The following is a 72,089-nucleotide window of genomic DNA, read 5'->3' as shown; positions in this document are numbered from 1 at the left end:
ATCTATTTACTTAATAGTTCAATCCCAATATACATATATAGCAGTATTAGAATTGCTAACTCTCGCCTCCATGGGAAACAACTTGCACAACTACAGGACAGAGTTCCTTTTACCTTTAGTCTTACAGACCGCACTCATTTCCAGTTTCTTAAATCAACAACTTTTACCCCATCCCATTCAATGAGCTTGTTTCATACATTTGTAATATAACTGGAATGTTTTGTTATGCTTTGTATTGCATCTTAGCATCCTTCAAACTACTAAATATTTACATATATATTTATATTTATATAAATATTTATAATAAATAATATAGTATACTGTTATATAAAATATAATATATAAATATTTGTATATAACAATCAATATTTATATATAATATTTATAATGTATTTGAACACATTTAGGTTTCCTCTTTGTGTTGTAGGGTTCTGTAGGTTTTGACAAATACATAGTGCATATATCCACAATTAAAATATTAAACATAATAGTTTCACCACTCAAAAAATTCTCTATGCTTCATCTATTTAATCCTTCCTAACTTTTCACTGAAACCCTGACCATTAAACTTTTACTATTGCTATAGTTTTGTCTTTTCCAGAATGCCATATAATTGGAATCAATTGAAATGAATAAAGCCACAATAAAAATCTGCATGCAGGTATTTGTATTGATACAAGTTTTAAAATAAATTTGGTTAATATCTGTATTGGAATGTGATTGCTGGATAATATGTTAAGGCTGTTTAGCTTTGTAAAAAACCACTGAAATACCTTCCAAAGCAGCTGTGTAGTTTCATATTACTACTAGCAATCAATGAGAGTTCCTGTTGTCCTGTTTCCTTACCAGCAATTTGCTGTTTGTCTGTTTGTTTTACTGAGGTACAGTTGATTTACAATATGGTATTAATTTCAGGTATATAGCTTAGTGACTCAGTATTTTTACAGATTATGCACCATTAAAAGTTATTACAAAAATAAAGCCTGTAATTCCCTGTGCTGTACAATATACCCTTGTTGTTTATGTATTTCATACATGGTAATTTGTATCTCTTAATCCTCTACCCCTATCTTGCACCTTCTATCTTTCCTCTCCCCACTGGTAACCACTAGTCTGTTTTCTGTATCTGTAAGTCTGTTTCTGTTTTCCTTTATACATTCATTTGTTTTATTTTTTTGACTCCACATATAAGTCATATCATACAGTAGTTTTCCTTCTCTGTCTGACTTATTTCACTCTGAAAAATATTCTCTGGGTATACCCACATTGCTGCAAATGGAAGAATTTCATTCTATTCTTTATGTCTAAGTTATTCCATTTTATATATATATATATATGTATATTTATATATATATATACACACATACATATAGATGTATGTATGTGTATGTGTATATATACACACACATTCCCACCAACAGGGTAAAAGCGTTCCCTTTTCTCCACATCCTCACCAACATTTGTTATTTGTAGACTTTTTGATGGCCGCTGTTGACAAATAACAAGGCCAAGGGTGTTGATAAGACTGAGATTCTGAGATTATCATATTTTCCTTAGAGCAAGATTTCAGGAAGACGTTATCAAGACATATATCTAGCACGCTAGTCCTTAGCATAGAACTTTCTGAGAAAAAGTATTCTGAACATCCTGTTTACCTTTCTTACCCCAAACCCTAACATGGTAGGGAAATTGAGATCCTAGTTAAAGTTTATCCCTGGGTAGCAGTGGAATTGCCCCATGAGTCTTCTCCATTGAGTTACTCTTCAACTGCTAAGACCTAATTATAGGGATGTAACCTCAAAAGTTACTTCCTAAGCCTCAAAAAGAGTGTATCCATAGCATAGAAAACATGGAAATAGACAAATAGTAGACTGAGTTAATAGTCATGGCCTAGTCAGATATACTAAAGAATGAAGGCCAATTATGAGGAATTACACCAGATTTAACCCAAGAAGCATATTATTAAAATCCAAATAAATGTTCTCTAGGAATGATATCCTTCTGTCACTATTTAAATTCCCTCTTTATAAGTCATAATTCTCAAAGAAAAAGGTAGCACACAAAAACAGGTCGTTTGAGAGGATATTGACAAAACAGTTGAATTACTACAAGATTGAACAGGATTGAGGACAAGAATAGTGTTGTTCCTTGAGACTGGTGACAGTGGGGAGTTATTACCTCCCCTAGGCCTGAAGTTCAAGGGGAGAAAGTAGTTATTAAAACTCAAAAAAAATAGCTATACGGAGAGGGCAACCTGAGAAGGGCTCTGGACTTTGGTAGAGGGGTGCTGCCAACATATACAGAGCTGGCAGTGAGGGACAATGAAGGGGCCAAGAGAGTAAACACTCCATCCTTACTTTCTTTCTCCCCCCCAGATGTTCTGTCAGGGTCTCCGCTTGCCTGCATCTAACTGAAAGCTACAAGACAAGGGGAGTTGCTTAAAGCAATGCAAGGGTGTTAGCTTCTCTAGGCACAGAGCAGAGTGAGAGAAGGGAGAGGAGGTAAAAAGTGATTCCTCTCACTTCAAAAGAGAAGCTTGAGTCCAGGCTGCCAGACGCAGTCTGCAATCCAACATGTTAAGTCTAGGAATTAATCAGGCTAGTTTTGCAGAGAGTAGAATGAGGAGCTGAGAGTTATCTAAGAGCACATACAGAACAAAGTCCAAAATACAAAACTGGACAGACAGTGCAGTAAAGGTAATCATCAGAAAGTGTTGGCAGAAAGGTAGATTCTAACGAGAAACTATAGGAGATTAGAGTCATCCCACAGAAGAGGGAGGTCTGAGTGGGACAGCCCTATGTGATCTCCTACTAGATAGTTCACACAAAACTGTTTCTGAGTTATGAGGGAAACACAGTTGGCATAAATAAATGTTAAAAAATTAATTTACATTGCCTGTTTGGGTGCAGTAAAATGAATTCACTTGTATACTGCTGGAAGCAGTGAAAATTGTTCATACCCTCTGGGAAACAATATGTAGCAAGAGCCCTAAAATGTTCCATACTCTTTGACTGAAAATAATAAGTTTTACTGGATATTTCATCATATTTATTTTTAATAAAAGTGTATTTAGTAAGTAACACTGCTGAAAACATCTTAATGTGAATTTAGGGGAGGAGATGCATAATATTCTCCCCCTGCAGCTGAGTTGGACTGGGATTACACTGGCCATGCTGGTCTAGCAGGACTGCAGAGGGAAAACATGTAGCACATATTCCAGATTGTGTCCACGAAAAAAAAATAATGCTAGGGTGAAAGCTGGATGATAACGTTCACAAAAGTTTATCAAACAAAGGAGCCTTAAGAATTATGTGGGGCGTTGAGATCCTGAGCCAAGGGTTTGGAATAGTCAGGAAAGACACAAATAAAGAGTAGTGTATCAAATGGGAAAAGGGGAAGTGTATTTGGGAAAATAATGAAAGCAACGATTGTTCCCAATAGCTGACATATGACATGATGCTGCGAGGGTGGAGGAAGATGTGAAAAAGAAGGATTCACTTAACTGATAGCAGCCAGGGACCAGGGAGAGCGACCGCTGAGTCTATCAACAAGCACAGGAGGATTTCTAGCACCAAATCTACTTCATAAGGAGTCTTAACAGTGAATGTGGGCCTTCCTAGGGCCTGAGGGCTCTTGTGACAAAGAGTCAAGGTGGGCTCTAACAATTAAGCCTTGTATAGCCAAAATTCATAGGTGGTAGGGCATAAGGGAAAGAATCTGCTTTAAGTTGATTACTTTTGTAATAACCCACTTTAGAGAAATTATGTGACATCCTTTATTAAATCCAAAGCACCTAAACTCTGGCACCTTGAGGAGACGATGGGCAAGAGGAAACACCATAAAACAGAAGTGATTATTTTTACTCGCAAAAGGCAGTGACAGATCAGGCCAGGAGTTATGCATTCTTAGACTGACAGGCAACGGAGTATGGTAAGAAAGTACAAGGATCTGGGAGACAGAAAAGATCTGATGTTAAATCTCAACTGTATGATCTTGGACAAGTCACTTAATTTCTCTGAGCCTTTTCTTTGATGACAGTAAAATATAACTGTGAGTATTGTTGTGAGAACAACACAACAATACGTTGTGTATATACAATACGTTACGTATATTAATTTATAGACTTCTACATGTGTGCCAGCTAGCTACTTTAACTATGCAAAGTTTGATACAAGCACCAGCTCTGAATCACTGTTAGGAGTTAGTCATTATCGATTCTACCTTACTGTTATTTACAAATTAAGTTGTCCTTTTATGAGAAAATCCACGCATTGACTCAGAACTGGAGAATACTATGCAAATTCTGTGCCTGTTTACACTTGCCTAGAAATAAGGATGCTAACAATTTTAATTAATCTTTTGACAGCTATCAAAATCCAATCCTGAGGGTGATGGACACAAGGGCACCTCACCACCAATTCTTAAGGGAATTAAAAGAATAAAATTTACTTTAACCGTTGCTCAGAGCTTTTTTGTAATACATACATAAAGAAAGAAGGGTACATATGGAGTCTAGAATGTGCCAAAAAGAAGCCTGAGGCTCATAGTTAAATTGCACGGATAAAACTTTCAAAACATTTCACATTGGCTCATAGAAGGTCATATTATAGATTTAACAGATACTACCTTCCATCTTTAAAGAAACATAGTTATAAGAAAGAACATTATTTTTTCTTCACATTAGTGGTAAAACTTTGAAATCCAAATAAAGTCTGGAGTTATTTGATAGAAATGTACAAATGCTGGCTTATTTGTTGTGACAAATGCATCATGGTGGTGCAAGATACTAACATTAGAAGTAACTGGGTAAAGATAGTACAGTAACTCTCTGTACTATCTTTGCATCTTCTCTGTACACATAAAACTATTCTAAGATAATAAGTTTATTTTAAAAGTGACAGTTTTAACTTACCACTAAGCATTTCTATGAAACTCAGAATCCAAATTTTGTACTACAGTGTATACACACAGTGTACTGTGTATAGTATTAAAAGCTTACACTATCACCAACCTATTATTAGAACTTTAGACAAAAATCTTCTACTTATAAAATTTAAGCCAGAAATATATTAGAAAGCAAGAAGTGGCACGAATTTTGTCACAAGATAAAGAGAAATTGTGACCTAAGGTCTGTACTCAGAACAAACCAGAAAGCTGAGCAGCCACTTTTCAAATTTCCAGAAAATTTCTGATGTTACAAAAGGCTATTTCACAGGCCCTTTCCTCCATTACTGTGTCTCCTCTTGTATCCATTCTGGTTCTACAATTCACAATCACGCAACAGAATAAAATTTAAAATTTGAACCAAGAAAAATAAGGGAAGAATACAAACAGTATATTAATTATATGGGAGAGTATTATACTTAATTCTCTTCTGTGTTTGAGAAGAAAATTTAAAAGGAAAACATAATCTTCCAAAATCATACACCAGAAGAAGTGAGTGGAAAAACCATTATTGAAAAAGCTATCTAAGATACAGATAGTATTCTCAGACTTCTTAGGAGGTAAGACAAACTTTCTAGGAAAATTCACTGTATAAATTGTCTCATTTTTTTAGTCCTGAACAGATAAAAACTTTCCAAAATCTTACCCAATTTTGTAAATGTTTTCTAAATTTCAACTGTTGAAGAATCAAGTGATTCCCCTAAGTTAGGATCCCCACAGCACAATTCCCCACAGATGAAGGGTTGTATTTTAATGAAACATGGTTCTTACTCTCTAGTGACTTTCTCTTTTCACCAAATTTTCAAAGGTGAATATTTAAATAGCTGAGACAATAATTTGCTATCTTTCACATGTGACACTTTAAAATCCTTAGGTGAAGGATTATGAAATTTATCCTAGAGTTTTAAAAATGGAAGGATCATCAGCGCTCCTGTATTGATAATGGACAAGTTTCAGAAAGGGAAAAACGGTTATCAATTATTAAGTATCTACTGTATGCACTTTATCAGATTCCTCATTTAATTCTTTTAGTGAACCATGAAATTGATGACAAGCAAAGTATCTGAGAAGCTAAGTAACCAGCATGATGCAAAGGTTACTAATTGATTGATACGGAATTCAAACAAGCTTGTCTGACCCCAGAGACAGACTTCATAAGCACCACAATTGTCTCAGATATTTCTAATTGTATATATTCAAACAGCATTTTCTAATTTCTCCCATGGAGACATTTACTAGAAATGTGTAAACACATTGGAAGATATTCCAAGATGAGCAATGTAAATGTTGAAGGCAGACTGAAAATCAGTTATTATGAGGAATGAAGGAGACTGCACTTACAGCCATCTGACATTAAGGGAGGAACTTGAAATCTGTGAAAAAAATCTCTGCAATGGCAAGTAACATGATTAATGAGTTGCTTAGTAGAGTATATTAATAGTATAATGGGAAAAGTTGCATAACTAACTTTTGGAGAAAATAACTCAAGAACAGGTGCCTTTTAAATTGCCTGTTTTAAAATTGTATTTTTGTTGTATCTTTGTTATCAAAATAGTGAATTTATCCACAATAGAATATTTGAAAAATATTTAAAAATCATCAAATATAAAATAAAATATATTACTGTTTCGACCATCCAGCAATAACTACCACTAGTGTGGTGAATATATGCTTCAACTTAGTTATACATACATGCACATATTTATATATATGTAGATATATGAATATACCCGTATAAGTATTATATGCATATAATTTTTCAAGATTTTAGATGCCTGTTCTTTGGAAATAATTGAGAGTATCTTTGTGACTTCAATATGTAATCTAATTCTTTTAAATATTTGAGACTAGAAGAATACTTTCCCAATATTTTCCCTTAAGAATTTAAAAGCTACAGAAAAATTCCAAGAACAACACAAGGAATATCTATATGTTCCCAGATGCACCAGTTGTTATCATTTTACCATGTGTGCTTCATCTCTCATCTCCCTCTCATCTCTCTTTCTCTCCCTCTCTTTCTGTCTCTAAATATATATAGAGAGACACCTACATTTATATGTGTTTATGAGTTTGCAGACAGTGTGACACTTTACCTCTAAATACTTCAGAATAAGAATGTTCTTTCTCACTCGTACATAATCACACAAATGCACACACTGAGGCAATTTACCATCAATATAATATTAGTAGCAAAATTGCAGCCCATATTAAAATTATTCCGCTTGTTCCAGTAATATCCTTTATTGCTTTTGGTTTGTTAGTTTTGATCCAGGACCCAATTAAGGATTATGCATTGCATTTAGTTGTCATGGCTCTTCATCTTCTTTAATATATTAAAGGAAGAAAGAGAAGTTCCCAAACCTCTGTCTTTTGTGCTACTGAAATAGTTTATGCACCCAGGCCAGTTGTCTTGCAGAATTTCTGTCAGTTTGGCTTTGATTGTTTCCTCATGATTAGATTGATTGAATTTTGTTTTCTCTTTTAGGATACAATATAGTGATGTCTTTCCCGTTTCTATGCAGCATACTAGGAAGTCAAACTAACAGGTCAAACTCCCTATCATTAGTGTTGAGTTTGGTCACTGTGAAAGTGGTATCCACCAGATTTCTCCATGGGAAAGAAACCTCTTTCTCTGCGATTAAAAGCCATTCTTTGGGATGACGCTATGAGACTATGTGAATATCCTATTCTTCATCTTTCTCACAATGGTTTTATCATCCACTGATAATTCTTGTCTGACTCAAGTATTATGATCATTTTACAATTTTGATTTTTTTAAAATTATTGTATCTCTTTTATAATTTAGTTGTCATTTCTGTGTAAAGAGATTTTACCCACTCGTATTTCATTGTCCTGTATTCCTTTGGTCAGTGTATTGTAACCCCATTCTGACAGTGTTTATTTTTACTTGCAAATTTTCCCCAATTTAGCAGAGGGAACTCCCAAGCTGCCCTTGTGTCCTTTTGACATCTTTCCAACAGCTTTTAGTTTTGTTGTTGTTTGGTTGATTTTTTTCTTTTTTTTTGGCAGATGGAAACAGCAACTTCCTTTATTTCTGGTACAAACAGATATTCCAGGGAACCCTTACTTTCCCTGAATCCATTATTTCTCGTTTCCCCAAAGAGCCCTGATTCCTTCGAGTTAATGGGAAATATTATTTAGAAATGAAGGTTTGGTGTTAGGTGTTCTGCTTGTTACTTGAGTGCAACACTTCTAGACCATGTCAGTAGACAGTTGTATGAGTTCATACTCATTCTTCTAATTTCAGTCTGACACCACAGAGTTATTCCTCTCATTTTTGTTTTTTAACATGTTTATTGGAGTATAATTGCTTTACAATGCTGTGTTAGTTTCTGCTGTATAACAAAGTGAATCAGCTATGCATATACATATACCCCATATCCCCTCCCTCTTGCATCTCCCTCCCACCCTCCCTATCCCACCCCTCTAGGTGGTCACAGAGCACCCAGCTGATCTCCCTGTGCTATGCAGCTGCTTCCCACTAGCTATCTATTTTACATTTGGTAGTGTATATACGTCCATGCTACTCTCTCACTTCGTCCCAGCTTACCCTTCCACCTCTTCATGTCCTCAAGTCCATTCTCTATGTCTGCATCTTTATTCCTGTCCTGCCCCTAGGTTCTTCAGAACCATTTTTTTTTTTTAGATTCCATATATATGTGTTAGCATACGGTATTTGTTTTCCTCTTTCTGACTTACTTCACTCTGTATGACAGACTCTAGGTCCATCCACCTCACTACAAATAACTCAATTTCGTTTCTCTTTATGGCTGAGTAATATTCCGTTGTATATATGTGCCACATCTTCTTTACCCATCTGTCAGTGGACACTTAGGTCACTTCCATGTCCTGGCTATTGTAAATAGTGCTGCAATGAACATTGTGGTACATGACTCTTTTTGAATTATGGTTTTCTCAGGGTATATGCTCAGTAGTGAGATTGCTGGGTCATATGGTAGTTCTATTTTCAGTATTTTAAGGAACCTCCATACTGTTCTCCATAGTGGCTGTGTCAATTTACATTCCCACCAACAATGCAAGAGCGTTCCATTTTCTCCACACCTTCTCCAGCATTTATTGCTTGTAGATTTTTTGATGATGGCCATTCTGACTGGTGTGAGGTGCTACCTCATTGCAGTTTTGATTTACATTTCTCTAATGATTTGTGATGTTGAGCATCCTTTCATGTGTTTGTTGGCAATCTGTGTGTCCTCTTTGAAGAAATGTCTATATCGGTCTTCTGCCTATTTTTGGATTGGGTTGTTTGTTTTTTTGATATTGAGCTGCATGAACTGCTTGTGTTTTTTGGAAATTAATCCTTTATCAGTTGCTTCGTTTGCAAATATTTTCTCTCATTCTGAGGGTTGTCTTTTCATCTTGTTTATGGTTTCCTTTGCTGTGCAAAAGCTTCATTAGGTCCCATTTGTTTATTTTTGTTTTTATTTCCATTTCTCTAGGAGGTGGGTCAAAAAGGACCTTTCTGTGATTTAAGACATAGAGTGTTCTGCCTATGTTTTATTCCAAGAGTTTTATAGTGTCTGACCTTACATTTAGGTTTTTAATCCATTTTGAGTTTATTTTTGTGTATGGTGTTAGGAAATGTTCTAATTTAATTCTTTTCCATGTAGCTGTCCAGTTTTCTCAGCACCACTTATTGAAGAGGCTGTCTTTTCTCCACTGTGTATTCTTGCCTCCTTTATCAAACATAAGGTGACCATATATTCATGGAATTATCTCTGGGCTTTCTATCCAGTTCCATTGATCTATATTTTTGTTTTGGTGTCAGTACCATACTGTCTTGATTACTGTAGCTTTGTAGTATAGTCTGAAGTCCGGGAGCCTGATTCCTGCAGCTCCATTTTTCTTTCTCAAGATTGCTTTGGCTATGCAGGGTCTTTTGTGTTTCCATACAAATTGTGAAATTTTTTGTTCTAGTTCTGTGAAAAATGCCATTAGTAGTTTGATAAGGATTGCACTGAATCTGTAGATTGCTTTGGTAGTATAGTCATTTTCACAATGTTGATTCTTCCAATCCAAGAACATAGTATATCTCTTCATCTGTTTGTATCATCTTTAATTTCTTTCATCAGTGTCTGATAGTTTTCTGCATACAGGTCTTTTTTCTCCATAGGAAGATTTATTCCTAGGTATTTTATTCTTTTGGTTGCAATGGTAAATGGGAGTGTTTCCTTAATTTCTCTTTCAGATTTTTCATCATTAGTGTATAGGAATGCAAGAGACTTCTGTGCATTAATTTTTTATCCTGCTACTTTACCAAATTCATTGATTAGCTCTAGTAGTTTTCTGGTAGCATCTTTAGGATTCTCTTATGTATAGTTTCATGTCATTTGCAAACCGTGACAGCTTTACTTCTTTTCTGATTTAGATTCCTTTTATTTCTTTTTCTTCTCTGATTGCTGTGGCTAAAACTTTCAAATCTATGTTGAATAATAGTGGTGAGAGTAGGCAACCTTGTCTTGTTCCTGATCTTAGTGGGAATGGTTTCAGTTTTTCACCATTGAGCACGATGTTGGCTGTGGGTTTGTCATATATGGCCTTTTTTTTATTATTATTATTTTTAATGATTTTGGATATACATATATTTTTAAATAATTAATTATTTTTTATTTTTGGCTGCATTGGGTCTTCGTTGCTGCACACGGGCTTTCTCTAGTTGTGGCGAGCCGGGGCTACTCTTCATTGTTGTGCGTGGGCTTCTCATTGCAGTGGCTTCTCTTGCTGTGGAGCACAGGCTCTAGGGCGTGCAGGCTCATTAGTTGTGGCTCAGGGGCTCTAGAGTGCATACTTAAGAGTTGTGGTGCACAGGCTTATTAGTTGCACCATGGCATGTGGGATGTTCCCAGAAACAGAGTTCAAACCCATGTCCTGTGCATTGGCAGGTGGAATCTTAAGCACTGTGCCACCAGGGAAGTCTCTGTGGCCTTTATTGTGTTGAGGTGGGTTCCCTCTATGCCTACTTTCTTAAGAGTTTTTATCATAAATGGGTGTTGAATTTTGTCAAAAGCTTTTCTTGCATCTATTGAGATAATCATGTGGTTTTTATCCTTCAGTTTGTTAATATGGTGTATCACATTGATTGATTTGCGTATATTGAAGAATCCTTGCATTCCTGGGATAAACCCCACTTGATCATGGTGTATGATCCTTTTAATGTGCTGCTGGATTCTGTTTGCTAGTATTTTGTTGAGGATTTTTGCATTATGCTCATCAGTGATATTGGCCTGTAGTTTTCTCTTCTTGTGACATCTTTGTCTGGTTTTGGTATCAGGGTGCTGGTGGCCTCGTAGACTGAGTTTGGGAGTGTTCATCTCTGTGCTAGATTTTGGAAGAGTTTGAGAAGGATAGGTGTTAGCTCTTCTCTAAATGTTTGATAGAATTCGCCTCTGAATCCATCTCATCCTGGGCTATTGTTCGTTGGAAGATATTTAATCACAGTTTCAATTTCAGTGCTTGTGATTGGTCTGTTGATAATTTCTATTTCTTCCTGGTTCAGTCTCAGAAGGTTGTGCTTTTTTAAGAATTTGCCCACTTCTTCCAGGTTGTCCATTTTATTGGCATATAGTTGCTTGTAGTAATCTCTCATGATCCTTTGTATTTCTGCAGTGTCAGTTGTTACTTCTCCTTTTTCATTTCTAATTCTGTTGATTTGAGTTTTCTCGCTTTTTTCCCTGATGAGTCTGGCTAATGGGTTATGAATTTTGCTTATCTTCTCAAAGAACCAGCTTTTAGTATTATTGATCTTTGCTATTGTTTCCTTAATTTCTTTTTCATGTATTTCTGATCTCACCTTTATGACTTCTTTCCTTCTGGTAACTTGGGGTTTATTTTTGTACTTGTTTCTCTAATTGTTTTAGATGTAAGGTTAGGTTGTTTGAGATTTTTCTTGTTTCTTGAGGTAGGGCTGTATTCTATAAACTTCCTTCTTAGAACTGCTTTTGTTTCATCCCATAGGTTTTGTGTTGATGTGTTTTCATTGTCCTTTTTTCTAGGTATTTTTGATTTCCTCTTTGATTTCTTCAGTGATCTCTTGGTTATTTAGTAGCATATTGTTTAGCCTCCATGTGTTTGTGTTCTTTTTACAGATTTTTTCCAGTAATTGATATCTAGTCTCATAGCATCATGGTCAGAAAAGATACTTGATATGATTTCAATTTTCTTAAATTTCCAAAGGCTTGATTTGTGGCCCAATATATGGTCTATCCTGGAGAATGTTCCATGAACACTTGAGAAGAAAGTGTATTCTGTTGTTTTGGGATGGAATTTCCTGTAAATATCAATTAAGTCCATCTTGTTTAATGTGTCATTTAAAGCTTGTGTTTCCTCATTTGTTTTCATTTTGGATGATCTGTCCATTGGTGAAAGTGGGGTGTAAAGTCCCCTACTATTATTGTGTTACTGTTGATTTCCCCTTTCATGGTTGTTAGCATTTGCCTTATGTATTGAGGTGCTCCTATGTTGGGTGCATAAATATTTACAATTGTTATATCTCTTCTTGGATTGATGCCTTGATCAGTACATAGTGTCCTTCTTTGTCTCTTGTAATAGTCTTTATTTTAAAGTCTATTTTGTCTGAAATGAGAATGGCTACTCCAGCTTTCTTTTGATTTCCATTTGCATGGAATACCATTTTCCATCCCCTCACTTTCAGTCTGTATGTGTCCCTAGGTCTGAAATGGGTCTCTTGTAGAGAGCATATATACGGGTCTTGTTTTTTTATCCATTCAGCCAGTCTGTATCTTCTGGTTGGAGTATTTAATCCATTTACATTTAAGGTAGCTTTCGATATGCATGGTCCTATTACCATTTTCTTTATTGTTATGGGTTTGTTTTTGTAGGTCCTTTTCTTCTCTTGTGTTTCCCACTTAGAGAAGTTCCTTTAGCATTTGTTGTAGAGCTGGTTTGGTGGTGCTGAATTCTCTGAAGTTTTTCTTGTCTGTAAAGGTTTTAATTTCTCCATTGAATCTGAATGAGGTCCTTGCTGGGTTGAGTAATCTTAGTTGTAGGTTTTTCCCTTTCATCACTTTAAATATGTCCTGCCACTCTCTCCTAGCTTGCATAGTTTCTGCTGAAAGATCAGCTGTTTACCTTATGAGGATTCCCTTGTATGTTATTTGTTGTTTTTCCCTTGGTGCTTTTAATATTTTTTCTTTGTATTTAATTTTTGATAGTTTGATTAATATGTGTCTTGGTGTGTTTCTCCTTGGATTTATCCTGTATGGTACTCTCTGCGCTTCCTGGACATGATTATTTCCTTTCCCATGTTAGGGAACTTTTCAACTGCAATCTCTTCAAATATTTTCTCAGACTCTTTCTTTTTCTCTTCTTCTTCTGTGACCCCTATAATTCAAATGTTGGTGAGTTTAATATTGTTCCAGAAGTCTCTGAGACTGTCCTCAATTCTTTTCATTCATTTTCTTTATTTTGCTCTGCTTTATGTCCACTATTTTATCTTCCAGATCACTTACCCGTTCTTCTGCCTCAGTTATTCTGCTATTGATTCCTTCTAGAGAATTTTTAATTTCATTTATTGTGTTGTTCATCATTGTTTGTTTGCTCTTTAGTTCTTCTAGATCCTTGTTAAACGTTTCTTGTATTTTCTCCATTCTATTTCCAAGATTTTGGATCATCTTTACTATCATTCCTCTGAATTCTTTTTCAGGTAGACTGCCTATTTCCTCTTCATTTGTTTAGTCTGGTGGGTTTTTACCTTGCTCCTTCATCTGCTGCATATTTCTCTGTGTTCTCATTTTGTTTAACTTACTGTGTTTGGGGTGTTCTTTTCGCAGCTGCAGATTTGTTGTTCCCGTTGTTTTTGGTGTCTGCCCCCAGTGGGTGAGGTTGGTTCACTGGCTTGAGTAGGCTTCTTGGTGGAGGGGTCTGGTGCCTGTGTTCTGGTGGGTGGGACTAGATCTTGTGTTTCTGGTGTACAGGGCCACTTCAGGTACTGTGTTTTGTGGTGTCTGTGAACTTAGTATGATTTTAGGCAGCCTCTCTGCTAATGCGTGGGGTTATGTTCCTGTCTTGCTAGTTGTTTGGCGTAGGGTGTCTAGCACTGGACTTTGCTGGCCGTTGGGTGGAGCTGGGTCTTATTGAGGCGGAGATCTTTGGGAGAGCTCTTGCTGATTGATTTTAGGTTGGGCCAGGGAGTCTCTGGTGGTACAATGTCCTGATCTCAGCTCTCCCACCTCAGAGGCTCAAGCCTTACACCAGCCCAGAATACCAAGACCCTGTCAGCAACATGGCTTAGAAGAAAAGGAGGGGAAAAGAAAGAAAAAAATTTTTAAAAAGGTAAATTAAAAACGAAAAGAAAATTATTAAAATAAAAATATTAAAAATAATAATAAAAGGAAAAATAGAGCAACCAAACCAATAAACAAATCCACTAATGATAGCAAGCAACACTAAACTAAGATAAACATAAAAATCAGAAACAAATCAATCACAGAAAGCAAACCCCAAGTCTACAGTTGCTCCCAAAGTCCATTGCCACAGTTTTGGATGATTTGTTGCCTCTCAGGTATTCCACAGAGGCAGGGAACATCAAGTTGATTGTGGGGATTTAGTCCACTGCTCCTGAGGTTACACAGAGAAATTTCCCTTTCTCTTCTTTGTTTGCCCAGCTCTTGGGGTGATGTTGCAACAGTCTGGGGTGCACTGTGTGCTCTCCTGGGGAAGTTATCCCTGGATCACAGGACCCTGGCAGTGGCTGGCTTCACAGGTTCCTGGGGTCGGGGGTTGGGCAGTGTGTGTGGATAGTGACCTGTGCTTGCACACATGATTCTTGGGGGCTGCAGCAGCAGTGTTAGCGTTTCATGCCCATCTCTGGGGTCTGAGCTGATAGCCGCAGCTCGCACCTGTCTCTGAAGCTCATTTAGGCAGTGCTCTGAAACCCCCTTCCTCTTGCACCCTGAAACAATGGTCTCTTCCCTCTTAGGCAGGTCCAGACTTTTTCCTGGACTCCCTCCCAGCTAGCTGTGTTGCACTAGCCCCCTTCAGGCTGTGTTCACACAACCTCAGTCCTCTCCCTGGGGTTTGAACTCCAAAGCCCGAGCCTTAGCTCCCAGCCCCCACCTGCCCCAGCAGGTGAGCAGAGAAGCCTCTCAGCCTGGTGAGTGCTGGTTGGCACCGATCCTCTGTGCAGAACCTCTCCACTTTGCCTTCTGCATCCCTGTTGCTACAGTGTCCTCTGTGGCTCCGAAGCTTCTCCCCAACCACTCCCATCTCCACCAGTGAAGGGGCTTCCTAGTGTGTGGAAACTTTTCTTCTTTCACAGCTCCCTCCCAGAGGTGCAGGTCCCATCCCTATTCTTTTGTCTCTTTTTTTTTCTTTTGCCCTGCCCAGGTATGTGGGTATTTTCATGCCTTTTGGGAAGGCTGAGGTCTTCTGCCAGCATTCAGTCAGTGTCCTGTAGGAGTTGTCCCACATGTAGATATATTTTTGATGTATTTGTGGGGAGGAAGGTGATCGCCATGTCTTAACTCCTCTGCCATCTTGAAGTTCATTTTTATATTTCCAAATGGATTCACTCTTCCCCCACAATAAGAAACTTTTGTTTCTAACAACATCAATATAGTCACTCGTTTGTGCTCTCTCTATATATTATATATAGAGAGAGATAAGACAAAATATATCAGAAAAATGCAAATGTAGCAGAGTTAGATTATATATCTTTATATATATATAGTTAATTTATATATCATTTCACATATATATATCTATAAATTGCTATACCAATACCACTATCAACAGAAAATCTCCTAAGTATCAAGATATCCTTACATTTTTAAACTTTATTATATGTCTATATTAGATTAACATGGCTCAAAACTAAAAGTTTTATGCAAAGATAGATTCAAAAATGTCATTTCCCCTTCTTTATCCCTTTTGCCCAGTTCTCACCTACCAGTTCTATTAGCTTCTGGTTTTCCTTCCTATATGTATTCTTGTAAAAATTAATATAAGTATGAATATATTATTACCTTTTTTCTTCCTATATTATTACCTTTTTTCTTCCAAAAAGTTAACATGCTACTTATGCTTATGTTGTAATTTTTTCTCCTCACTTAACAATATATTATCAGTTCATACGAGTTTAGCTCTTATGTTTTTACATCTGCTTAATATTTGCATAGTAGATGTGCTGGAGTTTATTTAACCTATTTCCTAGGTATAGGCATTTAAATTGTTCCAGTATTATGAAATTACAAATTACCCATCTGATTTTTAAAAGTCCATTGGTATTGGGAAGTATGGCTATTTGGGGTAGAGGTACAATGTTGATGCATAGATATTTTAAAAACATGATTAAATAACATAAAACAACTGAGATAGGTATCCCATTACCATTTAACATCGTGTTTTTCAATTCTTCTTATTTTACTAATTTTTTCTATACATTTTGAGTCAATAAATATGGTTTTGTGATTATTCTACTCTGCTTTTTAATTTCAATTATTTAAAATTAAGGAGAGTTTTTATAGTTAAATGCTTCCCACCTAGAATTTTTCCTGAATACTATTTTTATAAAATCTACCTTTGCTACATATGTGTTTTTCTGATATATTTTGTCTCATCTTTCTATTTAAACTCACTAAATTTTTTTTTTAAGTGAAACAGTGATAACATGTATTTGGATTTTGTGGTTTAATCTAATCTTATAAACTGTATCTTTTAAAAGGTGAATTTAACCCAACTCAGTTTATTCATATAGCATATATGTATACTTATTTCTACCCCCAAAATAGATCTGGTTCTATTTTCATAAGAGCATCTGCAATTATCACTTCAATATATCATGTGTTTTCACTGCTTAGTCCCAAATATTTACACTGTGAATTTTCTTTTCTGTGGTTTTTGATTTTCTATTTCTCTTGTTAGGTTAATATGTACTGTTAAATATTTTTATTTTGTACTGGCACATACGATATTTTCAGAATTCTTGAATTATGAGAATGTATTTTTGTTCACTATCATATATCATAGACATTTATGTTAGGTATAAAATGTGTCATGTGTACATTTTTCCTTAAAAATGCTACCATTAGGGCTTCATGGTCTTTCTGAGTTTGTTATTACAGTGAAAACTCTGAAATTAGCACAATTTTGTTTCTTGGTTAAAAGACTCTGTTTTATTAAATTTCTTGTTTTTCTGCTTGAAGTCTGGAAAAAAAATTTTTTATGCTTTTGAGACAAGAAAAACAAAGCTAGAGTATATTTAGTCACAAACCTATTCTGATTTTTCAGAAGGTTGTGACCTTTTTCTTTTTGTATAGTACAGATAATTGTTCTATTTAGATTTATATTTGTATTTCCATTGTATTTTTTCTGATCATGCTTATCAGATCATACACTGAATTTCTGTTCTCTATTATTCCTTCTTTAGACTAATAGTTTTATGTTTTATATTTTTCTTCTGCATTTTAGAGGTGCTTGTCTTTCACCAGTTTTGTTCTAAAAAGCTTTAACATGTTTGCATATTGCACTTGATTGCTTATAAATTGTATTTTAATTGTTGATTTACTTTTTTTGGCTTATGACTTTTTCAACTTATCAATTTCTCTTTTGATTAAATATCCTATATTATTTTAATTTCCTGTGTTTATGTATTATGATTCTTCTGTCCCAAAACAGTATGTTTTTGCAGAATAATGAAAATTTCAAACACTTTATCTTTCTGTGGAAGTATCCCATTCAAGAGTATGGGATTTCTTTGTTCTAGCTGCTTCCTCCTTCACACGCCCAATGTTGTTGTGTTGTTTTACATATCCCTGAGTGGAGCAAAGTCTGTATGAAATTGCTCTCTTCTGTAAAGTGTCTGTGTTCTCTTAAGGTCTACTCTCTTTGCTCTGAACAATTACACAATCCTGTTTTAAGATATACAGATATAGGGTAGGTTGAGACATGTTTGAGTAGTACCATTCCCAGTTTCTAATAGACACCTATAAACTGTGATTTCTCATTCTCTTTTCCTGTATTTTGCATGTTCTGAGAAGAGTACTTTAAAAACTATTATTTGTATTTGAATTCTTAGCTGATTCCTTGGTTTATTTTTATACCTGCATACAGTAAACTATTCAGATTATACCTTTCAAAACACACAAAACAGCTGACAGTCCATGCTCCTCCATTATGCCCTTTGGTCTTTAAAGCTATTGCAAGATATTAGCATTTAAATTATTGTAAGATGTTAGAATTTGATCTTTTAGTGATTTAGCAGACAATGATGGATTTTTTCTTTTTGGATTATGTTTTCCATTGTCCTGAAAAACAATTTAGTTGCTAATTGGGAGAGACTGCTTTGGAATTGGCTAAACAGATTCCATTTCCATTAAGAAGTATAGAGAGCCATTTGAAATTTGCCTTTGAAATATGGCACTAAGGCCTTGTGTGCCAAGTCACAGAGTTAAAGTGTCCATGGAAAGGTCAGCTAAGTCATCCCTCAGCCTGAGCTATTCGAAGTACCATTAAAATAGACTCTTCTCATTCAGAGCATCGGATTCTACTCTTACCCTTAAAAATAATTCTTTCCAAGATCTTATAACTGTTATAGGAGAGACTGTGTCTCTGATTTATAATCTAATTAGAGCCCTTTTACTCTTGTGTCTAGGAAGATGAGATCTGCTCCTCGTCTATTGTTAAGGACCATTTCATATACTCAAGTCTCTTAGTAAATCCAAAAATCATCCGTTCTTCCTCTAGGATGAAGTAGCACATTTCATTTGCTTTATCTCATAGGGGCCGTTGCCCAAACTTTTCATCAAATCTGATTGTTTTCATCTGAAATAACTCTATTTTATACTTTACTGTCATGACCCAAATGATGCCCAGGATGTTTTTAATACAGTTAGAATTCTATGTGTATTCCTAACAGAAGTTCCCCTAATCTCTTCTTATCACCCTTGTTTGTTGCACAAGGGATGAATCAATTAGCTAGGATGATTCTCATTTCTCAGAAACATAAGGTAGCTGCATGTTTCTGCTGACTGTTTGAATATGTTGTGTTTTAATTTCCTGAATATAAATTTAGGATTGCTAACTTATTGTCAACAACTCTCATTTGAAATTAATGAGGAAATATCATTTGTATTTTTCAGTTTGCATCACTCACACCAATTAAAACATATTGAACATCAGATTGCGTGGTATATTTTAAACTCAAGACAAATAATAGTTTTTCAAAAATGTTTTGTATTGTGATGTGCTGGGGAGACCAATATGCTTACAAGCCATTAGAATAGGAATCATTCAGATTATTTCAATTCCATGTTTTAACTTGTTATTTGGAGCAGTTTTGAGATTTTGTTCAGCTTTATTGAGGTATAATTGACATATAAAATTGTAAAGTATTTTAAATATACAGTGTGATGATTTGATATACATTATGAGAAGATTCTTCCCATCTAGTTAATTAACAAATCTATCACTTCACGTATTTATATTTTATGTGTGTATGAGAACATTTATATTCTACCCTCTTAGGAAATTTCAATTATATAATAGTGTTATCAACTATAGTCACCATCTTATAGAATATATCCTCAGACTTTATTCATTTTATAGTTGACAATTTGTACCCTTTTACCAATCTCTCCCTAATTTCTCTACCCTCAAACTATTGGCAACCACTTTTCTACTCTCTGTTTCTATGAGTTTGACTTTTTTTTAGATTTCACATATAAGTGATAACCACACAGTGTTAGTCTGCATCTGTCTGGCTTATTTCACTTAGCATAATGCCCTCAAGGCCCATTCGTGTTGTCACAAATGGTAAGATTTCCTTCTTTCTCTTGTCTGAACAATATTCCATTTTATGTATATACCACATTTTCTTTATTAATTCATCTCTGGATGGACATTTAGATTTTTGTCACCTTTTCGCTATTGTGAATAATGCTGCAATGAACAAGGGTATGAAGATACCTCTTCAATATCTTATTTTCATTTCCTTTGGATATATACCCAGAAGTGGGATTGCTGGATCGTGTGGTAGTTCTATTTGAAATTTTTTGTGGAAACTCCGTACTGTTTTCCATAGGGGCTGCACCAATTTACATTCCCACCAACTTTGCACAATGGTTTCCTTTTCTCCACATCTTTGTCAGCACTTGTTTTCGCTTATTTTTGATAATAGCCATTCTAACAAGTATGAGGTGATATCTCACTGTGGTTTTGATTTGCATTTCCCTGATAATTCGTGATGTTATACACCTTTTTATATACCTGCTCTACTAAAAGCCTTATATAATTTAGTAGGTTTCATTTATCCCCCTTTACAGATGAAAATTCTGAGGTCTTCAGGAGGTGAAAAAGCTTACTGGAGGTCACAGACTTAATAAAAATCAGCTAGGATTTGAACTAACTCAGTTTGACCCCAGAGTACCCACTTTTAACAATCACCTTCTACCAAAATTTTTTTCAAATGATAATTATGTCTCTTGATATTGTGGGACATTAAGCTATGACTTAATGCAAACCATTTCCAGTATGACACATATGTTCAAGAGTCAGCTCCCTTTGCATACTATTCTCCTGGCAAGAGTTAGTACTTTTACATTTTTATTTTAAAATATTGACGTTCCCAATATTATTTATGGATCTGATTTTATAAAACTGCAGATTATTGGGCAGAATCATCAAAACAATGATTATTAACTGGAAGATGATGAAATTTTTCAGTACTATTGATAATTGTTATAGATTATTATTTTTTATGACAAGCACTAAACACTGAAAATGTGGATGGCAACCACATTTGTTACCCAAATATTGCTATTGTAACAACAAAGATTAAATATGGGAAACTGCAGATGAAAAGATTTTATTGATGCTAAATTGACTTCTAGATGAAAAGGAAGCTACTCTTAGGGTAAAACTTTTTTTAATACCAGATAATTTAACTTAAACCAAGTATAAGGCAATAAAACATTGAATTAATCGAATTCAATGTCATGAATCTTTTATATGAAGCCACTTTTCGGCTAAAGTTAAAACTTTAAAGCAATCTCTTTGCCGTTCTTAATATCAATAGATTCCTTATTTCTCAAAAATGCTGTGAAGTCATTTCTTCAAAATCTGACTTTTTTTTAACTTGCTTTATTGCAGAGCTCTAAAAAATGGATGGTTAAAATTTTCATTGATTCTGTATGACTTTCAGATTTGCATATTATAAATTGCAATAAGTACATTTAAATGCAGTACACTGTAAGTGTAATCACTTACTCCCTATCAGTATACACTTCAGTCTTGTTAGATTAACTTAATTTTGTTTACCAGATTACTATTTTTAATAACAGCTATCAAATTTTTTTTTTTTTTTGCAGTATGCTGGCCTCTCACTGATGTAGCGTCTCCAGTTGCGGAGCACAGGCTCCAGACGCGCAGCCTCTGCGGCCATGGCTCACAGGCCCACCCGCTCCCCAGCATGTGGTATCCTCCCAGACCAGGGCACGAACCTGTGTCCCCTGCATCGGCAGGCGGACTCTCAACCACTGCGCCACCAGGGAAGCCCAACAGCTATCAAATTTTATTCAGGTATCAGGTTTATTGTTGGTTTGCTTTTCTTAAGTGATACTGCTCTGAAGATGAAATGATACTTTCCTAGGAATGAGAAGTATGTTTCCTTTTATTCCAAGGTGACTTAGAAGATGAAAATACAGGTAATATTAATAGACTTACAATAACTTATGAGCACTTTTTATAGTCACTACTGTGTAGAATTAGTCCTCCTTTCCTTGGCCCATAAAGCAAGTGTATTTGTTTTTGTTCTTAATTGAACAAAGGAATTACCATCATTTAAAAAAAGAAAGCTATGGAGGTCTTTCTTTTAGTCTATTTAATCATCTGCATATTGAAATTCTGGGCTAAACGAAATTCTGAAAACTCTACAATCTTTTATATTCTATGAAAAGTGATACCTCTGAGGCTTATGCTGAGATTGGCTTAAGGCTAGTGTACTATAGAGAGTATATAGGAGGACTCATTGTCAATTCCCAGGAGTAGATTTATTCAGAAATTCTTCACTGACCACGTTGAATTCTGGCATAACAGGAAATATCAACAGATTTCACCATGACCATAGGACTTATCTACCTTTTTTTCCTCCACTGATACTGCCCAATAATTTTCCTTCCATCCACAACCGGCCTCCTCTCCAAATATGTAGATATCTGCCCTCTCTCATCAAATTGTTTGCTCTACTCCATTATAACTTTCCTTTACATTTCTATATAAGTAAATGTAATCCAGTAAGGACACTTTGCTGTAGAAAAAGTTTCTGGGAAAGTGTACGTGCTTTAGATTATTGATCATTATGCTATGCTACTTTAATCCCTGTCCAGCTGTGATAAATTATCCTTTTGGCTCATGTATACATGTTTATTTTCTATGACACAGTCCATTGCCCTTTTAAATACAGCCTAAAGGTACCATACTCACATAGGAGAGTTAAAAAAGAAGCCAGTAAATTCCCCTTTTTCCTTAAGCTGTTTTGAATTTGCTTTTTGCCATTGCAATAGGAAAAAGCCCTGAAAAATATAAAAGTCATCTGTGCATTTAACAGACCTTAAGTTGTCCACAAAATAATAAGGAATACCAAAAAAGATTCTTCAACTTCAAGTCTGAGGATGTTAAATTATGAATAGCAAAGCTCCTGGACAAATTCTTGTCTGTTTTGTCTTTTTTAGCCACTACTGATTTTTCCACTGACACTGGGGCTTTAGGGGACTTGGTAGGAAAAAAATCGGGATATTGGTGCTTATTGCCTTCTTTAATAACATCCTACTAGAAAAAGCTAAATTTTTTTCAAGCTGCACATGTAAAAGATGAGAAGAAAGAAAATACAGTTTTGTTAAGAAGTTCTGTCTCCTTAGAGTCAGCAGTCCAAATGGTTGAGAATCAAATAATTATGTACTTTGTGGAGTTGGAAAAGTCTCCAAATTAATTGCCCTATATTATCTGTCCTCAAATTAACATTGGAAGATGAAAAGATAGGGACCTGTAGACAACAGGGGGAATAAAGTATTAGGACCTACCTGAAGCCAGAGAACAGAGTACAAGCCAGATGTCCTAGGCTCTGCCTAAATGCTTTTCTTCATGTACTAACAAAGGTAATATTTATATCTCTGTAAGGCAGTGTGGGATTATAATAACATTAGCTGGGTCTCATGACTATAGACTATCATTTCTGAGGTAAATGCCAGATAGAAGTGGTTTAACTGAGGGCTGAGGGATAAGCAAAATTCTCAGAAATATGCTGAAGCAGAAAGCCTTAAGGCAGGGTCCAGATTTGGAAACCATAACTAAACTACCTCGGTAGGTTTATTTATTAGATCTTAGATTCAAGAAAATTCATATTTCCCCATATCCATGTTTTAAGAGCTATTTCCAGAAAAATTCCTAGCAGACAAAGACCTGGGTTGGTGAGGAGAGAAAAGGAAAAAAAAACAAAAAATTGATATAATTTCCAGGTCCTTGCAACCATGTCAGATTAAAATTGAGGGCACAGCCCCCAAAAAGAGAGTCTTCTCTGTGCCCAGTGAAGACAAGGGATGAGGGGCATAATCCCTGAAGACAGAACTTGAGTCAAGCAAAGAGGCTAACTGAACTGATGCACATTAGCTGAACCAGACTTGACCAAGGAAAATGCATATCACCCAGAGATCCTACACTCAAAACTAGAAACAGGGAGTGAGCTCTCTCCTTTTATAGAAGGGGTAAATCTTAGCTGTATGGGATAGATACACTGTTAGGGAAAAGCATATTTAAAAAGTATACATAGAAGGAAAGCCTAATTCTAGGCAATTTTTTAATATTTCCTTCTTCTTAAGTTACCTCACCACACTTCCTCCTTCTTTTGGTAACATAACACTTTTCTTCTGTCCTTTTCCATTTGATGAAACTGTCAGTCACACAAACTCAATCCTCCACTACAAGTGTTACTGACCAGGGCTCTTGGCCTTCCCCTGAGCAATAGAAATTTACTAGAGGCTAGACAAGAAATTCAGGCGAGGCTTTATTGGGGTCTCTGCTGCAGCAGGGGGGAGTGAGAACAAACAACAGGTTCCCTTGCTTGCTTGCTCCCTGAGGCGGGGGCAAGCTTGTTCATTATATGGGGCAAGGGTAGAGATGTGTCTAGGGGTCAGACCAGAGGGGTAGATTAGGTGTTTTGCCCATCCCTTAGGTGGTGTTGTGTGCAGGGGGTATGGGCAGTACCCTGCTTTTGCTCCAGGCTCTTCAAAAGTGGCAGTTGGGCTTTTTGGTCTCTTTGTATCTTTATACAGTTTCTTTGTATTTTGCTGCTTAAGGAGAGGTGTGCCCAGGTGCAAGCATTGCAGCACTGCAGCAAAGGGTCCCAGGTCCCAGCCTGTCTCACAAGGGGAGGCTGATAAGGGGTTGACATGATGAAATCAGGATCAATTAAAAGTCTGAGATGCACCAAGCATCTGTTCCTGATAAGGACCATCTTTGCTACCACATGAAAAGAGAGGAAGAGCTCTGATTATAGCTTTGGATCATTTCCAGTTTGTTTTTTTTTTTTTTTTTTCCTAAGCATCATTTCCTCCTATTGTAGTACTATGTCCCCAAATGTTGTTTGGAAAATCACTCTTCTACATTCTCAGCCACATGATTTGGGTGGGATTAACTCTAAATCCAGCTCCAAGGGTTGCCCTATTTGACTTAATTCAATCAGTACAACCCACCCCTTGGCCCCAGGGATTGGTTTAGAAATTGACAACTAACCGAGTCAGTACCAAGTCCTTCCAGGAAGAAACAGTGCTTTCACAGGCCCTCTCTCTCTCTCTTTTTAAGGCTACATTGTATTCCATTGTATGTATAGCATACCTTTGTTTCTTTTTTATCTTCTGCTTTTATTGAGATATAATTGACATACAGCAGTATGTAAGTTTAAGATGTACAACATAATGATTTGACTTACATACATCATGAAATTATTATCACAATAAGTTTTAACATCCATAATCGCATAAAGTTACAAAATTAAAGAAATAGAAAAAATATTTTAGAAAGATTTTATTTTCTTGTGATGAGAATTCTTAGGATTTGTTCTCTTAACAACTTTTATATAAAACATACAGCAGTGTTAATTATATTTATCATGTTGTATATTACATCCCTACTACTTATTTATATTATAACTGGAAGTGTGCAGCTTTCGACTGCCTTCATCCAATTTCCCTTCCCACCTTCCCCTGTCTCTGGTAACCATACTTCTGATCTCTTTATGAGTTTGTCTGTTTGTTTTTGAAGTATAATTGACCTACACCACTATGTTAGTTCATGTTACACAGCATAGTAATTCAATATTTCTATGCATTTCAAAATGATCACCACATTAAGTCTAGTTACGATCTGTCTCAAAGAAAGATACTGTGGAGTTATTGGCTATATTCCCTACATGGTACATTTCATACCATTGACTCATTTATTTTGCAGCTGGAAGTTTGTACCTGTTAAATTCCCTCACTTGTTTCTTTCTTCCCCCTACATCCCTCCCATCTGGCAAGGACCTGTTCTCTGTATCTATAACTCTGTTTCTGCTTTGCTATGTTTGTTCGGTTGTTTTCTTTTTTAGATTCCACATATAACTGAAATTATACAGTATTTGCCTTTCTCAGTCTGACTTCTTTCACTTACCATAATACACTCTAGGTCCATCCATGTTGTAGCAAATGGCAATATTTCATTTTTTTGTGGCTGAGTAAAATTCCATTTTTTGTGTGTGTGTCTATATATATATCACATCTTCTTTATCTATTCATATACTGATGTGCACTTAAGTTGCTTCCATATCCTGGCTATTGTCAGTAATGCTGCAATGAAGATAGAGGTTAATATACCTTTACTAATTAGTGTTTTTGTTTTCCTCAGATAAATACCCAGGAGTGGAATTGCTGGATCATATCGTAGTTCTATTTTTAATTTTTTGAGAAATCGCCATACTGTTTTCCAGAGTGGCTGAACTAATTTACATTCCCCACAACAGTGCACAAGGATTTCATTTTCTCCACATCCTCACCAACACTTTTTATTTCTTTTTTTTTTAACATCTTCATTGGAGTATAATTGCTTTACAATGGTGTGTTAGTTTCTGCTTTATAACAAAGTGAATCAGCTATACATATACATATATCCCCTATCTCTTCCCTCTTACATCTCCCTCCCTCGACCCTCCCTCTCCCACCCCTCTAGGTGGTCACAAAGCATCCAGCTGATCTGCCTGTGCTATGCGGCTGCTTCCCACTAGCTATCAGTTATACATTTGGTAGTGTATATATGTCAGTGTCCATGCCACTCTCTCACTTGGTCCCAGCTTACACTTACCCCTCCCCATATCCTCAAGTCCATTCTCTAGTAGGTCTGCATCTTTATTCCTGTCCGGCCCTAGGTTCTTCATAACCATTTTTTTTTTGTACATTCCATATATATGTTAGCATATGGTATTTGTTTTTCTCTTTCTGACTTACTTCAATCTGTGTGACAGACTCTAGGTCCACTCACCTCACTACAATTAACTCAATTTCGTTTCTTTTTATGGCTGAGTAATATTCCATTGTACATATGTGCCACATCTTCTTTATCCATTCATCTGTCGATGGACACTTAGGTTGCTTCCATGTCCTAGCTATTGTAAATAGAGCTGCAAAGAACATTGTGGTACATGACTCTTTTTGAATTATGGTTTTCTCAGGGTATATGCCCAGAAGTGGGATTGCTGGGTCATATGGTAGTTCTATTATTAGTATTTTAAGGAACCTCCATACTTCTCTCCATAGTGACTGTATCAATTTACATTTCCACCAACAGTGCAAGAGGGTTCCCTTTTCTCCACACGCTCTCTAGCAGTTATTGTTTGTAGAATTTTTGATGATGGCCGTTCTGACCGGTGTGAAGTGATACCTCAGTGTAGTTTTGATTTGCATTTCTATAATGATTAGTGATGTTGAGCATTCTTTCTTGTGTTTGTTGGCAATCTGTATATCTTCTTTGGAGAAATGTCTATTTAGGTATTCTGCCCATTTTGGGATTGGGTTGTTTCTTTTTTTAATATTGAGCTGCATGAGCTGCTTGTATATTTTGGAGATTAATCCTTTGTCAGCTGCTTCATTTGCAAATATTTTCTCCCATTCTGAGGGTTGTCTTTTGGTCTTGTTTATGGTTTCCTTTGCTGTGCAAAAGCTTTTAAGTTCATTAGGCCCCATTTGTTTATTTTTGTTTTTATCTCCATTTCTCTAGGAGGTGGGTCAAAAAGGATCTTGCTGTGATTTATGTCATAGAGTGATCTGCCTATGTTTTCCTCTAAGAGTTTTATAGTGTCTGGCCTTACATTTAGGTCTTTAATCCATTTTGAGTTTATTTTTGTGTATGGTGTTAGGGAGTGTTCTAATTTAATTCTTTTCCATGTAGCTGTCCAGTTTTCCCAGTACCACTTACTGAAGAGGCTGTCTTTTCTCCACTGTATACTGTTGCCTCCTTTATCAAAAATAAGGTGACCATATGTCCGTGGGTTTATCTCTTGTCTTTCTGTACAGTTCCACTGATCTATGTTTCTGTTTTTGTGCCAGTAATATACTGTCTTGATTACTGTAGCTTTGTAATATAGTCTGAAGTCAGGGAGCCTGATTTCTCCAGCTCTGATTTTCTTTCTCAAGATTTCTTTGGCTCTTCGGGGTCTTTTGTGTTTCCATACAAATTGTGGATTTTTTTTGTTTTAGTTATGTGGAAAATGCCATTGGTAGTTTGATAGGGATTGCATTGAATCTGTAGATTGCTTTGGGTGGTATAGTCATTTTCACAATATTGATTCTTCAATTCCAAGAACATGATATATCTCTCCATCTGTTTGTATCATCTTTAATTTCTTTCATCAGTGTCTTATAGTTTTCTGCATACAGGTCTTTTGTCTCCTTAGGTAGGTTTATTACTAGGTAATTTATTCTTTTTGTTGCAATGGTAAGTAAATGGGAGTGTTTCCTTAATTTCACTTTCAGATTTTTCATTATTAGTGTATAGGAATGCAAGAGATTTCCGTGCATTAATTTTGTGTCCTGCTACTTTACAAAATTCATTGTTTAGCTCTAGTAGTTTTCTGGTAGCATCTTTAGGATTCTCTTGGTATAGTATTATGTCATCTGCAAACAGTGACAGTTTTACTTCTTCTTTTCCGATTTGGATTCCTTTTATTTCTTTTCCTTCTCTGATTGCTGTGGCTAAAACTTCCAAAACTATGTTGAATAATAGTGGTGAGAGTGGACAACCTTGTCTTGTTCCTGATCTTAGAGGAAATGGTTTCAGTTTTTCACCATTGAGAACGATGTTGGCTGTGGGTTTGTCATATATGGCGTTTATCATGTTGAGGTAAGCTCCCTCTATGCCTACTTTCTGGCGGGTTTTTTCATAAATGGGTGTTGAATTTTATCAAAAGCTTTTTCTCCATGTATTGAGATGATCATATGGTTTTTCTCCTTCAATTTTTTAATATGGTGTATCACTTTGATTGATTTGCGTATATTGAAAAATCCTTGCATTTTGGGGATAAACCCCACTTGATCAAGGTGTATGATCCTTTTAATGTGCTGTTGGATACTGTTTGCTAGTATTTTGTTGAGGATTTTTGCATCTATGTTCATCAGTGATATTGGCCTGTAGTTTTCTTTCTTTGTGACATCTTTGTCTGGTTTTGGTATCAGGGTGATGGTAGCCTCATAGAATGAGTTTGGGAGTGTTCCTCCTTCTACTATATTTTGGAAGAGTTTGAGAAGGATAGGTGTTAGCTCTTCTCTAAATGTTTGATAGAGTCCGCCTCTGGATCCATCTCGCCCTGGGCTTTTGTTTGTTGGAAGATTTTTTTTTTTTTTTTTTGTGGTACGCGGGCCTCTCACTGTTGTGGCCTCGCCTGTTGTGGAGCACAGGCTCCGTACGCGCAGGCTCAGTGGCCATGGCTCACAGGCCTAGCCACTCCGCGGCATGTAGGATCTTCCCGGACCGGGGCACAAACCCGTGTCCCCTGCATCGGCAGGCGGACTCTCAACCACTGCGCCACCAGGGAAGCCCTGTTGGAAGATTTTTAATCACAGTTACAATTTCAGTTGCTTGTGATTGGTCTGTTTATATTTTCTATTTCTTCCTGGTTCAGTCTCTGGAGGTTGTACATTTCTAAGAATTTGTCCATTTCTTTGAGGTTGTCCATTTTATTGGCATATAGTTGCTTGTAGTAATCTGTCATGATCCTTTGTATTTCTGCATTGATACTTCCCCTTTTTCATTTCTAATTCTGTTGATTTGAGTCTTTCTCCTTTTTTTCTTGATGTGTCTGGCTAATAGTTTATCAATTATGTTTATGTTCTCAATAAACATCTTTCAGTTTTATTGATCTTTGCTACTGTTTCCTTCATTTCTTTTTCATTTATTTCTGATCAGATCTTTATGATTTCTTTCCTTCTGCCAAATTTGGGGGGTTTTTTGTTCTTCTTTCTCTAATTGCTTTAGTGCTTCAGTGTGTCCTGATAATTCCCTCAAAACTATTTGATACTATTTTTGACTTTCTTCATTGTCTGAAAGGTGGATCTGTAGCTCTGATCAGTCTCAAAGGAGTCCATGAGCCAGCCCCTTACAGGATAGGAAATATTGGGGTAAAAAGATAAGCATTCAGGCTCCCCTGGTGGTGCAGTGGTTGAGAGTCTGCCTGCCGATGCAGGGGACACGGGTTCATGTCCCGGTCCGGGAAGATCCCACATGCCGCAGAGTGGCTGGGCCCATGAGCCATGGCCGCTGAGCCTGCGCGTCCGGAGCCTGTGCTCCGCAACAGGAGAGGCCACAACGGCGAGAGGCCAGTGTACCGAAAAAAAAAAAAAAAGACAAGCATTCTGAGAATGTTACACTTTTAGTCTTTTAAATGATCAGATTTTTATCAGATTTTATAGGTACTCAAATGGAAAGAATTTCTCCCGGGTCTAATAAATATTAAATACATTTATTATCTAATTATTATTTGCATTTATTTGGGGGGAAAATAATTCTTTCTAGTGTTTCCTAGGGTCTGTTGACAATGTAGGTCATGTTACAGCCAAACATATAACAGTTGACCTCTGTTTACTGGTTGCAGAAGGAATGACTTATTGCCTAGGCTAAGAGACTCAACTGATAGCATTGTTGGGGCAATTATTAATTAATAGGAGATGCAAAAGATAATTGCTTCTAGAAATCACTATACTATGCTTAAATGACTTAGGACTTAATGGAGAAAAAGCTATGAAAATAAGGAGATAATTTAGATAGCTATGTTAATTGAAACATTTTTCTAGATTTCAAACTAGATATATAACTAACAATTCTTTCTATTTCTAATGTCAGTTCCCATTTATAAAGCTATTGTTTTTTTCTGAATTTAGGGCATGTAACACATGACTTTAGGCTAAAACCCATTAAGTGAATTTGAATTATATAATGTATTGTGCTTGTGAATAACTTGAGATAGCTTAAAACATATGATAGGTTTTTTTAAAAATAAATTTATTTATTTTATTTATTTATTTTTGGCTGCATTGGGTCTTTGTTGCTGTAAGCAGGCTTTCTCTAGTTACAGCGAGCAGGGGCTACTCTTCATTGCAGTGTGTGGGCTTCTCATTGCGGTGGCTTCTCTTGTTGCAGAGCATGGGCTCTAGGTGCAAGGGCTTCAGTAGTTGTGGCGCACGGGCTCAATTGTTGTGGCTCACGGGCTCTAGAGCACAGGCTCAGTAGTTGTGGCACACGGGCTTAGTTGCTCCTCAGCATGTGGGATCTTCCTGGACCAGGGATCGAACCTGTGTCCCCTGCGTTGGCAGTGGATTCTCAACCACTGCACCACAAGGGAAGTCCACATATGATAGTTTTATTCTAGAAATATAAGTAGAGTAAATTAATCATATAATCAACTTAGTCTTATAAATCACATAACATGAAAAGTAAATAATTCATCATAGTTATACACTATTAATTTCTGGGAAAAAAGACACAGAGTTAAAATAGAAAAATAATTATTATTCAGATTAAGGGGGGCCGTAAGTGTTAGGATAAGGTGAATGTTATTTTCTTATCATTGTAACTCTATCAAAAGTTTTGAGCAAAGAATGGACACTTTTTTATAAAATGGACTTTGGGAAGATTTCTGTAGCTGTTTTATCTTGAATTTACTTGAACGGGGTTCGGGTATGACAACAGAAAGGCCAGATTAGTAAAAAGCTATTGCAGCAATAAGAGAGAAGATTAGTCTTGACTTAGGGGTATATCAGTGGAAATGGAAAGAAGAGGACACACATGAAAGACATTGAGGCAATATTTCTCTTTACTGCAGACTTTAATAATCAGCTAGAAGATACTTTCAATATGGCTTCTCAATGATCCCCATACATTTAAGATTTTAATCAGGCAGTTACTGTCTGGTAATAAAATGATATTTAATGTTATAATGATGGGCCTTTCAAAGAGCTCTCATCAGTGATTGAGTTGATGATCAGTAATGAGTTGATCTGTATTAATACACTGTGCTTAGTTTAATGAACTTAAATTTAATTTTTGCCAGAGCTGAGAGCCTTAAATCAAAGCCATGGCATTGTGTCCTCACTAGAAAAGTTTTAAAATTTTCCATAAATGTACGTGGCAGAATTATTCTTCAGTGGGCACTTGGAGAATATTTCTGAGCTTTTCTAAATGTTATACTTTCCTTGTTTAAGCACTATTTAAATTATCAGTTGTTCATCAAATACTTCACAAGACTTTACAATTAGAGCAGATAAAACATATTGTCTCCAAATCTCTAGGTTAATGAAGGATGACTTACTAAACACAATATTAAAAAACTGAGATTAAAAATGTTTTCTCCATGTTATTTAAATACAACAGTAATTTTTTCTGATAAAATTCAATGGAAAAGGAAATTAGATAACTCAGACAGTTAAGAGATATTTGGATTACACTCCTTCCCAGCTCTATCTATCTATCCATCTATTTATTGCTGGACAGGTATTTATATATTTGTTTGCAAGTTAATAATTTCAACAAGATACTGATTTTTATCCATTAAGTCATTCCTGACAGATGCCTCTCGAGCAACTAATAACAAGTAGGAGAGAGAATTATTTTAAGATTCCCACTATTTATATGTATTTTCTTTATATAATAGGACATAACAAAAACTGCAGTAACATTCATGAAACTGTTCATAAGAGAAGGGAACAAGTTACCTGCCATTCAAATTGTTTTCATTTGACCATGTTCTCTTATTATCCAAACGAACATACAAGTTTTAGTTATAAATTTACTGTGAATATAAATTTATAATATTCTTTCTCTTAGTATTTCTCTTTTAGTATTTTCTCTGTTGCAATATTACCTCAATATGTGTACATTTTACTAGATGTTCAATATTCCATTTTAAGTATTTTCTTATTATACTTCATTCTACCCTCTTAGCATGTATAATAGGGAAAAAATGGCAATTGGATATCCTGCAGTAAACATACTTATGCAGAGAGATTAATTTTTTCCTTTGGAGTATTTTAAAATACTCTTTCAGAATCCTTTTATTATAAAACAGTGGCATGATACTTAACATACCTGTCTAATCTGTTTGGTAGCATAGAGAATTTGGGGCCAAATCTTTTCCCCATTTAGCCAAAGCTCAAGATATATATTTTATAAGTTATTTTTTGAGTAATTTCAGAAATACTAGATTTTTCAAAGAAAAGAATGTCCCACTCAGACTTTTTAACAATTTTTAAGAGAACTGCTCTATCTTGATGTATGACTTCATGTTAACCAATCTTTTGGGTTAAATATTCTAGACCTATAGAGACCATTTCTACTGACCAAAGACTCAAACATAATCTATTTGTCCAAGAAAATGAAGCTTTTAATAAGGAACCTAAAATAAAACTGTGTTCTCATTTCTTTTGGCACTTGAGGGGAAACTGTGAAGAACAGCTCAGAGATTTAACTATAAAAAGTAGCTTCTGTGAAAAAGCAGCCACTACTTTTCATGAAGATAATGTGACATTTTAATAGCAGCCCAATATATAGGCTACAGAAGAAAGGGTCCCCATGGAAAAATTATAATTGTCTTGTAAACTAAATATTTCCTAAATGTAATTCAGTTCTCTTCCTACTAATAAAAGTAGGAACTGCTTTAAAGTATAGGTCCATCTCATAAATTACAACAATATTAAAGAAGGCCTTTGTAGTCCACTGAACCAAGGATTATTTGGGGTTAAAGGAATTATAACTTTGTCAACAGAATTTACAGAGATGTGCAAAATCTACTGAAATATTTTGCTTTATTTGATTAGGCAGCTTCTCAAGATCACTCATACCACAAAGAAGATGCTAGGCTCCAATAAATGATTTTACCTTTCTACCGTTGTGAATTTACTGAATAATGGTCAGTATTTTTCTTCACCTTATGGCTGAGAAATCTATCCACGTTCCAGGTACCTGCATACACTTTTCAAGTTAGATTTCTATTTTCAAAGCTATTACACATGAACCTTTAACAACCATTAAGACTACAGTTAGTGTTACCTCCCACGCTAATGGCTAAGATTCAGCAGCTCACATTTAGCCTTGGTAGCTTGGCCTGAGTGTCAAAGCTATTCCCTATTTAACTACAGAACTAAAACTTTACTGTAAAAGCTCATCTAACGGGCTTCCCTGGTTAAGAATCCACCTGCCAATGCAGGGGACACGGGTTCGATCCCTGGCCTGGGAAGATCCCACATGCCGTGGAGCCTGCAAGCCAAAACGACTGAGCCCACGTGCCACAACTACTGAAGCCCAGGTGCCTAGAGCCCATGCTCTGCAACAAGAGAAGCCACGACAATGCGTTCAGCGCACCGCAATGAAGAGTAGCCCCCGCTCACTGCAACTAGAGAAAGCCCACGCACAGCAATGAAGACCCAAAGCAGCCAAAGATAAATTTAAAAAACAAACAAATAAAAAAAAATCATTTAAGGGAGCTAATCAAGCTCGGATACATATCAGTAATGAGCTCAAAACTCAGTGCTTCCTGAAATAAGTGGGAAATTTACACTGGTACACATCTGCCATCATGTAGGACCTCTTTGACTTTAAATTGGGCAGGAGAGCCATCATTTCCACATTTCCCAGTCAGGAGCCAGCCTCCTACTACAAACTGAGTAGGTAGGCTATCATCCAGGTAGACACTGTTATTCACATCTGAAAAACTAACCCTGGATCTTCTTGCACTGCTAAGGAAGAAGTTAACTACATAAATCACAAATTTATTCCTCTGAAAATACCCTAACTATATAACTGTATAACTACAACCCATGGTGTGATGGGTAAGAATGAGGGAAAAGATGCTTCTAGGCTTGAATTTTTACTTTGAATTTTGAAGGAATCCTTGAGATACACAGACATGTTCTTATTTCTGCATCAACAAGTCTACCAGCTCAGACTCTTAAACTATGGATTTTCTAGGTCAGTTCCTCATAAAAAAAGGGGAATGGAATCAGGTCTAATAGCAATGATAACAAAACAGAATCACCATCCTATATTTGGAAACTAAACTCTTTCATTTCTTAAACTGAATTTTTTTCTCATCTTTTTTCTCCCTCTTTCCCTTCTAAAATTATTTTTCACAAAGTTTAAATGCCAGGGCCCTGTATTCTTTTTTTTTTTTTTTGCGGTACGCGGGCCTCTCACCGCTGCGGCCTCTCCCGTTGCAGCCATGGCTCACGGGCCCAGCCGCTCCGCAGCACACGGGATCCTCCCGGACCGGGGCACGAACCTGTGTGCCCTGCATCGGCAGGCGGACTCCCAACCACTGCGCCACCAGGGAAGCCCAGCCCTGTATTCTTAATACCTGAATACAAACTCCACTTTCACTACTCTTTAGCTCTTTGACTTTGGTCAGTTGCATAAGCCCTATCTTAACGATGGCCATAATAAGTATACTCACTTCACAGGACTGCTGTGAGAATTAAATGAGTTAATGTACACAAATAACTTAAAATAGTTTATATACTTGGGCATATAACAGTATCATACAACAAGCCCAATAAATGTTGCTGTTATTATTAAATACTTAGCATTTTTTCAGTAAAGTTCCATTTGTAGCTTTCCTTTTATTTAGCACTAGAAAGCATATTAAAATTTAACTCGTGGAAGATTTCTAAAATGGAAGAATTTCTAGTCCCTGGAATGCTGGTTATGGAGGTATTCTGGAAGAAATATTATAAAGAAAGGGTCTTCCCTGTTAAAGTACAAATCCTTTGAAGGGTTGAGTTGAGCAAAATCCAGAAATAACATTTTTACTGCCAAAGAAGAAGTAACTAGTTAAATTACTAAATTATTCCTCCCAGAATACCCTAACTGTATAGGTATTACATTAAACCTACTAGCAGAATTTCTGTACTTCAGGAGGGACATTAACTGTGTTAATTTTCAGATTGCTTTTTGACAGGACATTTTAACTGAACGGTGACATGTCACAGAGATTTTTAACTGGTGTTCCTGGTCCTTTGTTGAACCACTGTCCTCTCAAAAGTAAATCACCAAATTTTTCTCAATGTGAAAAATATTGGAGAGGATAGGAGGATAATGAATTATGTACATACGTGAACATGTGTATGTGTGTGATGGAAATATCAGGCACTGAGCAGAACAGCATATAATTTGCTAGTAGTAAAAGGTGTGGAGGTGCTGAAACTGTAAGCCTGTTGCAAAAGCCATGGTTCTTTTTTTTTAGAGCAGGCAAGAACACTGTCTTTTGAATATATATATATATATATATATATATAAAGACTTCACCTTCCGATGCAGGGGGTGCGAGTTAATTCCCTGGTCGGGGAGCTAAGATCCCACATGCCTCATGGTCAAAAACCCAGAACATAAAACAGAAGCAGTATTGTAACTATATATATATATAGGCAGTTAACAGTTCCATTCAAATGCAGCATGGTGCTAAAAGGCCACAGAGTGAGTACTAAGTAAACGCAGATGCTTTTAAAGACAGTCCAAAGCACATTTTACTGTAGTTGTTATCACCTGGCAATTTTGCTGACTTGTTTCATGTTGCTTTCAGTCTTTTTAAAAAAATTCCTTCAAGTACACAGGGGAATGTTCCGGTGTTCAAAGAGTGCTGTAACACAAAAGGGTCAAAAATTCCTGCTATAGCAGGAATACACATACACACACACATACGTACACACATTAAACTTTAAGTCAGAAGACTTGTCTTCCAACTGTAAATAACCAATTTTGCATCGCCTGTCATGGTACTGGATCTCCCTAAGCTGAGGCATGACAATCAGTAAGATAAGTCTGATAATACCTCCCAGATAGCAAGATCTTTGTGGAATAAAATAAATGAGACACTGCATGTAAAAGAGCTTTGTAGATAATAAACACATTTAAAAAGAAAAGATTTCCCAGAGATCTTAAAAGAGAACTCTTTGGGAGTGGGGCATAAAACAGACAGTTATATAGTTAGAGAAGAATAAGGAGAGATGTACAGACTGTAGGGCTTGAATTGTAAAGGGCAGGTAGCAGCAGGAGCCTACTCAACTGGCATGTTCTGAGCTAACAGGTACCAGTCTTGGAAACCAAGTAGAAGGAGTTATATGTGTCTCAGTTTTGTCAAAAGCTGACTGCCAACTGCTCCATCTCATGGGCTATTGCAACTTCAGGGGAAATGTTGTATTTGCTTTAAGTTCTATGGCTCCACGTCCCCTCTGGAGAAGTATAAGCAATTACATCAAAAGCCAGATGCTTGGCCAACCTCCTACTTATAACAAAATTTCCTTTTTTTTTTCTTTTCCAAAATTTCTTAAAACTTAATTAATTGGAATACTTGACCAGAATAGGTAACAGATGGATTTACTTGAATGTTTGAAGAATTTATGGTATAGATCAACTCCAGCAATTTTTTTTATCAATGCTTATTCTATTCCTAAGGGTATCCACAGAGTATATGCAAAAATCCTGAGGCAAAAAGTTATGTTGTTTCATTTTAGCTTCCAGGATGGAAATATTAGCACTTTTATAATCTTTAGAATACATGAGAGTAGAAATCTGTAACCCACAGAAGAAAAATAATAAAAAGCACTGATTAGAAGCTTTTAATTTTTGTTTCCAGTCCCTTTCACTTTGTTATTCTTGACCACCCCCACTAGAGATGGAAAAAAGGTTGTAATATTTAGAATTGTGACATTTTTGTGAATGATATATTGTGCAGTTAAGTATTCTTTATCACAAAATAATCTTTATATCTCAAAATATATTATTAAATTATTTCAGTAAAGTCTTTCAGGCTGATATAAAAGAACACTAGGCAGTAAGTCAAACCCACAAGAAGAAATATAGAGCACCAATAAAGGCAACTACGGGGATAAATATTAAAACATTATAAATACATTTATTTATAAATTTTCTCTGACTTGATTTAAAAGAAAACTGCATAAACGTTCATAAAACTGCTCATGGGTTTATAAAATATAAAGCTGTAATTGATATGACAATAATAGCACAAAGTAGGGATAATGAAGCTATGTTGGAGCAAAGTTTCTGTACTGAAAAAGATGATATTGGGACTTCCCTGGCCATCCAGTGGTTAAGACTTCACCTTCCAATGCAGGGGTTGCGAGTTAATTCCCTGGTCGGGAGCTAAGATCCCACATGCCTCGTGGTCAAAAACCCAAAACATAAAACAGAAGCAGTATTGTAACAAATTCAATAAAGACTTTAAAAATATTCCACATGAAAAAAAAAATTAACCTGAACTAGATTGTCTGAAGTTAAGATGTTAATTGCAATCCCCAGGGCAACCAGTATGAAAATAACTCGAAAATATATAAAAGAAAAAATAAGAGAATTAAAATGGTGCACAAAAAATATGTTTTTAACAAAAGGAAGGAATTGAGAATAGAGAAAAAAAGACATAAAATACACAGAAAATAGGAAAATAGCAGGCAAATCCTACCTTATCAGTGACTATGTTCTATATAAATGGATTAGACATTCAAAAATTCCAATAAAAGGCAGAGATTGGCAGAATGAATTATTTTCTTAAAAGTAATACCAATATGTTCTATATAGGAACTACATTTTAAATTCAATGACAAAAGAGTTTGAAATAAAAGGATCAGAAAAGATAAACCAGGGAAACAGTGAACAAAGGAGAGCTGGAGTGGCTGTACTAATATGAGACCAAAAAAAGACAAAAATTGTTACTAGGGACATTTCCTCAGGATATCCATTCAATGGGGAGAAATCATTGTCAAATTTGAAGTTGAACTGGAGACATGACAGATGCTTATGCAGCATCTCTCTCATTTCCAGGCTCAGATTCAGTCAGTCCAGAGTCCACCACAGCAGTAATTCCCAAACTCACCCTCACTCAATGCCCAACCTTCTCTGTCTTCATCCCCCACTGGAAACTTGTTCTAGGATCTGTTCCCCATTCTGAGGTGGGGATTGGTAGGGGAGATATGGCCCATCAGTGGCCAAATATTTTGTATCTTGCTTTAAATTAAGTTATGTTGCAGTAGCTGGAGTGTGACCTGAGTATTTCCTGTTGATATATTAAGATTCCTTATTCAAAGCTATAAATAGCATGTGTTCCATCCCTTCCCAGTTTTTCTAATAAGAGCCTTTTCCATTCTCCCTTTTCTTGGCCTCCGCTTGTCAGGAAGAGGAAAAGGAGTAAATAATACTCTTTACCCTCCCTACGCCCATGCTAGGTCTATGGAGTACAAAAGCCAGCTAACCAAGGTTACTCTACATATAGTCACATAGCTGTACCACTCACACTAGGTCTTTGTGCCCTCTCTGGGGTTAGGAGTGGAAGGGAATTTGTGAACACACTTCTGTTGAGTCAGGTGAGTAAAGAAGAGCCATATTATCCTCACTACCTGCTCCATGCTGACTCACCACAGATCTGGATGTACTCTGTTCCCTACTGTTCTAGAGTATATGAGGATAGATAAAGGGCAACCTGCTGGACCTCTGTACAATTCCTTTAAGGCTACACTGAGAGCAGAGAAACAGTAAGTCTCCACAGTCTCCAGCAGGATGGTAAAATGCTCTTGGGGACTGCTATTCCTCACAAGTGGATTGTTATCTCCCCTCTTGAGAATGTAGAGTCCAGCCACTCCCAAATTCCACTTCCAAATTTTTTGAAATATGAAGCTTCTTGTATCTTAACCATTCTGGGAGCTGTGTGGGAATTTTCAGCTATCTTAGGCCTCTGTAAACCTGGTATCTCCTTTTCTCCCTGCACCCGTAAACACATCTGTATAAAGTCAAAGGTGAGGGAGCAGGGGAAAGTCTGGTTTATCCAGTCCTTTTCACAGTAGGAAAACCCTCTGAATAGTTTAAGGTATTTTTGTTATGTTTTTCCTTAAAATGAATATATAATTTAAGAAAGAGGAATATTTAAGCAATTGGACCTCTGAGAAGGTACATTGCAGAAATCTAGAATTAAGTATGTGTGCAATGCCACTGTAATCCTTCTTCCTCACTCCTTGTCACTTTTGAGAATCCAAAAGAGAAAGATGTCTTTTAGTGACAGAGAAAGATGTCCCCTTCCAGGATATCCCAAAGTTATGCGATATCCTGAACAGGTAAAAGACACAGATAAAAGACAGCACATGGCTGTTGGAAGAAATAATTATATGAGGGAATGGTAAAAATCCGTGATCATGATAAAAAGAGGCCATCCTCTTCAGATGATGACTAGTATCATGATTATTAGATAAATCTAAGTGTATGCAGATTTCCTTAGAGTTTTTCAAGATTTTTAATCCACTTCCAAGCTCATTTAGATGGCGGTCCCCATTTCCCTGCTGTCTGTCAGCTGGGGCTACTCTGTGCTCTATCACACAACCCCCTCCATCCATCTTCAAACCAGCAATGGCACTTTGAGTCCTGTTCACACTTTGAGTCCTGTTCAGACTTCGAATCTTTCTGACTTCCTGTTTTGCTACCAGTTGAGGCAAATTCTGTTTTTAAATGACTGTTGTGGTTAGATTGAGCCCACATATATCATTTCCCTTCTCATTATCACAAAGTCAATTGATTAGTAATCTAAATTGTACCTGTAAAAATCCTTTTTTTCCATGGAACTTAACATAATTATGAGTATGATACCTCATAATAATCACAGTCCTGGGAATTATGGTAGGAAATCATTTTATCTTCAGCAAAATTTCTATACACATTCACATCCATTTACCATATTAATAGAGTCTGCATCATGGCATTATTCAATGAAAACAACCAATTCATGCACCATATTGTAACCATAAAACCTTGGTTAATTAGATAACAGTAAATACAATGATGAATGCTAAGATTTGAAAAGAACTTCAATGAATTTGACTTCCATAAATACATGTATGATCCCTGAACTCATTTATTTGTGCATTTTATTGGCTTTATTAGTGAGTTCAAAATTACTAAAACAGTTATATCCATGTTGCAAAGCACTTAGCAGATAAGAGTTTTGTATTGAGGGAAATGAATTATTCAGAGTGACGAGTAATAGGAAGCGTGTAACTTTGCATATAAATGTATAAAGTATTTACTAATAAGGAAGGAAAGAGATCCAGGAGTGTAAAGCCATCTTTCCTTTCCTTTTTTTTTTTTTTCTTCAAAGAAAGGGACTACAGTGTTTAGAAAGGGAATTAAGAATATGTGTTTTTGTTTCATTTGTTTTTATTTTTGAATGACTTTTCTATTGTTTATATAGTTGTGTGTTTGCTTGTACTTAGCATGATATCATTATATGAACCCCTAGTAAATTAAAGGGCCTCAAGATTAATTGGAGATCTTTAAGAATGCCTCTCTTAACTATTCTGGAACAAATACCTTTCACCACATTGGCCAACTGCCCTCTCATTTAAAACAAAGCAAAACAAAGCCCTAAAACTGCAATAATCTATTTGAAGAACTATGAACAAAAAGAAAACCAAAGGATTTCATAGTTACTATATAAAAGTATTAGTAATCTGTAATATTTTGAAAAATTGTTGCTAAATGTGGCTTACAATGGACAGGATTTAAGGGAATAACTGAAGATGGACTCATTATCCACTCAAAAAGTGACATTTAATAATTATAAATTGAGTGAAGGTCTCTGATTATATTAACAAAAATAAAAGTAGGGAGTTGGATGGAGAGAGATGGGTTGTTGGTCTCTTGTTTATTAATAGTTTGGGTGATTGGTGTATTAGTTATTTGCTGCATAACAAATTGGCACAGATCTCAAAGGCTTAAAACAAAAATTTTTTCTATTACTGACCTGCGGTTACTGAGTTGGCCAAAAAGTGCCTTCGGTCTTTAAGTAAAAATAAAAGACACATTTTTCATTTTCACCAAGAACTTTATTGAATAACGTATTCACCCTTTTGTTCCACTACCTTCTGCCATTTTTCAGGCAACTTCGTAATTCCATCTTCCCAAAACTTTGTATCTTTCCGAGCAAAGAACTATCCCAGGTACCTTTTATAGTCTTCCAGGGAATTGGAATTTTTTCCATTAAGAGAATTTTGTAAAGACCTAAATAAATGGAAACCCGAAGGTGCAGTGTCTGATGCACACAGTGGGTGAATCAGAACTTCCCAGCCAAGCTGTAACAGCTTTTGCCTGGTCATCAAAGAAACATGCTGTCTTGCTTTACCCTGATGGAAGATTATGCATTCTCTGTTGACTAATTCTGGACGCTTTTTGTCGAGTACTGCTTGCAGTTGGTCTAATTGGGAGCAGTACTTGTTGGAATTAATTGTTTGGTTTTCCAGAAGGAGCTCATGATAGAGGGTTCCCTTCCAATCCCACCATATACACATCACCTTCTTTGGGTGAAGACCAGCCTTTGGTGTGGTTGGTGGTGGTTCATTTCACTTGCCCCACAATCTCTTCCATTCCACATTACTGTACAGTATCCACTTTTCATCGCCCATCACAATTTGTTTTAAAAACATTTTCAGACTTCTCTGGTGGTGCAGTGGTTATGAATCTGCCTGCCAATGCAGGGGACACGGGTTCGAGCCCTGGTCTGGGAAGATCCCACATGCCGCGGAGCCACAACTACTGAGCCTGCGTGTCTGGATCCCGTGCTCTGCAAAGGGAGAGGCCACGACAGTGAGAACCCCGTGCACCGCGACGAAGAGTGGCCCCCGCTCGCCGCAACTGGAGAAAGCCCTCGCACAGAAACGAAGACCCAACACAGCCAAAAATAAATAAATAATTAATTTAAAAAACCCCGGAAAACAAACAGAACGTTTTCATTCCATTTCAGTAGAGAATCACATGTGGAAATATGGTCAAGAATGTTTTTTTCGCTTAACTTATGTGGAACCCAAACATCAAAGCGATTAACATAAGCAAGAAGGTGCAAATGATTTCCAGCGCTTGATTAGGATATTTTGAGTATGTCGGCTGTCACCTGCCTGGTATAATGTTGATTGTTCTCAATTAATGTCTTGATTTGATCGCTATCAACTTCAACTGGTCTACCCGACCATGGAACATCATCCAGCGAGAAATCTGCAGCATGAAACTTTGCAAACCACTTTTGACACGTTCAATCAGTCACAGCACCTCCCCCATACACTACAGAAATCTTTTTTTGCATTTCGGTTGCATTTTTACCTTTCTTAAAATAATAAAGCATAATATGCCAAAAATGTTGCTTTTTTCCTTCCATCTTCTATATTAAAATGGCTACACAAAAATTCACCAATTTTGATGTCTTTTTTTAAATGCACGCTGATATGACAGCTGTCACATACAGTCTAACAAAATTGTTTCGAATGAAGTTAAAGACAACTAAGTGCTACTAGAGCCATCTTACGGAAAAAAACCGAACGAACCTTTTGGCCAACCCAGTACTTTCCAGAGGCATTGCCACATTCTCTAGAAGCAAACCTTGATGCTACAGGTTTTCCTCCTTTGAGGTTATGGAGGATGAATTTCTGACTTACTTAAAAAGTTTTCCCCCCAAAAAAGCCTGACCCAGTGGGAAAAGTAGCCAGAGGAATCTAGTTTCATTGTTCCAAACTTGAGGACCTTGTCTCCTGGCAGAAGTGAATCAAAGGGTTTAGGGGAGGGAAATGAATCTGTCAGATGACTGATCATTGTATATGACAGTTTTCCAAGGACATCTCTTAGGGTTTCCAAAGCTCCTGTCCCTGCTGGGACTACACTGACTCTCAGAACCTGTGTTGTGATTGTTGATGGTTATGTGATGATGCACTTTTGCCTTTGCTTTCATCTGGGTTGGAGGGAGCCATGTCGACCCAGTAATTTCCATCTAAAATAATTCCAGGGACTGGTGTTCCTCCTCCTGTCTCTCCAGGCATGCTGGACATCTCCCTATATCACTCTTCTAGGATCATGCCTAAGACTTGCATGTGGCCCTGCTTCAGCATTCTCAGTCCATAACATCAGCCCCAACTACATCTGGATCTGGACTTAATACAGGGGCTAATATTGATTTGTCTATTTATAGTGGATCTTCCTACTTCTTGCCTTTTTTCTGGGAACAAAACCAGTAAAACAGCTTATCTTTGTTCTCGTTCCTTTTTGGAAAGAAATTGTGTGTTCTTTGGCAATATTCGTGGGGTCTTACTACCAAGGATCTCAGATAATTTACTGATCTGGGCAGGGTGATTCTTCTCTCTGACTTGGGTATACTACAGTCTTGTCTGCCCACTGATATGCTCTCCTGCTTTGGGGCAAGTAGCATCCTCTTTCTCAGCCACTGAAACTACATTATTTGTTTTGCTTCTTCCTTAGAGCCTGCAGTTTAGGTATCTCACTGGTATAGGCTGCTTCCTCTGACTTCTCAGTTGCCACCCAGAACCTAGAAAGCTGCTGGGTCCCCAGCAGGTCCACTCTGTGGATGAGACTTAGAGAGCCAAGAAACCATTTGGAGGCTAGGTGCAGTGCAGTGGACTGGTCTGAGGCTGCAGCAGGGCTGGAGCTCTGTGTCCAAATGAAGATGTGTGTTATCAGGAAGCTGCTCTTTAAAGCATGGCTGTCCTATATCTTGGGCAATCAGCATGCTTAGTGATGTGTAGCATTCCTTGCTGAAGCCTGTGGACTACACAGATATCCATTTAACTCATTGTGATTTCCCAAGTTACTAGTTACTACCAAATCTCTCAATTATTGTTAAGGAGACCCAGGGTATTTGCCCTCAAGTTTTTCCCACGATGCTTTGACCATAGTAGAAACGCCTAATACCATCCCCACTAACTCCTTTCTGATGTACAAACTGTACTTAAAGATGTCCCCCTTCTTTGATGAGGCTTAACTGGGCAAACCTGAGTGCTTGATATCTGCTTGAGAGAGAAGAGATCAGCCAGGAGGGATTGTTTGCAGTTGACTTCAGCAGGATTGAAACTGACTGTAGAGTGGAAGTGGAGACTGGTACTGGTACTGGTAGTGGTGGTGGTGGTAGTGTAGGGAGAGTAAGTGATGGTGTATAACAGTCAAAGGAATCACTGGGATTCATGGGATGGGCTCTGAATGGTGTACTATTTATGTCCTAAGAGAGGGTGTAGTCAGGGAAAAAGATGAAGTCCAGAGACATAGTGAGGTCTGGAAGGGTAAGTAAGAGTCCAGGATCTCAGTGTGTTCTGGTGGAAGAGAAGAAAAAGCAAGTGGTGGGGGTGAAAGTCCATTGCAAATGTGAAATTCAGTAGCAAAAATTCCAGTGCTGAAAGAGAATACCCAGAGGTAAGGGTGAGATCAAGAAAAGTGGTCGGGTTCAGAGGCAAAAAATGCTCAGGTAACAGAGAGGAACCCAGAGTTGAGGGTGAGGAAAGGGGAGAATGGAGGGAGTCAGGGTCTAATATGGCTAAGAGGACTCTCAGGGCAAAGATGAGACAGCTGGTGGAAGGGGCAATAAAAGATAGCTAAAAATGAAAAGAGCTGCACAGCAAGGGGTACCCCCCAGGGCGGAGAAGTTGAGGCTCTCAGTGAGAGTAGATAAAAAAGGGCATCAGAATGCAGAGGGCAAATGTCAGTGAGGCCTCTGATGGTAGGGACGAGGTCAGTGATAGAGGTGAAAGCCATGATGTAGGGGTGGAGGCCAAAGCATAATAAAGGTAGAAAGAGAAAAAGTGAGAACATGAGGGAGAAGAGGACAGAGCCAAGATGGAATGCAGTGAGGGACAATGGGCCTCTGTAGGTACCATCTGCCAGAGGTTTTCAAATAAAATAATGTTAGGGCAGCCACAGAGAGACAGGTAATTGAGCCCCACTGGGAAACAGTGAGAAAGCAGAGACAAATTCTAGAGATATCTCAGATACAGGAACTGCTAACTAGTGTCTCAGAGAATCTGGAGATAGGCTAGAGGCCAGATATGAACATGACACAGTCACAGAATCTCTGGAGGGAGAGAGGACATAGAGGGAGAAACATCTTCACAGGTCCTCCTGCAGCTCATCCTTGGCAGCTGGAAATGCATACAACTCACAGTAGGTGTCTTGACAATATCTAGCCTTTCCAGGGTGCTTATACAGGGTGCTGCAGGAGACAGAAAATAGAAGCTACAGTCAGAGGTAAAGGGGAGAAAAATCCCTGAAAAGCCTGGCAGGCATAGTAGCACCTAATGCATAATATCCCAACACGTTCCCCTGCATCCTTGACTTTACAGTAGACATTTGACTCACTCGATGGCTTTTTTAAGCATTCTTTACCTATGTGTTCTCCACTCTCATCCACCCTAGACTCCTCAGGGATCCTGGAATGGCATAGACCATGCTAAAAAGGATGAAGAATAAAAAAAGAGGTGAATCACCTTTTCTGAACGGTAGGCATGTTCATTGTCAACAGTTACTCCCTGGCAAACTCTCCAAGCTGGGAAACCAGGAGACTGTGTTGCATATGGTAGAGGCAGGAGTCAAAACATCTTCTATGAGCTGCATATAACAGCCCTTTGGGAAAGACTATCGAGTGACTAGATTCTAAGAGCTCCAAGAATGAGTACACAATGTCAAGTAACCAATGGAAATAATGAAAACTCTCACACATGTATGTTTTCTTGATATCATTTACCAAGGGCCTGTACACAAATTATCTCATGTGATTTCTACAAACACCAAGCTGAACAAATAATATTTCAAAGGATGAATCTCAGGTTTAGTGCAATTAAACTACTGTCCATAGCAGAGTCTAGAATTCCTGCCTCCAAAACCAACCAAGATTCTTTCTTTCACACGTGCTTCATTCTCAGTTCCTTCATTCTTTCATTCCCCATGTGTGAGAAGAGCACTAATAAGAGACGTGTCCCTTTTGGGGTCACTGCTCTCTTAGGGGCACTTACTCTAGCAACTGACACTTACAGGTGCAGGTGGTACATGCCCTCCAGTGTTGGTGAGACTGTATTGCCTTGGGACAGGCATGTTGAAAAAGCAGAACCTTATGTAGCAATGCACTCTTTTCTTTATCTTCTTGTCTCTGCAGTCATGCTGAAAATCAAGAAAGGAAGGGGCACAGGGCCCAATTCTTCATCCCCTCTTTCTAGCCTACCTGTAGAGCTTCATTTTTATGAATAATGAATTCTTTGTCCTTTGCCTTTTATTAATTTTTAAAGTCATAAAGTCATAAATTACTTTCTATTGTTTTAATGAGTGAATAATGCAAGAAAATAGCTTTCTGGAGGGGGCACTCAATTGATTTTTGATCACCAGTCCTCTTTTGAATAGGGCACAGAACCTCATTCCTATAGGTACAGGTATGTTCTGTCTAATAGGATGCTACTCCCTGAGATCAGAGCTTAGATGATAGCCTTTAAAAGGTTCACCATTACTCTCCAGATCAGGCCTAAGAGAAAGAAAAGGCTTGACCCAGAGCTGCTTGATATGAGAAAGGGGCCAGTGAACAAGTGTTGACAAACTCTCTCCTCCTGTGGGTATCCTGAATTTCCTAAATATGGTAGTACATAGCCAGTGGATCATTGTGTTCAGAATTTTATTCTGGAGCCCTCTGACCCACATAGATGGTCTGTGAGATTTAAACATTACACTAATGTCTGCTTTGCCCAACCTATTCCCATATATTATGATCTTTTCTTTCCTGAGAGTTTATCCAAAAGGTACTTCTCTGGGCCAACAAAGACCAGAAAATTAGGAGTTAGAACAAAAGAAAATAGTGAATTTCTACTCTAAGCTGGTCCTAGGGGTCTCTTACCTCATTGCTGTCCAGATGTCTCATAATAATAATTAATATCATTTAATTGGATATATAGAGAGAAGAAATAGAGGGAAGGGGGAAGAAGCAATGTTTATATACTAAGAACTTTCCAGACTGATTTTAAAAATTATCGTTAGTTTTAAGAGGCGCAATGAATTTAAAAAAAATCTATTGCTAGACCATTATAGTGGAACCAAAGCACAGGAGAGCAAAGGAAAAAACTGTAAAGCAGCTGTAACAGAGGAAACCTGAGACAGTGTGTAATCTCTTCAAAAAACAAAAAGTGGTTTTTCAATTAAAATCATTTAACAATCAAAACTACCTTTCAAGAATGAAGGGTGAATTCTGGAAAACTGACAGTAATGGTGGCAGAGTTTATGCATCCCCACATAAAATAAAGAGAGGTGAATCTGATTTTAAAAACAGTCGTAATTGAATGACAGCATTCCCCACCAACAGAGGTGACAAGGCATTCTGATGAGTTCCCAAATACAAGAAATAGGACAAAGTACCAAGAGCCACGAGCTTACACGTGCTATCCATGCCTGTACTAGAAGAAGCAGAGGGAAGCTGCCGAGCCCGATAGTCCTTAGAACAAGTAAACACAAGTCAGCAAGTATTCACTGGGAAGCAAAGCAACTGCTTACAGTGATAGGAAACCGACCTAATCACAGTGACAGGCAGTGGAAGTTTATAAGAGCAAAGGTAAATAGTATTACTATGAATAGATAGAACTTACCCAACAGAAGGGTAATTGATTTTTGTCTAAGTGGAAAATTTAATAAATAAATGACATATGAAAAACATGATCCATGGAAATGTTCCTGAATGAGAACAAAAGACAAACTTCCAGATCAAATGGTGCCTGTATATAAGGAAAATTGTGAAGGAATAAATACCATTTAGGCAGAAGTGATTTCATTACTGAACTTGATTAATTAAGAAGTAACTTTTCAGGCAACCAGGCAAAAGAACAACTAGCTTATTAGGGGAAAATCAGAAATCCAATCACTAACACTTAACTAGAGCCAGACTTTAAAATTTCTCAGGGAAGTGTGTCTTAATAATATTATTCTCAATCAAGTTGTTATTCTAGTGTGAAGACCTTTAAAGAGCAAGCATTTAGATAAAATAACTAAGAACTATAACTTTGTGTTCTTATCTTTTAAAAAATATACTAGAATGTGAAATTCAGCTAAACAAGTGTTTTACCAAGTCACATACCCCAGAAAGAGAATATCTATGATGAAAAAATAGGAATGATTAAGGAGCATGCAATATTGTAAAGATATTGCCAAATACTTCTGTAAATTCAATGTAATCTCAACCAAATTTCCATCAGGTTGTGTATGTGCATTCACAGCAGCATTATTCACAATAGTCAAAAACAGCTAAATATTGAAACAATCAGTTGATGAATGGATAAAGAAAAAGTGGTATTTCTTTACAATGATACATTATTCAGCAATAAAAAGTAATGAAGTGCCGAGGCATGCCACAACATGGCTGAACCTTGAGCACATTATGCTAAGTGAAAGAAGCCATTCACAAAAGATCAAGATCAACTTAAGATCAACTTAAAAGACCAACTTAAAAGATTAAGTTCAAAAGATCACATAGTATATGATTTCACTTAAATGAAATGCCCAGAATATGCAAATCCATAGAAACAGAAAGTAGATTAGTGGTTGCCTAGGGCTAAAGGTGATGGGAGGATGGGGTGTCATTGCTAAAATATACAGCGATTTCCTTTTGGTGTGATGAAAATGTTTTGAAATTCTATAGTGGTACTATTTTAATGACCTGTGACTATACCAAAACAAAAACCTTAATTGTTTACTTTAAAAGGTGAATTTTATCTCAATTTTTAAAATGTTGAGAAAACATACTCATTACAAGTATATGTGAAAAAGTGGGATGGGATAGATAATAAAGTTGGCTGGCTACTCTTGATTTTTTGCCTAATTTCATATTTTTTTTTAAAGCACAAGTCAAAATAGAGTAAATGTTCTAATAATAATTTCTGCTTCCTGGACCTTATAAAGAGCTCAATAAGCAGAAGAAGGAAAATATTCTGCAATTTATTGAATTCAAAGTTTTTTATAGTATTGGTAAATCTCTATAAATATTACTTTATGCTTCAACAAAAAGTAACACCTGCAAAGACTTTGAAGGCTATTTTCAAATAATATTTTTTCTGTTGTTTATTTGTTAGTCAAGACATTTTAGAGAATTCTCTGATGGTCCAGTCGTTAGGACTCTGTGCTCTCACTGCTGAGGGCATGAGTTCAATCCCTGGTCGGGGAACTAAGATTCCATAAGCTGCGTGGCACAGCCAAAAGAAACAAAAAACAAAAAAAAAGACACAAAAATTCTATATGAGTCATAGGTCCAGTAAAAGATACTATAGTAAAGAGACTACATATGGACAGTAACTACAGTCAGAATAACCACCAGATTAAGTTCAAAGAAAAAAAATATATATATATTTTATTGATAGTTATGTTTTAAATTTTCATTATTTCTTCCCTTTAAAATTCCTATATTGATACCATTCATTATTATTCCCTACTTAAAGAAAGTGATATTAATTCTCTAAGCAAATATGAAAATTCAAAAAGAGTACAAAGGGCAAAATAAAAATAAACCATCAAAACAATAGAAAACAGAAACCAATGTTACTTCTTACTACACAAAGAAATATATATATATATATATATATATATAGTGCTATGTAGAAATTTCAGATAGTTTAGTAACTGGCTTTTTTACATACCAGTTTAGAATATCAATCTTCTTCTACAGCCCAGTCGTTAATGGCTGAATAGGGTCCAATAGTAATGCTTTTGCCAAAGGCATTGGGACTGCTTTTAATCTTTAATACTATAAATATTTGTGCAGAGTAAATCTTTGCACATTTCTCCTTGTGCACATATCTTATTTTCTTAAGATACATTCCATAAGAGAAATCTCTATATTAAAGGACATATATATTGGCAGGTCATTTTATAAATATTTTCAAATAAACAACTCCAAGTTATATAGTCATGGAAATAGTTTATTAGTTTGTCAGTTTCTGGAATTCTTGAAAACTCAGTTAATTACCATGTTTTTAAAATAAATATTCTCATGTAAATTACCGTATCTTACTTCATCATAAACCAAATACAGATCTCATTTTGTATTTATGTAATAACATAATATTTACCAACATATATTATTATGTAACTATTTCTCTTCTTGCTAATTGCCTGCTTACATATTTTGTTTGATTTTTACTGGTGTTTTTCTTATAGAATATTAGAACTAGAAGGAAACTTAGATACATTTACTTCATCATCTTTCATGGATTCACAGAGAAAGTTATTCTCTTTCAATTATAAATAAGAATTCATTACTAAATAAATAATTTAATATCTCAATAACCTTAACTCACCATTTTGAAACTTTATGGAATAAATCTTTACTCTTTATCAAAAAGTTGTGCTCCTCCAAAATCTAGCCTCCTGCAGTTAGCTGGGGCCATATGTTTAATTCTGGCCAATGTACTGAGGGGAGAAGTGATGACTCCAGTTTAAAGCATGTTAGAGCCAGTGCACATCCCTCTAGTTTTTATTTCCCCTGTTGTGGGAAAATGGTAGTCTCTTGTTGGTGAAAGGTAGAAACCTGGATTGCTGAGCAATAACATTGAAAACTTGATCTAAGAGAGTTTCTCACTTCTTTTTGAATGTTTAGCCTGAATACAAAGTAAATTTTTATTGTATTACACCAATACTGTTTTGTGGTTGGTGGTTGCCACAGTCTAATCTAACCTAATCTCTCTAAATTAAGAGAGTATTTCCTAATGATTTTGGCTAATAAATCACAATGACCGTGCATACCATTTTAGCTTGAATAATGTGTCCATTGAGAGCAAATCATTGTAGTCTGGGCTAGTTGCCATTCCAATGGGCCAGATATTGGATATGTACCTTGTCTTGTGGAGGTGAAGGTAATCACCTAATAGAGCCTAGAATGGTTCCTCCCAGGAGAGAACAGTCTTGTTATTAGAAGGAGAATGGTCTAATACTGATAATGAGTAGGCAGTAACAGCAAATGACTACTGTTTATATCCTCTAAATACTCTTCCTGATTGTTAGGGGCTGAATTGTGCCCCTGAAAATTTATATGTTGTAGTCCTAACCCACAGCACCTCAGAATGTGACTGTATTTGAGGATAGGGTCTTTAAAGAGATGATTAAGTTAACATGAACCCATATTAGGATGGGCCTTAATCCAAACTTACAGGTGTCCCTATGAGAAGAGGAAATTTGGACACACCAAGAGACAACAGGAATGTGCTCACACAGAGAAAGGGTCATGTGAGGACACAGTGAGAAGACAGTCATTTGCAAGCCAGAGAGAGAGGCCTCAGGAGAACCCAAATCTGCAGACACCTTGACTTTGGACCTCTAGCCTCCAGAACTATGAAAAAATAAATTTCTGTTGTTCAAGCCACCCAATTGGGGGAATTTTGCTATGGCAGCCTGAGCAGACTAATACACTCATACTTACAAATAAAATTTCCCTAAATAACCTAATGCTACTTTCCCAAAATGCAACCCAAAACACACCACGCCCTCTTCAAAGTAGGAACTCAAATGTCATCCATTCATTGGATCAGTTCCAAGTCAGGAACTCTAGTTAACATGTATTTCTCTGATCAGTTTCAAGTGCTACCTCCTTAGGATCCAGAACCTATAGCTAACTTGTAAGATTTACAGGGAAATTCTAATAATCACTAATCAGCATTAACAAACAGCATTGCTTTGAAATACATAAAGCAAAATACCTTTAGCATATATAAATAAATTCACTGACATGCAGTAGTTATGGGAACCTTTTTTTTTTTTTAAATCAGTTTACTGTTTATTTATTTATTTATTGGTTGTGTTGGGTCTTCGTTGCTGTGTATGGGCTTTTCCTAGTTGCGGCGAGCAGGGGCTACTCTCCATTGCGGTGCACGGGCTTCTCATTGTGGTGCCTTCTCTTGCTGCAGAGCACAGGCTCTAGGCATGCAGGCTTCAGTAGTTGCAGCACATGGGCTCAGTAGTTGTGGCTGGCAGGCTCTAGAGTACAGGCTCAGTAGTTGTGGCACATGGGCTTAGTTGCTCTGCAGCATGTGGGATCTTCCCAGACCAGGGATCAAACTCGTGTCCCGAGTTGGCAGGCGGATTCTTAACCACTGCACCACCAGGGAAGTCCAGCTATGGGAATTTTTAACGCATCTCTTTGAAGAATAAAATAGGCAGAAGTGTAGGTGATTATAAATTACATAATCTGTATTATATATGTTACAATATATATATTAAGACGTATTTAATTTGGGATGACATAATTAAGAGATATGTAAGACATGTACTAAATTATGAACATTTCCAGTACAATGTATTTCAGGAATTGATCACTCATTAAAACAGAGCTTGCCAGTCCTTCAGATGGGTTACAGATGTGTTCAAATATTGATTTCCCTCAGCCCACTGTGCAGGTTGGTGAACAGCCTCATCTCTGTTAATCTTTATGTGGCATACAATCATTGGAATTTACTATATATGCCACAACATGAAAATTATTGCAAAAGAATACATAGAAAACCTCAGTAAATTCCAAAAGAGTAATTGTTCAGGTTGCATTTTCTAACTGGGGTATAATAAAAATTGAAATGGCCATATTTTCTCAATCCTTAAGTCTATACATTTTCACATTTTAAATTTTCTGAAATTACAGTCACTTTTAAGAAGTTGAAGCTGCTGGGCAGAGAGTAAGTTATAATGTAGTGGTCAGTTCTTGTGTATCTGTGAATTAGACATAGCTTGGAAATAAATTTAACATGGTTATCTTTTCAATTTAGGTATCTGTAATAGTAATATAACTGGATGTTAAAATGTGACTTCATCTCAGTTTCACTTACACCTCCAAGAAAAAAATACACCAACTTTTCTAAGAATTCCAAAGTGAGGTACATGGTCACCAAATTAGGGATAATAATGAAGATTCTGAAAAACTAGTTTGGGGAGACTTAAGTAGTCACCAATATCTAGCTTATGAAATACATGGAGAAGCTGAGAGGGGGCTTTTTGAAGGACTGCCAGAGTACAAACAATGCCTAGGGACTAGGATGGGAAATGCTTTTCTCTTACCACAAAGTCAGAGAAAAGGTGTTCAGAGAGATCACTCTAAGAACATAATATGTTTATGTTGAAGCATGGGGTAGAGGTATAGAGGGTTTAAAAGAACTGAATTCTGATTTAAGTCTGAGAAATGTAAAGAGCTGGTGACTCCATTTGGTTAGCCTACGGCAAGGGGATATGTAAGTCTGTAACGGGGAAGCTTGACAGTCAAGAGTTCGTTGGGGCAAAGGAGGCATGGGTGTTTCCCATTGGCCAGATCTAAGCCATGTAAGGGAGAGAATTATACTGAATGTCTTAGATAGTGTCCAGTAGAACCCCTTAGAGGGATGAGGCTGCCTCAGCAGCAAGAAACTGGAGATGAACTATCAATGCCTAGGGGCTGAGAGAATGGCTTAGGCAACCAATTGGAGGAGATGGGTTCACCTCATGATGAGTGGAGGATGGACAGGGTGCTAAAGAATCCATCACCCAACATAGATCGAGTTGACTTTAAACATCTGCTAAACTCAGAGAAGCCAATGCTAAACCACCTCAACAAAACTGGAAGAGTAAGACCCTATCTATTGTTACCTCCTCCTCTTAGGCCAAATTCAACCTTAAAAGAGCCACCAGAGTAGATGACATGATATGAGTCCACTATATCCCTTTTCATTTCCAGGGGTCTGTCTGTTTTGTTTTGTTTGTTTGTTTACTATTCAGAACTGCTTTGTAGGTTTACATATTATTAGTAGGCACGAGGCAGGATGTAAAGGTTGGTAGTTCTTGTCTTTTTTCTTTTTTTGGTTGTGCTGCATGGCATGCAGGGATCTTAGTGCCCTGACCAGGGATTGAACCTGTGTCTCCTGCAGTGGAAGCACGGAGTCTTAACCACTGCACCACCAGGGAAGTCCCTCAAGGGGTCTGTTTTAGGCATGCTTCAGGAGGGGGATGAAATAAACTTTAAATTAATTTTAAATGTGGATAACATTGGAATGGGTGTTATTTTTTAAATTTACTTTGTTGAAGTATAATTGATTTATGATGTTGTACAGCAAAGTGATTCAGCTATACATATATAAACATTCTTTTTCATATTCTTTTTCATTATGGTTTATCACATGATATTAAATATAGTTCCCTGTGCTATATAGTAGGACCTTCTTGTTTATCCATTCTATATATAATAGTTTGCATCTGCTAATCCCAGACTCCCAATCCATTCCTCCCCCCCCACCCCCTTGGCAATCACAAAGCTATTCTCTATGTCTCCAAGTCTGTTTTGTAGATAAGTTCATTTGTGTCATATTTTAGATTCCTCATATAAGTGATACCATATGGTATTTGTCTTTTTCTGACATAGTTCACTTAGTATGATAATCTCTAGGTCCATCCATGTTGCTGCAAATGACATTATTTCATTCTTTTTTATGGCTGAGGAGTATTGTATTTTATATAGGTACCACATCTTCTTTATCCACTCATCTGTCGATGGACATTTAGTTTGTTTCCATGTCTTGGCTATTGTGAATAGAACTGCTATGAACATAGGGTATATGTATCTTTTTGAATTATAGTTTTGTGCAGGTATCTGCCCAGGAGTGGGATTGCTGGATCATATGGTAACCATTTTTAGTTTTTTAAGGAACCTCCATACTGTTTTCCATAGTGGCTGCACCAATTTAAATTCCCACCAACAACAGTGTAGGAGATTTCCTTTTTCTCCACACCCTCTCCAGCATTTGTTATTTGTAAACTTTTAATGATGGCCATTCTGACCGGTGTGAGGTGATACCTCATTGTAGTTTTGACTTGCATTTCTCTAATAATTAGTGGTGTTGAGCATCTTTTTCATGTGCCTTTTGGCATCTGTATGTCTTCTTTAGAGAAATGTCCATTTAGGTTTTCTGCCCATCTTTCAATTGGGTTGTTTGATTTTTTTCTTATTGAGTTGTATGACCTGTTTGTATATTTTGGAAATTAATCCCTGTCAGTCACATCATTTGCAAATATTTTCTCCCAGTTCATAGATTGTCTTTTCATTTTGTTTATGGTTTCCTTTGCTGCACAAAAGCTTGTAAGTGTGATTGGGTCCCATTTGTTTATTTTTGCTTTAATTTCTATTGCCTTGGGAGATTGACCTAAGAAAACTTTGGTACAATTTGTGTCAGAGAATGTTTTGCTTATGTTCTCTTCTAGGACTTTTAAGGTGTCATGTCTTATATGTAAATCTTTAAGCCATTTTGAGTTTATTTTTGTGTATGGTGTGAGGGTGTGTTCTAACTTCATTGATTTACATGCAGCTGTCCAACTTTCCCAACACCACTTGCTGAAGGGACTATCTTTTCTCCATTGTATATTCTTGCCTCCTTTGTCGAAGACTAACTGACTAAAATACTGATGTGTGGGTTTATTTTGGGCTCTATATTCTGTTCCATTAAACTATATATCTGTTTTTGTGCCAGTACCATGCTGTTTTGATTACTATAGCTTTGTAGTACTGTCTGCAGTCTGGGAGAGTTATACCTTCTGCTTTGTTCTTTTTCCTCAGGGTTGCTTTGGAAAGTCTGGGTCTTTTATGGTTCCATATATATTTTAGGATTATTTTTTCTAGTTCTGGATAATTTGAGGGGGATTCTATTAAATCTGTAGATTGCTTTGAGTACTAAGGCTATTTTAACAATATTAATTCTTCCAATCCAAGAGCGTGGAATATCTTCCCATTTCTTTGAATCATCTTCAATTTCCTTTATTAATGTTTTATAGTTCCCAGCTTATGTCTTTCACCTCCTTGGTCAGGTTTATTCCTAAGTATATTTTTAATGTAATTTTAAAAGGGATTGTTTTATTTACATTCCCTTTCCGATATTTCATTGTTAGTATAAAGAAATGGAACTGATTTCTGTATGTTAATCTTGTATTCTGCTACCTTGCTGAATTTGTTTATCAGTTCTAGAAGTTTTGTGTGGAGGGTTTTCTATATAGAGTATCATGTCATCTGTATATAATGACAGGGTTTTCTATATAGAGTATAGAAAGGGTTTTCTATATAGAGTATAGAAAGGTTTTCTATATAGAGAGAGTATAGGGTTTTCTATATAGAGTATCATGTCATCTATATATAATGACAATTTTATCTCTTCAGAATGATTTTTTTTGAACTAAGCATTTTGTCAATAGAACTATTTTTAATTGCCTAAAAGTAGATTTAAAAGGCATGGGGCTTGCCTTAGATTTTATTGAAGAGGTAGGGTATAATACTCCTCTAGAGAATGATTTGAAAAGGTGAAAGGGATGCATAAAAATAAAATTGTTTTGACTGTACCCTTGAGTACACTGGCTCTTCCAATGTAGTAGATACATTTCTGATGTTAAATTAGCAATACATGCATGTGGATTTAAAACCACTTAAATTTGAATACCTTAATTTCACTTTAAAATGTCTTTTGAAATATTTTACTAATATAGCATTGAAATGAAGAAAATATTTTGTGTAAAGAAGATTGCCTGTTCAATGTCATGATTTAGGGAAATCTGCTTATGTGATAATATGCATAGCCCTGATAAAAATCTCATAAAGGACTGTCAGGGAATGTAAGAAGAATTAGATTCAAACCTGGATTATGAATCACCACATTTATTATCAATATTTTTCCTACAAAATATTCATAATTAAATTGATAGTGCATCTTACAATTATTGACATTTGAAAACTGATGAAATATGTTGAAAACTTTTTTTTAAAAAATGTATACCACTTGTAAATAAGTTTCATTAAACAGTAAATCAAAAGTACACAGATTATTAGAAATTAGTAATAATAACAATAAATACCAAAACAGGAAGATTGTAGCTGTAGAGGATGCTTTTATTATTAATAAGAAAGAAAAAAGAACTTGAATTTCAGCATACAGTTTAAGGTATCAAGAAGGGGAAAATAAAACAAGCAAAAAGTAAGTTAAAAATAAAAGAAGTTAAAGATAAAAAGAAGTTAAAGAATAAAAAGAACTATAGTGGATACAGTTAGCTAAGAGTTCTACCTTCAAGAAAACCAGTAGCATAGAGTAGCCTCTCACCTGCTTAATCTATCAAAGATGATAAGAAAAAAACCCCACAAAAATTCAAAATTAGGAATGAGAGTAGCAGTTTAACTAGAGATTTGGTAGCTATTTAAAAGTAAGAGAATATAAATAACTCCATACTAATAAACATGAACATATTCAACTACTTGTAGAAAAACAAATTGATTACCAAATCAGATTCATAACTTAAAAAACAAAACCGGTTAGTAATCAATGGAAGAATTTTAAAGTGTGTCAAATTATTATCTTCAAATTAGGGACAAAGCATATTTGATCATAAATATGATCTTTAGGTCACTTCTGTTTCCAGCCATAATGGAGTAACAATGACTCTTCTAAAAAAATAGACAAAATATGGGGAACCATAATGTTCAGACAACTGCACACAAGGCAGTGCAGAACAGTGACTCCTGTGAGAAAGACACAAATCAGGTGAGCCCCATCACTGCCTCAGCTTACTTCCTGGAGAGTTTCTGGCATACAGTGCAGGGAAAAGGAACCCAGATAGAACCTGGCAGTCTCCTTGACATGAGAAAAGTGTTAAAAATTTGGGGTGGACGAAATGGCCTCAGTTTGCTTGGCAGAGTAACAGAAAGGACAGAACTACTTGTAGAAAAAAGAACTGAACAGGAGAGTGAGCTCAGGAGAGTTTCCCATGAATCTTCATCTATATGAATACATCACTGTGAGGAAACTAACCAAAAGCCAGGAGGAAATAAACACCGGAAAGGCAATTTAAGGGGGTAAGGAAAAATGGCATTGGAACAATCGAATAGCCACATGTGGGGGAGAAAAGGAGGTTCCTCAATCCATACCAGATCATATACAAAAATGAAGTTTTTGATGGATCAAATCAAAAGCTAAAATGATAAAACATCTAGAAGAAAACACGAAAAATGTTACTGATCATAGTTTTGGCAGAGGATGTATGATGCAAAAGCACAAACTATAAAATAGAAATTTAAATAAATTGGACTTAATAAAAACAACCAAACAAGCAAACAAACAACAAGTTTTGCTCTTCAAAAAAACACTGTTAGAAAGATAAGGCAAGCCAAGGACTGGGAGAAAATACTTGTGAAACATATATCCAACAAAGGACTTATATTTAAAATATATCTTCAACTCAATTTTCTTTTTAAATGGGCACAAAAAGTTGAACAAATAATTTCCTATGAAAGATACAGGGATGGCCAATAAGTCTATGAAAAACGCTCAACTTCATCACTATTTGGGAAATGCAAAATTAAAACCGAAATGAAATGCCACTACCCATACACTACATATATCTTACAAGTGTTAGCAAGGACCTGACACAACTGGAATGCTCACATACTGCTGCTGGGAATCTAAAGCAGTATAACCAGTTTGGAAAACAGTTCGGCAATTTATTTAGAAGCTATTATTTAGAAGCTTCAGTAGTACAAAAAAATTGTGATATTCATACAATAGAATACCATTATTCAGAAATAGAAAACAAAGTATGAACAACATGAATGAATCTCAAAATTACTATGCTGTGTTAAAGAAACTAGACAGAAAATAAATAATACCTAATTTCATTTATATAAAACTCTAGAAAATGCAAAGTAATCCATAATAACAGAAAACAAAGTGTTTGTTACCTGGAGAGGAGAGGGAGGGGAAGAAAACAAGAATTGCAAATGAACAGGGTGAAGCTTTTAGAGATGGTGTATGGTTATTATCTTAATTGTGGTGATGATTTCACATGTGTATACATACGTCAAAACTCTTAAACTGTGACAAAATTGAGGACCCTAGAGGGTATTATGCTAAGTAAAATATATATTTAGAGTTTTTTAAAAATTTTTCCCCCAGCTTTATTGAGATATAAGTGACAATTTAAAATTATATAAAGGTACACAATATGGTGTTTTGATATACATATACATTGTGAAATGATTACCACAGTCAAGCCAATTACTCTATCCATCACCTCACATACTTATACATTTTTGTGATAAGAACATTTAAGATCTGTTCTCTTAGCAAGTTTCAAGTATACAATGTACTATTACTAACTACAGCCATCATTCTATACATTAGATCACCAGAACTCATTCATCCTGAACAACTGAACCTTTGTACCCATTCGTGCCCTCACAAATGATTTTTGTATATTGATCTTGGATCCTGCAACCTTGCTGAACGTGTTCATTAGCTCTAGTCGTGTTTTTGTTTATTCCTTAGGATTTTCTATATATAAGATCACATCATCTCCCTTTCAATCTGGATGCCTTTTATTTCTTTTTCTGGCCTGATTGGCCTGGCCAGAAACTCTCTTCCTGACCACAGCCATCTGATAAGCTTCATTAATTGCAGCTGATTGCTCTATCACCTCAACAATGTCCTGGGGCATCAGTTGCTTCACAGACTGGTCCAATTAAAACTGGGCTCTTTTGCAGGGATCTTTTTTTGTTTTGTTTTGTTTTTTGTTTTTTTTTTAACATCTTTATTGGAGTATAATTGCTTTGCAATGGTGTGTTAGTTTCTGCTTTATAACAAAGTGAATCAGTTATACATATACATATAGTTCCCATATCTCTTCCCTCTTGCGTCTCCCTCCCTCCCACCCTCCCTATACCACCCTTCTAGGTGGTCACAAAGCACCGAGCTGATCTCCCTGTGCTATGCGGCTGCTTCCCACTAGCTATTTTACGTTTGGTAGTGTATATGTCCATGCCACTCTCTCACTTTGTCACAGCTTACCCTTCCCCCTCCCCATATCTTCAAGTCCATTCTCTAGTAGGTTTGTGTCTTTATTCCCGTCTTACCCCTAGGTTATTCATGACATTTTTTTTTTCTTAGATTCCATATATATGTGTTAGCATATGGTATTTGTCTTTCTCTTTCTGACTTACTTCACTCTGTATGACAGACTCTAGGTCCATCCACCTCACTACAAATAATTTCGTTTCTTTTTATGGCTAATATTCCATTATATATATGTGCCACATCTTCTTTATCCATTCATCCGATGATGGACACTTAGGTTGCTTCCATCTCCTGGCTATTGTAAATAGAGCTGCAATGAACATTTTGGTACATGACTCTTTTTGAATTATGGTTTTCTCAGGGTATATGCCCAGTAGTGGGATTGCTGGGTCATATGGTAGTTCTATTTGTAGTTTTTTAAGGAACCTCCATACTGTTCTCCATAGTGCCTGTACCAATTCACACTCCCACCAGCAGTGCAAGAGTGTTCCCTTTTCTCCACACCCTCTCCAGCATTTATTGTTTCTAGATTTTTTGATGATGGCCATTCTGACTGGTGTGAGATGACATCTCATTGTAGTTTTGACTTGCATTTCTCTAATGATGAATGATGTTGAGCATTCTTTCATGTGTTTGTTGGCAATCTGTATATCTTCTTTGGAGAAATGTCTAGTTAGGTCTTCTGCCCATTTTTGGATTGGGTTGTTTGTTTTTTTGATATTGAGCTGCATGAGCTGCTTGTAAATTTTGGAGATTAATCCTTTGTCAGTTGCTTCATTTGCAAATATTTTCTCCCATTCTGAGGGTTGTCTTTTGGTCTTGTTTATGGTTTCCTTTGCTGTGCAAAAGCTTTTAAGTTTCATTAGGTCCTAGAGTTTATTTTTATTGAAGTATAATTGACTTACAGTATTATATTAATTTCAGGCGTACCACATAGCGATTCAATATTTTTATACATTATGGAATGATCACCACAATAAGTCTAGTAACCATACAAAGTTGTTATAATATTATTGACTATATTTCTATGATGTACATTATATCTCCATGACTTGTTTATTTTATAACTGGAAGTTTGTACCTGTTAATCCTCTTCCCCTATTTCACCCATTCCACCCCTCCCTGCTGGTAACCACCAGGTGGTTCTCTGTATCTATGAGTCAGTTTCTGTTTTGTTTGTCTAATTGTTTTGTTTTTTAGATTACACATGTAAGTGAAATCATACAGTATTTGTCTTTCTCTGACTTATTTCACTTTGAATAATACCCTCTGGGTCCCTCCATGTTGTCAGAAATGGCAATATTTTATTTTTATGGCTAATATTCCATTGTATATATTCATACCACATCTCCTTTATCCATTCATCTATCAATGGACAGTTAGGTTTCTTCCATATCTTAGCTGCTGTAAATAATGCTGCAGTGAACACTGGGGTGTATATATCTTTTCAAATTAGTATTTTCATTTTATTCAGAAAAATACCCAGAAATGTAATTGCTGGATCATATGGTAGTGTTTTGAGGAAGCTCCATAGTGTTTACTATAGTGGTTGGACAAATTTACATTCCCACCAACAGTACAGGAAAGTTCCTTTTTCTCCACATTGTCACCAAACTTGTTATTTTCTGTCTTTTTGAAAATGACCATTCTGATGGGTGTGAGGTGATATATCACTGTGGGGTTTGGTTTGCATTTCCCTGATGATTATGATATTGAGCATCTTTTCATGTGCTTGTTGGCCATCTGTATGTCTCCTTGGGAAAAATGTCTATTCAAGGCTTCTACCCATTTTTTAATCAGGTTTTTTTTTGATATTGAGTTATTTGAGTTCTTTATATATTTTGGATATTAACCCCTTATTGGACATATCATTTGCAAATATCTTGCTTTCAATAGGTTGCTTTTTCATTGTGTTGATCATTCTTTTTCTATGTGAAAGATTTTTATTTTTTGTTTTTCTCATTTATTTTTATTGAAGTATAGTTGATTTACAGTGTGTTAGTTTCAGGTGTAAATCAAAGTGATTCAGGTATGCATATATATATATTTTTCATATTCTTTTCCCTTATAGGTTATTAAATAATTAGTATAGTTCCCTGTGCTATACAGTAGGTCCTTGTTGGTTATCTATTTTATATATATAGTAGTGTGTATATGTTAATCTCAAACTTCTAATTTATTGCCCCCCCCTTTCCCCTTTGGGAAACTTGGTAACAATAAGTTTGTTTTGGGGTCTATTTCTGTTTTGTAAATAAGTTCATTTGTATCTTTATTTTTAGATTCCACATAAAAGTGATATCATATGATATTTGTCTTTGGCTTATTTAGTACGATAATCTCTAGGTCCATCCATGTTGCTGCAAATGGCCTTATTTCATTCTTTTATATGCCCGAGTAATATTCCGTTGTGTAAATATACCACATCATCTTTATCCATTCATCTGTTGATGGACATCTAGGTTGCTTCCATATCTTGGCTGTTGTAAATAGTGCTGCAGTGAACATTGTGGTACATGATGCTTTTTGAACTATGGTTTTCTCAGGGTATATGCCCAGTTGTGGGATTGCTGGGTTGTATGGTAGTTCTATTTTTAGTTTTTTAAGGAACCTCCATACTGTTCTCCATAGTGGCTGCACCATTTACATTCCCACCAACAGTGTAGGAGGGTTCCCTTTTCTCCACATCCTCTCCAGCATTTATTATTTGTAGACTTTTTGATGATGGCCATTCTGACTGGTGCGAGGTGATACCTCATTGTAGTTCTGATTTGCACTTCTCTAATAATTAGAGATGTTGAGCATCTTTTCATGTGCCTGTTGACCATCTGTATGTTTTTGGAGAAATGTCTGTTTAGATCTTCTGCCCATTTTTTTTTGGTATTGAGTTTTCAGCTGTTTGTATATTGTGGAGATTAATCCCTTACTGGTCACGTCATTTGCAGATATTTTCTCCCATTCTGTAAGTTGTCTTTTCATTTTGTTTATCATTTCCTTTGATGTGCAAAAGCATTTAAGTTCAGTTAGGCTTAGCTTGATGTCATCCCACTTGTTTACTTTTGCTTTTTTCCACTTGCCTAAGGAGACAGACCCACAAAAATGTTGCTAAGACCAATGTCAAAGAGCATACTGCCTATGTTTTCCTCTAGTAGTTTTATGTTTTTAAGTCTTACATTTAAGTCTTTAAACCATTCTGAGTTTATTTTTGTCTATGGTGTAAGAAAGTGGTCTAGATTCATTCATTTGCATGTAGCTGTCCAGTTTTCCCAACACCATTCATTGAAGAAACTCTTTTCTCTCGTATATTCTTGCCTTCTTTGTCATAAACTTATTGATTATGTAAGTGTGCATTTATTTATGGGCTCTCTGTTATGTTCCATTGATCTATGTGTTTGTTTTTGTACCATACTGTTGTGATTACTATTGCTTTGTAGTATAGTTTGAAATCAGAGAATGTGATACCTCCAGCTTTGTTCTTCTTTCTGAAGATTTCTTTGGATATTTGGTGTCTTTTGTGGTTACATTCAAATTTTAGAATTATTTGTCCTAGTTCTGTGAAAAATGTCATGGGTATTTTGATAGAGATTGCACTGAATCTGTAGATTGCCTTGAATAATATGGTTATTTTAACAATATTAATTCTTCCAGTCCATGAGCACAGTGTATCTTTCTGTTTGTGTCATCTTCAGTTTCTTTGATCAGTGTCTTACAGTTTTCCAAGTACAAGTCTTTTACCTCCTTGGTTAGATTTATTCCTAGGCATTTTATTCTATTTCATGTGATTGACTGTAAATGGGATTGTTTCTTGATTGCCCCTTCTGGCAATACATTATTTTGTAGAAATGCAACAGATTTTTGTATATTAATTTTCTATCCTGTAACTTTACTGAATTCATTTATTAGTTCTAACAGTTTTTTGGTGGAGTCTTGAGGATTTTCTATATATAGCATCATGTCATCTTCAAATAGTGACAGTTTGACGACTTCCTTTCCAATATGGATGCCTTTTATTTCTTTTTCTTTTCTGATTACTGTGGCTAGGACTTCCAATACTGTGTTGAATAAAAGTGGCCAGATTGCTCATCCTTGTCTTGTTCCTGATCTTAAAGGAAAAGCTTTCAGCTTTTCACCATTGAGTATGGTGTATGTGGAGTTTATTGTACATCATTTATACCTCATTAAAACAGAAAAAAAAACCAGTACTTTAAACTTTCCAAGGAATTAATAATTTCATTTCTATATAAAGGATGGACAAATGGGCAATTCTACTAGTCATTTTTAAGCTAAACAAATATATAGATGCAAACAATCCAAAATACAATACTAGCACTTAATCTGTTATTTAAGAATAATAAATGCATTTTCATCAAGTAGAATTTACTTCAGGAATACCAGAATGTTTCAGTAAAGCAGTACTTTAATAAAGAAAAAAGTAAATAGGTATAATGATAGATGCTAAGAAGACATTAGGAAAATCAAATTTCTCATATTCTTAGACAATTTTAAGAAAAACAAATTCCGATCTTAAACTAAAAATCCAACAATCATTTAAAGCCAAAATATAAAGTCCAGATCAAGATAAAAATACCAGTTATTCATTCACATGATCCCATAATTTACTGACAGACACTGCATTATTTTACAAATTTATTATTTCATTCTTAAGGAAAAAAATATGTAAAGTCACTTTTAGGATGACTTTGAACGATTATTTACTTTAAAAAGCAAATGACTTCATTATTTACTTTAAAAAACAAGTTAATCTAATTTTTTAATTATCTAGTTTCTTTAGAAGTAACAGGGAAGTTTAATAATACAGTTTTATACAAATTACATTTATAAAAATTAATAACTATGGCCTCTTGCATCTATATGAGAGTAAGTGGTGCCAGACTAGCTTTCCCAACATAAACAACTAGACTATTGGATTAAATACATGAAACATTTGTATTAAGACATCAGATTACAGGCAGGACTGTGGACATGAGAAAGCAAATGAACAAAATATGCCTGTGATCTCTCAGGCTTTGTACCTGAAGATACTTTCCAGATACAGTATAGTGAGGACAAACAGAATTGCAGGAGAGACAGACATTGGAATTTGGGGAGAGTTGCTAAGGATGCAGAGGGGAAATTTTGGAGAGGAGCTTCAGAAATCTGCACATGATCTCTACCGATACACTCATCTGACATGTCTTTACAATGGGTACATCTTATTGAAGATAAATTATAACTCAATGGGTACATCTTATTGAAGATAAATTATAACTCAATAAAGTTTAGTTTTAAAATGTAAAACTTTCTTATATACCAACCATACTCTGTTAAGCTCCCTAATAGAGAAATTATAATAACCAAAAAAATCAAAATTCTAGGAATCAATTCTAGATGCGCAATATAGAATCTCTTTGATGAAATATACCAAAGAGTTTTGTAGAATATAAAAGATGCTTTGAATAAATGAAAACATATACCATTTTTTTCTAATCTCAATGTACATAACCAATAGAACTTATGTAAAAAATACAATATTTGTTCCACTTTAAGTAAGAACTGATTTCGTATATGAAAGAAGTCTTCTTATTTTCAGGTTGTTTTGCAAATTTACATTAACCAATACCTGCTACAGACAAATTACCTTTCCAAAATATACCTAAAAGGGCTCTTTACAGGGTTTGTCTTTTGTAATAGGGTTTAGGTATATTAACTGAACATGATACTATAATTAAAAATGAACATTGATAAGGCGAAGGCTTAGAAATCACAAAATTTTTGACAGTTCATGGAAATTGAGTGTATAATTTCATATTTTAATCATTATGTACCTTATAAATTATATTATTCAGAAGTTTAATAAAAAGGCTAAGAGACTAATAAAAGCTAAGAAACAAAAATGATGTACATTATGGCAAATTGTTTATAATATATAAGTACTGCTACTCCTACCCCCTTTCCTTATTTGACATCAATCCCTTGCCTTAAACCCAGCTTGGGTTTAGTCTTTTGAATGAGCCTTTCACAAATACCTGCATCTTAAATTTCATCAAGCCAATAATAGCAGTAAGTCTTTTAAAATAGTTCTAGTTTCATAGCTCAAATGTGTTTCTAATTTGAAATTTCAAGCAGAGAACAGAAATAATGTATTGATCTCTGGTCCCGTGCAGGTGTTTCATAGCTAATAGTAAGACTGCATTAAAAGAAATAACCTTAATATTTTATTATTCAAAGTTAAGTGAAAACAAATATTAAATTTTAGGTGCACTACAGGTATCCCTCTTTATCACATATCAATGCTGTGTCTATATGAGGGGTCAGCACCAAAATGAGACAGTTGAACTGCCTCCTAAGAGAAGTAACAGAGTGTTAAGATCTAGCAAATGAGGCAGAGAGAGATGAGGTCTGTGGTGAGACATTGGGAGACTTCAACTCCTATCAAGGAGAAGTAAAAACATAGATAATTTCAAGATAAAAAATGGGGGATAATCAAAAAAGAACAAATAGGCTGGTTCTAGGTCAATGTACCTAGACCAGAAAGAAAAATTTCCAATGGCATCATTTTGTTAAGGCTTTTAGAAGGCCCAAAACTTCCTTCTTTGAATAATTCCACCCTACATAAATAAACCACCCTTTGAACACACTTCTAACTAGGTTATCTGCTTGTGTCTCTATCCTATTGGAATAACTGTAAACATGAGATAGTAAAAAAGGAAAACAATTCATAACTCAAAGATCAATTCCAATGTTTTGTCAGTGTCGGTTTCTTAAAGGGGTGTAGGTATTACTTAAATAAAAATCTGGAATGAGAAATTAATAGTGTTCATAAGCTATGATAGAAAATACCATATTTAGTCCTCAGGAATTGGGAAACTTTATTCGTATGCATAGAAGCTTTTGTTTTATAGAAGGATTCAGGTGGTGCTTTCAGTGGGCAATTTCATCTGTGGGCAATAAAAGAGGATGATATAAGAAGTGATATGGCATTTATTTGCATATCTGCCATATGTTCTGAGCTTGAACCCTCTTGGTTGAGGGTCAAAAATTATTAGAACTAATCAAAAGTTCTGTATTTGCGATCTAGGGCACAAGTATATCTACCACATTTCTCAGGATTCAATGAATGACCTAGTTGTTGAGTAGGCACTTACATCTATCTCTATATGGAACCCAGGTTGGGCACCAGGAAGAAAGGAAGCTTTGAAAACATGGAGAGCGAAACCAAGAATCACTGATGATATAGGAAGATGATGAAGACTTCTCTGAATGGCCTTTCATGTATAAGATACAGAAGAGTAGGAGCTACAACAGGAGAGAAAATATCACTCCTGAGGTATAAAATAGCTTAGTGCATCAAGGAACTGAAAGAACCATTTTGGCTGGAGCAGAGTGAGGACATAAATTCCATGAAATGAGACATAAGAGGTGGGCAGGAGTCAGATTATGCAGGCCTTGTGGAAATTGTTGAGGGTAGGTGCAATGCACAATAATGAACAATTATTTACAGAAGTCTGAGGCTTACAGATATAAGCAGGAAAAAACATTATTTTCCTTTGTATCTTCTGCACTATATATACACACCTAATGGAAATGCTTATTCATCTTGGTCAATTACAAACTTTGCTCTTCTGAAAAGTATAATAGTTGAGGACCTCTTAATTAATTAAACTCTATTATATTTGCCTTATTTTAGATATTGCCTGATATACCTATAGGGCATTCAGAATTATCAATGTAGGTATAATTTTACCACACTTCAAATTAAAGAAGTAAAGCTCTCACTGTTTGCAGATGACATGATACTATACATAGAGAATCCTAAAGATGTTACCAGAAAACTACTAGAGCTAATCAATGAATCTGGTAAAGTAGCAGGATACAAAATTAATGCACAAAAATCTCTGGCATTCCTATACACTAATGATGAAAAATCTGAAAGAGAAATTAAGGAAACACTCCCATTTACCATTGCAACCAAAAGAATAAAATACCTAGGAATAAACCTACCTAAGGAAACAAAAGACCTGTATGCAGAAAACTATGAGACACTGATGAAAGAAATTAAAGATGATACAAACAGATGGAGAGATATACCATGTTCTTGGAATTGAAGAATCAATATTGTGAAAATGACTATACTACCCAAAGCAATCTACAGATTCAATGCAATCCTTATCAAACTACCAATGGCATTTTTCACAGAACTAGAACAAAAATTTCACAATTTGTATGGAAACACAAAAGACCCCAAATAGCCAAAGCAATCTTGAGAAAGAAAAACGGAGCTGGAGGAATCAGGCTCCCTGACTTCAGACTATACTACAAAGCTACCGTAATCAAGACAGTTTGGTACTGGCACAAAAACAGAAAGATAGATCAATGAAACAGGATAGAAAGCCCAGAGGTAAACCCACGCACATATGGTCACCTTATCTTTGCTAAAGAGGCAAGAATATACAATGGAGAAAAGACAGCCTCTTCAATAAGTGGTGCTGAGAAAACTGGACAGCTACATGTAACAGAATGAAATTAGAACACTCCCTAACACCATACACAAAAATAAACTCAAAATGGATTAAAGACCTAAATGTAACACCAGACAGTATAAAACTCTTAGAGGAAAACATAGGCAGAACACTCTATGACATAAATCACAGCAAGATCCTTTTCGACCCACCTGCTAGAGGAATGGAAATAAAAACAAAAATAAACAAATGGGACCTAATGAACTTAAAAGCTTTTTTACAGCAAAGGAAACCATAAACAAGACCAAAAGACAACCCTCAGAATGGGAGAAAATATTTGCAAATGAAGCAGCTGACAAAGGATTAATCTCCAAAATTTACAAGCAGTTCATGCAGCTCAATATCAAAAAAAGAAACAACCCAATCCAAAAATGGGCAGAAGACCTAAACAGACATTTCTCCAAAGAAGATATACAGATTGCCAGCAAACACATGAAAGGATGCTCAACATCACTAATCATTAGAGAAATGCAAATCAAAATTACAATGAAGTATCACTTCACACCAGTCAGAATGGCCATCATCAAAAAGTCTACAAACAATAACTGCTAGAGAGCGTGTGGAGAAAAGGGAACCCTCTTGCAGTGTTGGTGGGAATATAGATTGATACAGCCACTGTGGAGAGCAGTATGGAGGTTCCTTAAAAAACTACAAATAGAACTACCATATGACCCAGCAATCCCACTACTGGGCATATACCCTGAGAAAACCATAATTCAAAAAGAGTCATGTACCACAATGTTCTTTGCAGCTCTATTTACAATAGCCAGGACATGGAAGCAACCTAAGTGTCCATCGACAGATGAATGGATAAAGAAGATGTGGCACATATATACAATGGAATATTAGCCATAAAAAGAAATGAAATTGAGTTATTTGTAATGAGGTGGGTGGACCTAGAGTCTGTCATACAGAGTGAAGTATGTCAGAAAGAGAAAAACAAATACCGTATGCTAACACATATATATGGAATCTAAAAATAAGAAAAAAAAGGTTATGAACAACCTAGGGACAGGATGGGAATAAAGACACAGACCTACTAGAGAATGGACTTGAGGTCACGGGCAGGGGGAAGGGTAAGCTGGGACAAAGTGAGAGAGTGGTATGGACATATATACACTACCAAATGTAAAATCAATAGCTAACGGGAAGCAGCCGCAAAGCACAGGGAGATCAGCTTGGTGCTTTGTGATCACCTAGAGGGGTGGGATAGGGAGAGTCGGAGGGAGACACAAGAGGTAAGAGATATGAGGATATATGTATAGCTGATTCACTTTGTTATAAAGCAGAAACTAACACACCATTGTAAAGCAATTATACTCCAATAAAGATGTTAAGAAAAACAAACACAAAAAACAAAATGAAAAAATTTTAAAAATAAAATAAAAATTTTTTAAAATAATTTTTGAGGAAAATAAAAGTAAATTTTAGCATAATTTTAATTAAATATCAAATATATAAATATCTATCATTGTAACTTCTATCAATTTTACCATAATTTTAATTAAATATCAAATATATAAATATCTATCATTGTAACTTCTATCAAATGTTATTTCTCCTATAATCATTCAAATTCCAATGGGCCTTTTGTGTTTTATGATTTAATGAACCATACTAAAATGTGTATCCTAGTTATACACTTTACCTAATTCATCAGTGCACAAAGTACAAGTGCTCCTTCAATAGTTAGACAATTATACCACAGTCTCAAATTTATAGCCAAATATCTACAATTTAAGGAAAGCAGTCCTTTACAATGTGTAATGTTAATCATGCATGAGAATGCTTACAAAGGGCTGAACTATTAAAATTTGTTTCATGTCAGCCCATTAAATGTGTTTCCTTGGTTGAATAGGCAAAGCAACCCGTAGAAGAGAACAAAACAGAATAAGGAAATAAAACATCTTGAAATAATTGTTATTCTTTGACAATAATCTTGTAGTATTAACTTCTGTGCTCTACAATGTGATTTTTGTTGTCATTTTTCTGTAGTCTTTCACTAGAGGAAATGTTATGAATTACAATTTTATAGTACTCTTTCAACTTTATAGAATATCTGCAGGATGTGTACTTCATAAGCATAAGTAGTATATTTTTCTTAAACAGATAAATGTGTTTAAATATATACATTTTACTTTCAAACACATACAAACCTAAATATACAATTCAAAATTAATAATTGTTTTGCTTAGTTTTTCTAATACTCTCTTAGGATGGTAGAACATTCATACTTGAAGTAATTTAAGAAATGAATCCAATAATCACATTTTATCAATTAATAAACTATAATCCATAGAAATTAAATAATTTGTCTAATATTATAATCAACTTGCCTATCCTGTGTCAAACACCCAGTTATTTTTTATTTTATGGTTTTCTGCACATACCCCATTCTTCCCCACCCACTTTTCTTTCCTCTCTGCTCTTTACACAGTGAAGTACATAGCAAAAAGAAATGTCTTAAAAGATAAATGTGATACAAATATTTCTTGCCATAGTCAAGATATTTAAGACATTAAATATTTAAGACATTTGATTTTAGAAAGGAATATGGAGGTAGTTCTATAAGTATATCATCCAAATATATAGGTAATTTGAAATTGCAAATATTTGCCAAGAAACCATATTTTCATTATTTATCAAAAAATTAAGATGTGCTTAATGTGAGAGGCACTATGTATTTTTCTGGGGATATAAAGGGCAACAAGATAGACATGTTCACTACAGAGTTTATATTAAATGAAGGAGACAAAATAAGTTAAAATTCACTTAAAATTCCTGTATTGTAGTCAATACTGTTTGTGGGCAGGGGGTGGTGCAAAGGTTTGTGGATACTGATTTAGAAAATTCGGAACAATTGGCAAGGCCTTCTTTCTACAGGCTGCTCAGAGAAGCTCTCTCCAAAAGGTGTGTTTTAATGTGAGGCTGAGGACAAATGAACCATGTGAAATGGGGTCAAGAGTGATTTAAGCAGAGGGAAGGGCTTGAGTTACAGACAGTGGGAAGCCTTGGACATGTTTGATGACCTACTATTGTCCAGTGCATTTGAAAAGTAGGAAGCAGAAGAGACAGCATCAATGGAAGAGGTACAGAGAACTCATATCAGTACCAGTGGTTTCCTCAAACACCCAATTTTTTTCTTTCCTCAGGCTTATGTTAGGGTAGCCTCCCTAATTCCTCAGAGAGGACCAGAAATAGGAGCCACCACTGTCAATTACTCTTACCATGACTAAGTTGTTTAAATTTTATGCAACTTAAATTTTAAATTGTGTAATTGTTTACAATTTAAAATATGTGGAACATTTGCAATTTTATTTGATCCTCATATCAACTGCCTCATATCAGAGACAGTCAGATCAGGACTTCAAAGTGGCATTTACATACAGTTAGCTCAAGTTTAGGGTGCAAA

This window comes from Delphinapterus leucas, chromosome 6, assembly GCF_059928025.1.
Source record: "Delphinapterus leucas isolate spDelLeu-1000000601 "Yukka" chromosome 6, BTC_Dleu_Yukka2, whole genome shotgun sequence".
Classification (NCBI taxonomy): domain Eukaryota; kingdom Metazoa; phylum Chordata; class Mammalia; order Artiodactyla; family Monodontidae; genus Delphinapterus; species Delphinapterus leucas.
This window is presented reverse-complemented; position numbering follows the sequence as displayed.